At 35.4% G+C, this 72,089-nt stretch overlaps 1 protein-coding gene across 1 annotated transcript; it reads left to right on the top strand.

Moving 5' to 3' along the window:
- The first annotated feature begins 34,820 nt into the window (after positions 1-34,820).
- Anxa10 (annexin A10) lies at positions 34,821-71,112 on the top strand. The gene is made up of 12 exons (XM_051182676.1): positions 34,821-34,868; positions 35,365-35,446; positions 39,675-39,769; positions 51,683-51,796; positions 53,232-53,322; positions 54,946-55,025; positions 63,074-63,127; positions 63,230-63,323; positions 64,518-64,613; positions 66,525-66,583; positions 68,561-68,683; positions 71,044-71,112. The coding sequence occupies exons 1-12, from the start codon at positions 34,821-34,823 to the stop codon at positions 71,110-71,112; spliced, it is 1,005 nt and encodes a 334-aa protein (XP_051038633.1).
- The last annotated feature ends 977 nt before the right edge of the window (positions 71,113-72,089 follow it).

Here is a 72,089-nt window from a genome sequence, read left to right as displayed (position 1 = left end):
ATAGTTAAACAATTGTAGCATCACAAATGCAAAACATCTTTACATAGGTAAACAATTTTTATGCAATACACATACAAAAGAAATTGTAACACATCTTTACATGATTGGGAGGGGGTGGTCAGGGTGCATGTGAGGGGGCAGAGAGGGTAAGAGGGAGGGAAGAACTGGGATCGACATGTAAAATAATAATTAATTAATTAAATAAATAAATAATAAAAGAAATGTTCTATTCCATAACAGGTATATAACTAAGACTGGTGTACATGGGTCTTGAGGTAGTTCAATTGCAAATTTTCTGAGAAACCACCATGTTGATTTCCACAGTGGCTAACTCTGAACAAAGAAGTGAAACCAAAAGCTCAGTTCCACATTTTCTGGCATCCAGATCTACCCACTTTTCTGGCAGGACCAACCCATCCAAGTGCCCATTTGGCCCATATTGGGACATGTCTTCACCCTTTACCTGAGTTCTATAAAACCTCCCTAACTCAGTCAAGGACACAGCTTCCCTGGCCCTGTCCTTCGGGAATGGTGAAACATCCAGGGAGCAACAGCAAATAAACCAGCATTTATCTGTTTTTTAATCTAGCCTGATCTGGCTTTTTGCATTGTCATAAAACATGTCATTTGGTGCCAAAATCCAGGAGGAGTTGAATCCCCAGGCTAGAGAGCTGGGCCCTAGGGCCCTGACCAACTGGGGGGGGTATCTCTCTGCCCCCCCTCTCCTCTTTATGCAATTGACTTCAGATTCAAAGTACACTGCCCTTTTCCCAGGCACTGCCTAGGAGGTACTGGGTACCTCCCCAGGTCCAGAGTCTCAGGCTCTTGACCAAAATCCCAGCAGAGCCAGGGCAAGCCCATTCTAGAAAAGAGACTATCTCTGTTCCAGGAAGCATAGCTAAATTGGAAGACATCCCTCCCAAGGCTACTCCACACCCACTTCTTCATCCCAGGTTGTAGGGGAGGCCACTCTGTAGACTTCATTCTTTGTCAAAGTCTCAAGAACTGACAGTGCAGGATCTAAACCCAATCATCCTTCACAAAACGCCTGATTTTCTTTTGTTCTTTTGCCTGGCCTCAGTACACTCTGCCACCATAAGGCACTATTGATTTTAACATCCTCCCTGATCTTTAATTTTTTGACAGGCTTTTTGTCCAGGGCTTTTGGATATGCACCCCTGACCCACCTCCTGTAGCCAGCACTCCAGGGCCCAAGTCTTGTTAACCTTACTGCTAAAATTCCAACATAGGAGGAAGTAAAAATTGTTTTCTCTGTTTTTCATGTATGAATGGATCTGTGCCTGCAAGTTTTGCTACAGAGTAACATAGTATTGTGTCAGGTTCAGTTAAGTGTCTAAATGTATGTAGCCACTAGATGTTTGTTTCTGACAGGTCCTGAATGTGTAAGTTTCATGTTTTGGTGATAGTGTTATGAATAAGTGTGTGGAGGAGCTTGGAGGATTCCATGGCAGACAAGGATGATTAAGGTCGAGGGACAAACATGCCAGGCAGTAAGAACTTGGGTAAGATATTTTATTAGAAAGGGAAGTGGGGAAAGGAAAGAGAAAAAGGGTAAAGAGACACAGAGACAGAGAGAGGTCAGAAGAGAAGAAGACAGGAAAAATCGGTCCTCCCCCAGGGAAACAGTGGGAAAAGAGCAGGAAAGGGCAAAGTGGGCAGGGGTCTAAGAATGTTTTAAGATAAAGGTCTGAGGATGTGAAAGCTTAAGTAAGCTCTGAGAGTCTCAGAAACTGTTTTAAGATGTATAAATTCAAGTCTTAAAGGTATAAGTAAGTTATTTAAAGTATGTGAAATGGGAAATGTTTCAGATTTCTTCCCCCTTCTTATGCTATTGTTACACTAAAATTTCAAAAGTTGAGAGTTTTAACATTGATCAATGAAACTCTAATAAGCTGGAATAGCATTGAATGAAATTGTCAATCACAAGTTCAGAATTTTAAATTTCCGAAGATTTTCATTTGGGCTAAAACATGTGTCTCTAGACACAGAAAAATAATTCTTCATGTTTTTTAACCCAAAGTCATAGCCTTTGCTATTTTTCAACTATTTTACAGACACCTATTAACTGCCTTTTTGTATGGCATAAATTCCAATACAATGGTAATGCTGTTATATCTAGAACTTTCATCTCCTTTGGTATAAGCTTCAAGGAACCAAAATAAAATATAATGTTTGTATCCACCTGTCACAGGTCAAAAAAAATTGTTGAAATGTAAAATTTTTCTTTAAGTTCTAAAAATTTGACTTCTGCCCCTAGTCTATATTTGTTTTAGCAGATTTCCACTTGGCTGACAAACTCCATCCAGGCAGCACTGGCGATCAGCAAGAGACCTCTGGACTTGCTAAAAGCTGATGTGAACCCATCCAGCTGGTGTAAATGCTCCCTGTCCCTTCTCTAGCTGGGCCTGGTTCAGGAGACAGTGGCCTTACACAACTTCTCAGAGTTATTCAAGCTGAGCTGCTGCTTCCTTTGCACCTCCTTGGGCTGGCTTCCTCTTGCAGTGCTACCATTGCCAGCCCTCTTTGTGGATCTCCCTTCTTCAATTCTGCCACCAGCTTAGTCTTACCCCCGGGACCCTGGGTTTCCTTCTTTGAAGCCTTACTTGGGCTGGACATGCCATAGTTTTTCCTCCCAGTAATGGTGGGCTTTTGTTGACCTCAACACTGTTCAGAATATAGAGCCCAGGGACAGGGGTGCAGTATGGATTTGTTGGGTGGGCTTTAAGGGGTTTTAACTGGTGATAGGCGGTATCTTACCTGGGGTCCCTAGGACCAACCTGTCCTCTGATAAAGCTGCTGCTCTGGGCAAAAGAATGGGCCAGGAGATCTGCTCTCAGAATAAGGAAATGGGGCTTCTCTAATTGAAAGCAAATCACTCACCTGTTCTTCCAACTGGTGTGGACTGTATCTGGGCCAATAGCGTCTCCCAGAGCTGTGGGTAAGAGATGGCCATCGGGAGCATGATAAGGTAGGAGGATCTGGGTGGCAGAGTGAGTCTTGAGGGAACAGATTCTAGGAGGTGGGGGTTGTTCAGCTGACATGCAAGTCACTTACTTACTCATCAACTAGTAAAGACTGAGGATTGCACCCAAGTTATTCTTTTATATTAATAAATGTAGATATTGAATTGCTAGGGTTTGTATCCCCCTGCCTGCTTTAGGAGAGTGAAAATAAATTGTATCTAAACCTGAAGGAAAAGGCTTTTATATGTCAACTATAAAAGAAATAAACAGTAATCAATCTGATAGAACTCTTTGAGTAATGTAATTCAAACTGTTATGTCTGTAGAAGACATAAATGTCTGTTTTCTATTTACTATTTTGTAGTTTCCTTCTTGTGATTAGATAGTTGAGGTGAATTGCAGTTTTCTAAAAGGCCCTGTCAATGGTATATAACTTACTTGTATGTGTCATACTATTTCTACATGCACTAAATATTCCAAATCCTTTATTAATGAAACATAAAGCAGAGATTTTTGTCTTGTTCTACGAAGTATGTCAAATACCTATCATATTGTCAACTGCCTAATAAATGTTTGCTAATAAGTTACATGACTACAAATCTAAGAAGGATTATACAATTGTTTAATGTGGCTCACTAGAGGATTTCAGATTTTATCTGGAAGCTGACATCAGCCATCTGGCTCCTCCAACAGTCTTATTCCATAAGCACTTGAATATAGACAGTAGTTATCTAAAGAAGAATGCCAGAATCTACTTTGAGGACTTTACAGTGATGACTGATAAAACACCCACATCAAAACTAGTACAAAGAAATAGCATTTTGACGGCAAAGGCAGACATATCTCTATTAGCCAGCATGTTTTGCATTGTGAGTTCCAGGCCAGTCAATGTTATATAGTGAGACCCTATCTGAAAAGTTAAATAGATAGTAAAAGTAGAGATATTACAGAACACTGAATTCCACCCTGAGCTCCACAGATTCAAATAAAAAAGATATCCCCAACTCCCAGATGAATTCTCAGGGGTACAATGACTGTATCATACATACAAACTGACAGCTTTTCCATGTCCTGCCAGGTGGTTTTGTCTAACATCACCTTATTTCAGCATCAGATACAAGGTTTGAGATGCTTCTCATTAGACACAAAGAACTAATGGAGATTGGGTGTAGCATGACCATTCCTTCCTTACAGTGTAACTCCTAAAATCAAGTCATCTCCCGACTTTCTCCTGAAAAGAGTTTGGGCAACCACATTCCTAGCATCTCTTGGTGGTTCTGGCTTCTGATATACCTGTATCTAAGAACAACATAGAATAAACCACCTCATCCCAAACCAGGAAGTTCAGCCATCTCCATACTGCTCTGCTTTAGTGGCTGTTGTGAAAACTAGAAGAAAAATCTCTCAGTGGTAGACATTATGTTCTGGACATCAAATGACTCTCAAAGGTCCAAATGAATAATGCTTAGTCACCTCTTGAGGCATTATTGGGACATTAGGATATAGAATTATCCTGGGAACTGGGCCATTGAAAGGAATACTGGAATACAAGTCCAAACCCTTGTTCCCTCTCCTTCCTCATCTCCATGAGGTAAACTGTCATAATTATGGAGAGTTGGCTGAGTCTGGAACTCCTCTAGGACTGAAGATAATTTTGGATATTCCCTATAACTGTATTGCCACCTTGCTCTAACATAACCTCAAATCGCAAGTCTCCCTTTCAAAAGATGGTAAAAAAAAAATGTCTACTTGCTTGGATAGGATGGTAGACATTGCCTACATCTTCTTCCCTGGTTCGATCAAGCAGAAAGCCCAGATCTTTTGACTATACCAGAAGTACTTAGACATCAAGCTAACCAACTCTGTAGATCCCTATTTCAGTGACAGGCTGTAAGCTCTGGAAATTGATTGACACTGGACTCATAGACCTCAGAGAATAATACAAACCTAACTTTTAAACTTGGAAATATTCACATCTATCTTCCTGTCTTCAAATGTCCTGGATAGAGTAGAAGTAGATGCTATAGCCTCTGTGCTTGGGGTAAAGGACAGTGATGGGGGGGCACTGACTCTCAGTATCTCTGAAAGTTAAAAAGTATATGAAGGACATAGCAACACTCCTGCCTTTCCTGGCACATCTAGGGGACAGTCTTGAAGTAAAATTGTTTCTGCTCTAGTCATAAAACTAGCATACTGAAGTCTTTTAAAAATGTAAAAGTTTCATTTACAATAGCACCAAAGAAAAATAATTAACATAGAATATATTTAACCAGAGAAGTAAAAGTTCTCAAAATTAAAAACTAAGAAATGGTGATGAAATAAATTGAGTATAGCACAAGTAAATAGAAATCCATTCAATATCTGTGGGATAGAAGGTTTAAATATTGTCAACATAGCTGTACAATATACAAAGCAAGTTATAGGTTCAATATTATCCCTATAAAACTAGTAATGACATTTTTCACAGAAATAAACAAAATAATCCTAAATTCATGGATTGGCAATGTCATCAATAGTCAAAATCATCTTGAACAAAAATGAAAGGATGTAACCCATTTTCAAAATTACACAGTTCAGTCTCTCTGCCACCTTTACATGGATTCCAGGGATTGAACTCAGGTCCTCAGGCTTGAGCAACAAGTGCTGACAGAACATGGTCTAAGAATAGTCTCGTGAAAAGAGAATTCTGAGTTTCTGTGAGAAAACTCCAAGAAACAAGACAAGAGTCTTGAGACTTCAATTTCTTCACTATACCTTCCAGGTGTAGTAGATACTTTACTTCAAATTATTCATTACAACTAACTATTGTTTGTTTATATGTCTCTATGAAAAAGCATGGTTTTTCTCCATGAAGCTTTCCCCTCATTTGAGGCTTACTCTTGTCATTGAACATTTTAATCACATGACTCTTCTTAACCCTCAGAGTATAAATTGTCTGATGTGTTGATTAACATTGGCTACTGCATGAAATTTTAGTATCCCTCAATTTTCCCAGGTCTCACCACCTCTAGAATGCTAAATAAAGTGTTATTACCTTCTGAACTCTTTTGCTGGGCCACAAACCCAAGTTCTACATCCAATTTAGTTACAAACAAACTTAATGTGGAAAGGATAATTTCTTCAATGCATGATGTTGGAAAAACTGAGTATCTGCAAACAAAAGAATGAAATAGAGTATCTTTCAATATAGAATGAGAAACCCTGAACTACAGAGAAAAGAATGGGGAGAAAGAAGAGAAGACACAGGCATGAAAGTAAAAGGAGGAAGAGGAAGAAGCAAACGTTGGATGAAGGAAAAGGAAGAAAATGAAATAATCTTGGATATCTTCTTCTGCTCTCCATTTTATTTTTCTGAAAAAAAAGGTCTCTATACTAATCCTGAATCTGTGTTTCATCTAGGTGACTAGGTGGACCTGCCTATATTTGATGACCTAGCATTGGTCTTACCGGCATAAACCACCATACCCAGCTTTTTCCATGCTAGGTGCTGGAGATCTAAACTCAAGTCTTCATGCTCAAACCACAAGTACTTAAGTATTAAACCATCTCCCTAGTCTAGAAGTCATTCTTGTTAAAATTGGAAATTCTGTTCTCTGGTTCCATTAATTTATTAATTGCTGATATTTCTGTTTTGTTGAATTTTAACCCCAGGTTAAATTTAAAACAACTCAATGAAGCAAATTATGGATAACTAGTGCAAAAACATTTAGAGTTCTGTTATGAAATTTTCTTACATCCCATTTGACAACAGTATTGTCAAATTTGGAATTAAGAAAATTCAGTAGATACATGTCCTCCCATCTTATTAAAAATCATTCTAGTGCTGCTTTTTTGGCTTCTTTCCTCCCACTGAAAGTCAAACTTCAAAGGATACATCATCTATGAAGACTTCTTCATTTACTTACTGCCTAGGGTTACTTGCTGCCATAGAATTGTCTCAAACGTTTTATGTCATTTACTTATGGCACTTAGTATTTCTCATCTATTCTATTCATTTCCCAACCTGCTAAACTATAAATCTTTCTGAATCAGGAAACATACCCCTCTTTGCCTTGAAATACATTCCTTGCTTTACTCCTTGATAAAATACCTGCACAAAAGGCTAAGAGCATAGATTCCATCAGTGGACTAAGTTTAGGTTGCCCTTGATCACTTCAGAGACATGATTTTCAGATGTACTAAATACATATTTCTTTGTTTTTCTTTCACTATATGTCATATTACCTACTTCTAAGAGTTTCTATAAGATTAAATTTAATTATGTAGGTATATTCATTGTAATAATGTTTCCAAAAGAGTAAAATGTCAAGTACCATTTCCAATTATAATTTTAATAAATGCTAAATACTCAATCCATAAATACAAGTGAGTTACCCTAAGCCTTTAACATGTTTCTATTATAAATAATTCTCTATGTAAAAACAGAATTACCTTATAAACTGTCCTTTACTTCCTTTTTTTAAAATTTTGTCATGTTGGCTTCATGAATCACAATCCTATTTCCTAGACATAATGCAAAATGTAAGAAAAATCCCAAAAGTCACAGTTTCTGTTCGGGGATGTCTTGAAAAGCTAAATAACAAGACAATGATAAATAAAAACACATGCTAAGTGTGCAATTTCTGGGTAGAAATGAGGGAAGTGTCTGGTCTCTTTGCTATACACTTTTTAATTATCCAAATCAAAATGTTTTAGACTCAAATATTTTGTCAAGTATCATTTCACATAGGAACATTAACTATGCATTTAAAACTATAAGATCTGCATTTTTTTTAAATTATCACAGATAAAATAATACTACTATTAAAATTAAAACTTTTCTTTGATTTCCAATTCCAAATCCTCTTTTTTATAATTGTAAATATCTTTTAACAGGTATTGTGTGTTCTCTACCTAGATATAGATATAGATATAGATATAGAAAAATCTATTTTAGACACAAGTACAGACACATACAAACACACACACACACACACACAAATTCTGAGTTAATAATGATAGCATTTTAAGTAAACACCATGCTTTTTATATACCTTATAGAAACAAGATATAAACCAAATGCTATTATATATAAATAAAATGATTAATAATGTAGATATTTTCTATATCTAATATATAGAAATTACTATATAAAATTTCTACATAAAATTTCATATATTGTAACAATGTACCCTGCTTATTTATTTTTATTCATATTTCAATGAGAATAGCACTTCTGGAATTTTAGATATTTGTATTTAGATGTTTGTATTTATCTTACTATATTCTGTTCTTCAATGAAGAATTACTCATATCTACTACTTCAAAATCTAAATGAATATAGTGCCATATTTACTAAACATCAATTACCAGTAAACAAATAACATTTTTAAATATTTAGAATACTGTGTAAAATTTACAAAGATAGGCAGCTCCTAATAAAGTCTTTGTTTTGAAGAATTTTAAACACTTATTTCCTTCTGATATAATAATGTATAAATACAATACACCTAACAAAGAAATTTGAAAAAGAATGGCAACTGTATTTCTGCAAAGATTTCTATTACCAGATAGTCACTCAGATCCTCTATATGGTATGCTTTGACAATGATCAGAGACATACAGTAATTATCACTCCGCCAAATGGGCACAGTATTAAAATGATTCCTAGTGATCTATTGTGGTGCCCATAGATCAAAGCATCCATCAACCCAAGTCGGAGAAGTTTTATGTTAGATGGCAATCATCAAAGAAACCCCTAAAAAAGGGTCAGCATGCAGAGAATAAACTACTATGAAGTTCTCAGGTACAAATGAGTCATCCATACGACATCCCTAACACAGACCTCAGAGGTCTTCATGAAAAAGGGGGCAAAAATCCATGTGTGGTAGGTAACTTCAAGAAGGCGGTTCTTGCCAAATACATGGCACATATAAACTTACAACCGTTGTGACAACTTGCACAAACTTGCACAAGACCTCAGAAACTCCAGAAACTCAGAATCTCCATCATAGAGAAGGGAAGGTAGACATGAAATCTCACCATTAGCTGAGAAGATATTCACCTCTAACACCTCTCTTCCATAATATGATTTCAGGTAGTAAAAGCACACATCAGGCTATACTCTACTCTTCAGTAGTTGTGCAACACAAACTGGACTCAAAAGATAAAGAAGGAAAACCAAAAAAGGAAAAAGAAATCCCAAAATCTGGTCAGAAAGAAAGGAAGAAGAAGAAAAATGGAAGGATTATATAATAGCAGTGAATATATTCAAATGACACAGAATGAAATTTTCAAATAATTAATAAAAATGTTAAATGTTTTTCTTGTGAAATTCTTAATAAAATCACAACCTAGAAACTAAAAAAGAAAAAAAATGGAGCTGAAGTCAGAGGACCTCAATGAGTCTGGGTGTTAATAATAATTAATCAGAAAATAAACCATTAACTCTGTGCCTAATTGTCTTAACTTTCCATGAGTCATCAGCTTTTACAAAAGGTTACAAATTTTCATTATTTGGCTAATGTACATTCCATGAATCAATACACAAGGAAGGGCTGGACTACTGGTTCTATTTATTTTGTGCAATAATTCTATCTATTTACTATGATTAATATCCAAGTATAAATACTGTGCTTTGAGTCATACTGTTCCAGATTTGCCTCTGCATTTTCTTTCCTGAGATACTGGCTTGATCAGGTGCACATATTTAAAATTGGCAGTACAGTCAAAGCCAGCCATTCCAGCCACACAGTGAACAACCTGTAAATCGGGAGCTTTACTGAAATTCTTGTGATCTACACTGTTCTCTCACTTTTCAAAATGTTTTGCGGGGAATACGTGAGTACATTACTATTCATATAAAACTTTTTAGTGTTTTGGTATTTGAGTTGCTTGACATTTTGAAGAGGAAATATAGGCTTTAATTTATCTTCACTAAAATTGAAATTAGTTATTGTCCAACGTAACTATTAAAATTGAGTTAATATTATTAAGCCTTAAATCCATGCTAATATATTATTCTATTATAATTAAATTGCCTCTGTTTTAATAAATAGTCCAACTCAGAATCATGGATGGTTATACTAAAAATGGTCTTTATGTTTATTTCTTAATATAGGAAATCAAATTAATGTTGATGCTAATGAATATCTGTTAAACTTAGTGTAAATTTACTTAGTTCCCTCCATTTTTCTTTATATGAATTATTTCAATCAAACCCTCTGAGAGTCTACTGTCTTTAGAGGAACCTAGAGAGAGTTATCTGCATGTATATATATGAAAAAGTATCCATTTCATATTGTAATTTTATATAAGTAGGTATATATATAGTGACAATGATTGTCTTAAACCTATACTACAAATGTACTTTCTAGTAAAGTTTTATGCAGGGAATTCATGAACTCAGTAGACTAAAATAATTTTCTTCACTAGTGTACACAGTATTAATTCCTACATATTGTAATGAGCCCTTCAAATGTGACTACTGTCTATCACTATTTATTTAGCAACGTACTCCTATAACTTTAAGACCTCGTGTACACTTGGATATTGTCATCAGTTTTATTAGTTATGATGTAGTTATACTTCACTGAAGAGAAATTAAAGGTGTTAATAGCTGAAACCAAAGAGTAAATGAATCATTTTACAAAAATTTTTAGTTTTCTACCTTTTTTTACTTGAGTAAAATTACTTGAAAATATTGAATGTTACTTCTATGCACTGTGCTGTATTTTACTATTATTTAGACTATCTTAAATGTTTTAAAGAAACTTTTATAAAATAATTATTATAATCCAGAGATTAAAAGTTAACATCACAAAAAAATTTTAAGTTATACAGTTTGCTTTACTTTTAAAAGCAATAAAAATGAAAATTAAAGTATTAGATTTAAGCTCATCTAAAATTAGATATATTGTATATGGATATTATATATATTTTATTATAATCACAGCATGCAGAATAAAATGACCATAACTTTTATATCTTTAATGTCATTATAATGTAAACCAATGTACTGTCTGAAGGCATATGATCCAAGTATGTAGGATTTGATATTAAGGTAGCCAACATTTAAGGACAAATTCATTATTCAGTCTCCATTCTGTATGGGTTGTCTTCAAACAAGCAACAAAGAGAGTGCTCACTTTCTAATATGGTGACAAATAACTAGGTTACCAATTAAACATAGACTTCTAAATCCTGTACTTGGTAGCTCTGATTTATAATCTCTGATATTTGGAAATGCATGCTTGATAAACACACAATAATATTCTTGAGATCTGCAGAGTTGTACCTGCTGTGCTTACATCAACCAAGGAGCAACAGAAAAGTAACTACTTTGCTATGAAAATCAAAGTGTAATATTTTTTCAATTGTCTCCAGAAGTGTGGATTTAAGTGTTTCCTAGTTATGAAGGTAATTTAAATATGTTTCTTAAAGCCAGAAGTTAGGAATACCTTTGATATAACAAATGAGTTTTAATTATATGCTTATATGTAAGGTATATATTGAACATAATATTAAGTTGGCAACTGCAAACCTGAAATTGACTTGTTAGTTCAATGTAAGTCATGTTTCAAGGGGACTCAGAGAAATTTCAGAGAAGACTAATAAAATCTTGCTCAAGACAGGATTTAAACCCAGGCATTCCAACATGCACAGAGTTCAAACTCTTCAATAAGAGGGTCTCTTTAGAATACATTATACTGATTATTCAAGGAAAATGTTTGAGAGTTCTCTCTTGTCTTAAATTAGTCCCAATTGTTTTGTTGGCATAAGATTGTATTTATAGATTCATTGATATGATGATAAGTCCATATTAATTCCACCCATTTTTTTATTCCTTTTAAGACATTTACATATTTCTACCATTTTTATTGATTGACAGAAAACATTAAACACAAAAATATTGAAAACAATAACGCGTATTGATACTTGTACCAAATATACATATATTTCACACCTGAAATTACATGTAGTGTGAAAAAAGATAAGAAATTATTCTAATTTTTGAGTATCTACTATAAAGTATCTCTCATTTTACAATTAGAGCTCTGTCTAACTCAATATCCACACTTAAATATTTCAAAAGAATAGAAAATAATATATTAAGGATTTTTAAAGTTCTCAGTGATTTCAGCTATGAAATTCAGACTTCCTTATATTCACTAAAACTACCCAAAACCCCTAATAGAAGAGATCAAAATACAGAAACTCAGAGACATTAACTACATATAAGCCAGGAAGTAACAGACACAGGATCATGTCTAACTCCAAAATAATTTATATGAAAGGGAAAATAAGGGATAGAAGGGGAAGTAAGAAGGAAAGAAAGAAGAAGAAATAGGAAAAATAGAAAAAAGCCAATAAGATTATCATACATAATTTCTAGTTTTTTACAGGAAAAGAAGGTCAACTGTTTTATAGATTGGTTTATGTATCTACAAATAATCCGTGGTACTGGAAAGTAAACCCACAATCACTAAGCCACATCCCCGGCCCCTTTACTGTATTTTATTCTAGGACAGAGTCTCACTAAATTTCCCAGCTCAGCCTCAAAATATGTGACTTCTTGAATAGGTCTCAGCCTATTGAATAGACTCAGTCTCCTGAATAGCAGGCATTACTTACATAAACATACCAGCCAATGAAAAGATTTCTTGTGAATTTAATTCACAGATTAAAAAAAAACCATAACAGTAATATTTTTTACAATATTGTCCCTACTTCTTTTTTCTTGTTATTTTTTATTTTTATTAATATTTAAAATTTATACTTTTTTTTTTTTACTTTTTGTTCCCTCTCTGTCCCTCCCTTTCTTCCACCCTCCCATGCCACCGGACCACCCTCCCATCCCATTCCCACCTCCACTCCACATGTATGGTGATGCCTTCCTGGAGGGGGTCATCTAAATCTGTCAAGTCATTTGGAGTAGGGACTAGACCCTCCATCCTGCCTCTAGGTTAAGGGAGTATCCCTCCATGGGGAATGTGCTCCCAAAGTCCTTTTGTGAGCCAGGGATACATCCTGCTTCTGCTGTCAGAGGTCCCTTAGACTTCCCAGGCCTTCTAACTGTGACCCATGATTGGGGGGAGTGGGATCTGAGTTGGTCCAAAGCTGGTTTCCCAGATATCAGTCTGGGGGCCCATTAGCTCTTCCTTGTTCAGGTCTGCTGTCTCTGTAGGTCTCTGTAGCCTGGTCTTGTTCCGCCTCTCTGCATTTGGATTCCAATTTGGCTCAGTATTTAGCTGTGGGTGTCTGCTTCTGTATTCATCAGCTACTAGATGAGGGCTCTATGATGGTGGATAAGTTAGTCATCAATCTCATGATCAGGGAAGGGCCTTTATGGTAGCCTTTCCACTGTTGCTCAGATTGTTAGTTGGGGTCAGTCTTGTAGATCTCTGGACATTTCTCTAGAGTCAGTTTTCTCTTCAATCCTATAATGACTCCCTCTTTTATTCTCTCTCTCTCTCTCTCTCTCTCTCTCTCTCTCTCTCTCTCTCTCTCTCTCTCTCACCTAATCCTCCCCTGACTGAATTGATGTCTATATGGATGATGAGGTGCTCAATATTTTGGCTCAATTAAGATGAAATGAATGAATAATGAACAAGTGGCATGGGACTCCATAAACCAGAAAAAAGTTCAAGGTGCATTATCCAGAAGTAATTGCAGACTAAGGTGAAGTCAGATGGGAACAGAGGTTGCTGAAATGGCAAGGTTATTTTCAAAGCAGAAGTAGAAGGGTTATTTCTGAGAGAAACTTCTCTCTAAGAAGTCAGATTGTTTATCTGCAGTATGACTTACTGAGCAAATATTATTAAAAGGTTATTCATACTTTAGATTGCTTTTCACTATCACAAGACTACGTAGTGTGAACTTTACACATATGATTCAACAAAAGTTGGGAGTTGTGTTGGTTATGATTTCAACCTTTACTGAGGCTTTGGTGAAATTAATGAGTGTTGGAATGAAGGAATTAAGTGCAATAACATTCTCCTTGGAGTAAAATGTAGGAACTCTGTTATGTTTTTGAAAGAAAAGAATCTGCTTTATCCACTTTTGGCTGCTTTTCATTTAAAGGCTGAACAAACATGATAATGGTAAGTACACATGCAGTCAGAAACAATCTTATCATGTAGGAACCAAGTGATGTAGGACAATCTGGGTTTGTGCTTTGAAACTAGTCTCAATTTCACTATTTAGAATATTATCCTGTGCTGGTGTTGCATACCTGCAATAACAGGCCTTGGAGAATCAAGAGCCTAATATAATCTTGAACTACACAATGAGATTCAGCCAACCTGGCCTAACAGACACTGTCTCAAAATGGCACCTGCCACCCTCTCTTGAGAATTAGTTAATACATAAAGCCTAAGAAGAGTAGGAGTATAGAAAACATCTCACAAAGTGAGTTATGTTGATTTTTACTAAATATAAGTATCAAATTCTCCTAAATCAGCTACTCTGGGTTTTCAAAAATCACAAAATATTGCATTCAAATAAGAGGTTAAACCTGCATCTATTACTAATGATTATTTAGATGTGATTATAATTATAATTACCTAAATGTTATAAGTAAAACCAAGTAGCATTAAAATCCCCATGTGCAGAAGTATATTTTCTCTTATGTTAAGTATAATGTTTATTTGTATAAAGATCCTACCACACACATAAAATGTGCATATAGCTATTTTCCCAAGTGCTATCAACATCCTTTCTTGAAAAAACTGAAATGTGCACTCATGTCCACTTTTGTTCCTCCAATTTTCTCTAAATCAACTCTCAGTATATTTTTCTCAAGAGGTAACTCATGTATTCTTCTCAAGAAAAGTAGTGACCTCCATCTGTCTGTGTCCAGTTCTCATTCCTTATCTTAACTGATGTAAAGTATTAGTTTGTGGAAAGTATGCCAAGGCTAAACTCTTAAAACAACTGTTCCCTTCCTTACTCATTAGCTATAAGACTTAAGTCATAGATGGTTTTTTGTGTATCCAAAATGTCTTTCTTTAATCTACACATCAACCTAGCATCTCCTTTAGCCCCAAACATATAACCATATATCTACTTGGTGAGTCAACTCCATTCTTTTATTATGGCAAGCAAGAATAAAGGAAAATAAGAGCAAAGAACTTGACATCAGAAACAGCTTTTGTCTTTCTTTTATGACTTACTTATTAGTCATTATTCTCAAGTGTTGTGCACTACCAGCTACCCAGTCTTTACTGAGTAAGATTGTCAGTCTTCCTTCTGTAAACATTTGTTCAGGGCTTCAATTTCTTAAATCATCCATAGTAACAAGAAAACAATATGAATTAAATTTGTAGACTAATTTTTTTCAGGTGCTCTTTATCTGGGATCTCTTAATATCTCTGTACAAAAATTGATACCCACATCTCTAAGTTCATTTGTCTCCTGAAATTCTAGTATTTCAACATAAGCCAGCTACACCATTCTTTGGTTTAAGAACACTGATGTTTCCAAGTGAAACCGTTTGGGTTTTGTGTGTGTGTGTGTGTGTGTGTGTGTGTGTGTGTGTGTGGTAAAGTCTTACTAGACTGTCTTGAAAATCACTATGTAGCTCAGACAGAACTTAAACTCAGAAATCAACCTACCTCTGACTCCCAAATCTTGGAGTTAAAGGTGTGTGCCATCATACTGGACCAGAAATTTATTTTGAATTTATACCTTTACCATTAGTATTAATATATCAAATGTCACTTTTAGTTCTCAATTTGAATGAAGAAAGTATGTGTAACCACATTGTTATTTCTTTCCTCCTAATTAATCAACCCAGTTAGCAAACAGTACAGGAAAGAAGTAATCCAGTTGTCATAAATCAAGAACATTTAAAAACTATTAAATTGCAAGATAAAAGCCTTGAGAAATTATGTTTGGCCAATAAGAATCACTGTTTCTTCAATGAATCATGCATTTCTGTAATTAGATGAAGTGATAAAAGTCTGTTACAGGACATTGCTCATTGACTTTTTTTTTTTTTTTTGTCAGTTTGTAGCTTAATCTCCCAGATGAACAACCAATCCTTTATGTACTACAGATTTCTGTCAGCAAAAGTCCTTTATAATCATCAGCAGTTCAAGCTGACTCACTAAAAACAAAGAGATTACAGGAATACTATATAAATAAATAAATAAATAAATAAATAAATAAATAAATAAATGGGCAATTTATGGGGCCTCTGGTAGTGGATCAATATTTATCCCTACTATGTGAATGGACTTTGGGAGCCCATTCCACATAGATTCTCTCTCAGCCTAGACACATTGGGGAGGACCTAGGACCTGCTCCAAATGATATGACAGACTTTGAAGGTCCCCCTGGAAGGTCTCACTCTTCCTGGGGAGCAGTAAGGGGATGGGATGGGGGTTCTGGTGGGAGGAGGAGGAGAGGGGGAGGGAACTGGGATTGACATGTAAAACAAGCTTGTTTCAAATTTAAATAAGAAATTATGAAAAAAAAAATGGAGTGTTATGAGTACTTTCCAGCCAGCCTGGTCCCAGAGCCACATCACTCCCAAAATAATACACAGAGTCTCTATTATAAACAGTTATAACAATTATAAAGCTGTTGTCCAGTTACTAGCATTTCTTGTTGGCTAGCTCTATCTTAAATATTAACCAATAATCACTAATATATGTTCTACATGGTCTTGTTTTAATGATTATGCCAGACTGGCATCCTCTCTTCCCAAGATCACATCAGGACTTCACTACATTTCCCAGAATTCCACCACTCCTTGTCCCATCTAGCTTGCCTTTCTATTTGCCAACAGTGCCATGCTGTCAATCTAAAATCTAGTCTCTTCAGTAAATTGTAAATACTTGTTTACAGTTTTCAAGTTTGTATTTCTTATCTAATGAGGATTAAAAGAACATTCTAGGGCTCATTCCCTTTGTCCATGTCATATGTATCACCACTTACACATTCTTTCTCATTAATGGCTTCAATCAACTCCTTCAGACATTCTAGTTAATTATGTTAGAATGAAATAAAAAAATTATTAGATCATGATAAATATGTAGAAAATATAAAAGTTATTTGTACACATAATTAGGTGTTTATTGTACTGCCATTATTAATAAAGTGAGAATCAGTTTCGTTCATGAATTGCTTCCAAATGTCATTTCACCTTTATAGTGTGGCAATCTGTAAAAAAGTAACAGGGTACCTCAGTGTGTTTTATCATCCAGCTTCTTAATTGAACATCAGTGCTATTTTATTTAAAATAAGCTGGAAAGAACCCATGGTTGGATTTTTGCAGGTTATGAGAAATGAAACACTTTAACCCTAGCAGACTCATCTGTGTCATACTCTGTGTTGCTAGTGTTTTGGATAAATAAGGAAATCATACTTTAAAACTGGATCATTTGATTTTTTTTCTTACATCCACCATTACAATAGCAGTCTTCACGGATCATTGTCCAACTCCTGGGAGATACTGAAAATACATGTGCACACTCTTCCAGGCACTCATTTAGCTGCCAGTCTCAAAATGTCACTGTTTTAAGGGTAAGAAGAGTGACAAAGGTGGTAAAAGTCAGAGGCACTCGTACCTGGAGGCACCGGCTCCTCCTGTGTGTCTTTCATCTGCTATTGTGCTGACTCCAGGGTGTTTAATCAGGCACGTAGCTGGAATGCAGAAAAGTAAATATTCACTGTGATCACAGTATTCCCTTCACAGCAACAAGGCTCAGATCCATGAACTGTCAGTGGCAGAGGAACCAGGGGTTTGCATATGGGATATTGAGCATGTGTAACTGAACTTCTCTCAGCTAATCAATAGAGCCCCTCACAATTATACCTCCTACAATCTGATTCTCTTTCCTCCTGGATATTACACATGCTAAGATTAATTGTGGATGTTCTAGATCTTTCTTCAATGGTTCCCAAATTCAGAAGTTAGTGAGCAAGATGACATATCACCTGTCTGTTAGTAATTAAGGAACAAATAGTTTAAGTTCCTCCTTAGCTGTTAGGCATTATTACTTTCTCATAACTGATACAGGAGTACAAACTTAGGGCTCATTTTATTTTCTTTCTTTATGTGTGTATATTCATATACATATATATGTATAGTGAGGCACACAAATGCATACACATGTACAGGTATGTACACATATGTGCCACGGCCACAGGACTACCTCTGTTACCATTCTTCAGATGCCGTCTATCTTGCTTTCTGAAACAGGATCTCTCATTGTGCTGGAGCTCACATAGATGATTGTTCTGGCTGGTCAGTCCTTCTCTACAGATCCCTAACCCCTGATTATGTGGTGGGTGTTCCTTAATTTCCAGATAGAATCCAGGGGAAAAATTGGGTTCCCATGCTCACAATTGCAATCACTTTAATCAGAGATTTATCTTCCTGTCCTCTGTTTTCCTTAATAATATGTCTTTATGAGAAAATATTCATAGGAAAACTCATATAATCTCAAGTTTTCTATTGGAATTAACTGAGTAGATGTAGTATACTTGGCAGATTAGATAGATGACACTTATAATTAAAGAAATCTGGTATACAGGGTGTATTCTAAGAGATTCATGTGAAGTCCCTCACAGAACCGGGAAGGGACAAGTCCCCAAGAGCACAGGGGAAGTGGGGGGGGAGCAGCGAATGGAGAGAGAAGTAGGAGAAAACGAGGGGGAGGAAAGGAAAACACGTGCGACCAGGAAGATTGAGCCCAGTTAGGAATAGAAGACAGGAAAGAGAGAGAGAGAGCATAAAAGAGGGAGCCAAAAATGGTTTAAAGATAAAATTGAACATGAAGAAAGGTCTAGAGAACTACAAGACTGCTGCCAACTAACAATTTGAGCTTCCCTGGAAAGGCTACCATAAATGCCCTTCCGGGAGAATGAGATCAACAACTACCTTACCCTTGGAGCCCTCATCTAATGCCTGATGGAAACAGGAGCAAACACCCATACATAAACACTGAGTTGAAGTAGAACCCAGATGCAGATGGAGAGGACAAGACCAGGCTGCAGAAACACATAGAGATAGCTGACCTGAACAAGGAGGAGCTAACAGGCCCCCAGACTGATAGCTGGGAAGCCAGCATGGGACTGACTCAGGCCCCTCTGAATATGGGTCTCAGCCAGAAGGACTGAGCAGTCTAAGGGACCTCAGACAATGGAGCCAGGATGCACAAAAGGAGCTTGTGAACACATCCCCCATGGAGGGATAACTGCCTTAACCTAGAGACAGGAGAGAAGCCCTAGTCCCTACTTCACATGACCTGTCAGATCTACATGACCCCAACTGGATGGCATTCCCCTACATATGGAATTGGGATGGGGGATTGGAGGGGAGGGTGGAAAAAAAAAGAAAAAGAAAAAAGAAATCTGGTTTACGTCTTCAAAAGTTTGTCACCTTTTTATTAAATGGTCCCCCAGCCTCCCTCCCACCTGCCTATAGAAGCATATAGACAGTACAACTTTTCACTGGCAATTTAATATGGTCTTTCCTCTACAAAAATCTTCACTCCTCTGCCTGGGATGCAAACAGATCCAGTAGACAAGTACATTCATCTGTAAAATTATCTGTCCCTTCCCTATGGTGACATATGAGGCAGGATATTTCAAATAGTTATGGCTACAGTATTATTGTCACCTTTCAGCTCACAAGTGTGTTCCCTCTGGAAGTCCTCCACTCATGTTAACTCTGCTCTATCTTTTCTCTACTACTGTTTTCCACTAAGGCAGTTAGAAGCTGCCTCATTTCTGCTACACCTCATTATTTATCCTTCCCATCTTTCAAGCTGTATTTTCTCTTTCCAGGATATCACATTAACAAGTTACTGTTGAAAGCTAAATTCAGACCAATGTACTAACATTGAACTAATAGGCTCCTACTTTTGGACTTGATAACGAACTTGAACCTACACCCAAATTATTTTTAACCTTTGTTTTGATAAATTTTTAAATTTATACAGATGGATAGATGGCTCCGTGGTTGAAATAACTTATTGCTGTTGCAGAGGACTCCTTTTTGATTCCTAGAACCCACAGAACACCACATAACCATCTGTAACTCCAGCTCCAGGGGACCTGACAACTTCTTTCCACCCTGGGCACTAGGCATGCACACAGTACACAAAACATTACATGTAGGCTAAATACTCATGAACATAAAATAAATAAATCTAATTTTTTTAATGATTTGGATTCCAGCTCTCTATATTTACTGAAGCCTTCAAAACTAGAGTATTACAACAGAGTACTAATAACTAAACCATTAATGTGATGTAGATTATATCTAGTTTCTCATAACTATCCTTTTCTGTACTGGCAGTTAATTTAACATATTCCATTTTGTTATCATATCTCTTCATCTCTTATAATCTCTAATAATTCCTCAGTTTTACCCTCAGTTTTATGACATTGACCTTTTAGAAGAGTACTCAATAAGTACTCTTCTAATACGATGTCTTTCAGCATAGCATCCCCTGGTGTTTTTCTCAATTAGGTTAATCACATCCTTTGTTCAAAAGAATAATGTGAATGCACTGTACCTGTTCCAGTGCATCTTACCAGCAGATCAAAGAGTCAGTCCATCAGTCCTACACAGGACCATTTAGTTGTGGTGAACTTGGTAAGATGATGGTGTACAGATTTCTCACAAAAGTAGAATGAGTCTCTTATGTATTACAGAATAAGGACTATTCATGATCTTTCTCAGTTCACTTTCACCAATTTTGGTGTACAAATTGGAGCTTATTTTCTAATTATGTTATCTTTTCTCCATTTATTAATTGGAAATCTTTCTTAAGAAGAGATATAGGCACACTATTTTTGACATATTAATATACTAAAGATAAAAAGGCCTCCATATCTATCTTGGAGTAATGACACACCCCTAAAAGCTTTTGCTTGTTTCCTCAAATGAATTCAATGCTTACTTTTTATTTCCATTGTTGTGTGTATATGTGCATAATGTGAATTCTAATGTGAGCATCAGCTGGCAGAAGCTGCTTCTCTCCTTCCACAAAGTAAGTACTAGAGACTGAATCCAGCTTAACAGACTTACTAAGCAAGTACCTTTATCTCCTTAACCATTTTGCTGGTCCCCTGACTATTATTTTTATTACTTAAGCATCCTGTTGCTACTAGTGCAAGATGCAACAATATCATCTTTTATTTTTCCTGCATCTGACATAAAATTCATGACTTTTCTAATTTTTTTCTAATTCAATGAATTTTACACAGATACCTGAAAAGCTGGATGTTAAATGTGCACATTGTTAATGGAGTAAGCATTGGTTTACCTGTTACTGAATAAGGCAAAGAAACAATGTACCCATTTATCTACATATAACTATGTTCACTTCTGTGCATGCATACAAATACATGACTGCATGCATCTGCCTGTCTACACATCATTCTCTAGCTAAGCATCACGTAATTTCGTTTTAGTATCCCTGATCTAATCAATGTCACTATTTCAGCCTTCACACTATTTTTAACTTCTTCAGTCAACAAACAGAAAAAAAAGCACTTGAATATCAGTACTTGAAATAAATTTGCTTATATTCTCAACCCAGCTATACTATATACATTTAGTTTAAAACTTTTAAAGTCATTTCCCTTTGAACAACAGTTTCTTTTCACTCTTAGTTTATCATCTTAACTCAAACTTTTCAAATTTGACCAGAATGTGGAAAAGTACCCCCCTATAGTTTTCTACAGCAATGCTATTATTTATTATTTGAAAAATCAACCTTGACTGAAAGCATTTGCCTTGCTGACAGATTTTTTCACCCGGTAGTTCACTAATAACCATTCAGGTTATTAACTATTTAGTAGCAAGCAGAGTTTCTTACTCATCTTGAGGAGCTAGATACACTCAAGCAGAAAGCAAGTCAACACTACAGGAAAAGAAAATTGAAGAGCAGGCATCTTTGTTAAAACAGCTGCAAATATATCCACTCTAAAAAAAATCAGTGTAACATATATAAAAAAGAAGGACTTAGAAAGGCCAGTTAATGGTTGTCTTAATAGAGCAAGGCTGTTTCAACACTAAAAACCAATGAGTACATCTCATCTTATTATTGTATCAAAACTAGAAAGCCTTGTGGTCTTAAAAATGTAAGATGCAAGAATAGAATTTGACAAATGTCAAATTGGGCTTCAAAACCTTCAATAAACTTTAGAGATACAAATGTCCTTATCTTGATTTTAAAAAAAGATACTATCACAAGCTTAACTGCAAAAATATCTGATGGTGGAATATCAAAGTATTCATACACTTCACCTGCTACTTCAGTCTGTGCAGAATGGAATGAAAGTAAAAAAAATTGTCCGCTTTAGATATGCTTTAGATATGAGAATCATCAAAACACTGAGTGTAAAGTCATCAGTCTCATGTTAGGGGTTACCAATTTTTAAACAGGTGGCTATGTATAAATATTAAATTATGATTTTTGCATATATAGTACTTTTGAATGAGAACACTCAACTTACTTTATACTACCTTTTTCATATTATTAATTGGACTACTCATAAAAAAAGTTTGAGGCACATATTTAGAGCTAATCTATGTTATTTGTCATCAGAGATAAGAAAATAGAAACATTAAAAATCATTTCATAAAGTGAATGGGCAGGTATATAATAAATTAATATGTCAAAGTTATTAAACTAGGGAATAAATTACACACTACCAAATAAATCCAAAGGTGTAAAAATCAGGGAAGAGGACCTAGTAAATTATTTCTTCTAAGTGTCTTCAATTAAAATATTTAACATTTCTTTGTAGATCATGACAAAAGATATTGTTTTAAAATTTCTTCATTTACTAAGGTGATTATATTAAGTGTGAATTCATTACCTGTTTTGAAAAATGTTCCTAATTCTTTAGCACAAGTTTTGTTAGGTGGTAAAAATTCAGTTATTATTGCCTATTATTTTGAATTAATTTTGGACATCAGTGTTAACAGTATTGAAGTGTTTCTTCCATTTACTTCTGTACAGTGATTCTATTTGCATTTTAAAAAACCCTTGGGTATTATTTATAGACTAATATGTAATTGATATTTTTCTTCTCTTTCTTTTAAGTTATCATTGTTCTGGATTCAAAACTTTTGATTCCTAAATTTTCTCTTATGGATTCTATAAGGGACCAGGTGCATTTCACATTTAATATAAAGGAATGGGATTCTGTTGACAATTTATTTCTTTTATAAGTGACCTAAATGTGTCTAAATAAAATGTTTTAAAACTCAATATTTTTTGAAGGATATAGGATATGGCTTTTTTATTATTTATTTATTTTATATAACCAAGTCCATTTAAATGAAAACAAACATTTATAGACAATATTTGGGAATTTGGGCGTCTTTCTTTCCAAACTACTTCCTGCTGGTAAGGGGCGCTGTCATGGAGGATTTGAAGAAGATGCAGAAATCCTGGCTGTAGTCTGTAAGGCTAGTTTGCCCAGCTGTTTTGAATGTAGGATCACCTGGTACTCTGTTTCAGGCGGTCTGGCTTGATCAAACCACATTAGTCTGAAAGGAATCCACATCTTTTCATTTTCTGTGGAAACAAAAATAGAAATCCTTTTCAATGTCAATATTTTTAAATTAATACTCATATCTAATGCTGTGATTCTCTCATTATCTGAATTTTTCTATATCCTTGCTTTCTTTTCAAGGCTCTGTCGTTCTAATATGTAGATATTATTCATTATGGATGCAAGGAATGTACTTGGGACTAGGTAAACTTATGAAGTGAGAGATTAGGATTGGTGAACACAGAAACAAGGATTCAAGGAAATCATTTAATTTTCTGAATTCCTATAAGAAATGATAGAAGACAAATCCATAGCTCAGATCCACATCGTTTAATGTTCCTTTTCTTCCAGGAGTCCAAAAATCTACAGTCAATTCCAGTAGCCTGAACTTAAGGTTTCAGCAAGACTAGTTCCTGATAGAGACTAGGGAAGAAAATGTTTCCTTGCCTTTCCCAGATTCTAAAGAATAGCTATATTCTTTAGCTATATTCCTGGATCATGTTCCTCCATTCATGTTCAAAGTGAGCAGCATAAGCTCTTACTTCCATTGACCTGTTTTTTGTTTGTTTGTTTGTTTGTTTAGGTCAATTCTCCCCTTGTCTCCATCTTACGGAGCCAGTAATATTTATGACTTATGCAGATAATACAAAGGCAACTGTTCCCCATAAAGATAGTTTTAAAAGTGGACATTCAAAAAGCCCATTTGGTGCACAGGTTCCAGGAGTCAGAAAATTGGTACCACATGCTTTTAAAGAAGGAAGCAACATTTGAAGTGTTTTATTTCACTGTAATTAGCTTCAGTAGTCTTGTATCGAGTTAATGTTATTTGCAATTACATCTTCCTGAAAGTAGTTTACTATAAATTATCTAGGATATTTTGCATCTTACCTATTAAGATCTGTGTAGATTAGATTCCTGAATAACTGTTATCTCACAAAGATTTTATATTCACTATTTGAGTAAGGGTATCTTGTATAGAGACACTTTTCTATCAATTTGGGGAAAAAATGATATGAATGTCCCATCTTAATGCCACTAGCTGTGTCAGTCCCGATGAATTAGGCATCTACTGACCAAATTTTATTTTTATTAGACAATATATTTACATGCACGCATGTGCACATGCGCTCGTGCGCGTGTGCGCACGGACACACACACACACACACACACACACACACACACACATTGCAAGATATGAGCTGAAGTCATATTACCTTTTTAGCCAGAACTTAGTTTCATAAGAATCACATCTCAGTAACCGCTTTGCTAAAAATCATCATAAATTTGAAGAATGTATGATATAAGGTTAATTGTTCTCTAACTTGGAGCTGTGTTTCTGTTTCCTGATTAATTAGTTTAGGGAATATTCAGCCAGCATAGGCATGCTTTACTTCTTGTTTTGCCCTTGAAGCAAAGTTGGCGTTTATTAAGTAAATTTAATATAGATTTTAACCTCAAGGACTGAGAGAAAGAAAAGTAGTCAGAGAAAAAACAAGGCTCAGCGAAGAACACTTGGCATGACCTTCTCAAAGAAAGGACCATGATTTGCCTTCATTCATTCCAATGCCATCTCCAAAAAAGCATCTGCAACCAATGTACTAGAAACGCATGATGACAGATGAGTTCATATTGGAATTCTACAGATAACTCAAAATTAAATTATTAGGAATTTTACAATGTTGAGAAGACAATTGTTAAAAATGTACTGTTATTTACTTTTTTTTTTTTTTTGGTCTTCTCCCTAACACACACATATGATCACATATAAACATGTACATATGCATTATTCTCCTCTTTCACTTTAAAATGATATAACATAACAATTTGCTTATGTAATTTTTTTCTCTATAAGACTTTTAGAAATAGAAATATATTTTTTCTTTCATACATGAGAAAAGCTCCTCAATAGGACATGTAATTTATTTCCTTGTATAACAAATACTGCTATAATGGAATTAGACCTAACTGCAAAGTTAAATTTGAATTTGGGTATTTTCTTCATGACACACTGTCAGTGTGCTGTTAGGCAACTTAGCATCATAGACTCCTCATATATAAAGATGATCAATAGAGTCATTCCCTCAAGATTGCTCAATAAAATACATATGAAAACACTTAAAATGTATCCTGTTTACATGAGTAACTGATTTTAGAAAAGACTGCTAGGTAAATTGAAGAACTCTTGTCTGGTTAAATTTTCCTGTCAATGTGACATAAGCTAGAGTCATCTTAGAAGAAAGAACTTAATTGAGAAAAGGTCTCCATTATATTGGCCCATAGACAAGCCTGTGGGGTAGTTTCTTGATTAATTACCAATGTGAGTAGTACTTCATTTGATTTGACAGTCCTGGGAAAAACAGGCTGCATTAGCCCTGAGTAACAAGGCATTAAGAAGCATTTCTCCATAAAGTGTGCTTCAGTTTCTGCTAGTTCCCACCTAGAGGTCCTGACCTGACTTCCCTTCATGACAGACTGTGAGCTGTAAGATAAAATAAACACTTTCCTTCCCAAATTGCTTTTGGTCATGTGTGTAACACAATAGAAACTTAATGTCCTTCTTTAACTTGGGGATCCTTAATATCTATAAAAATTCTTAAAGTTCACATTGTATTTCAAGTACTGCATTATCAGCTTCAAGGGCAAAACAGGAAGGCATTTGTCCACTGGAAGTTTAAAATTTGAAGATAACGAGGGCCACTCATAATAGAGGTGCAGGTGGAAAGCACTGTTTGATAAAATCTAAAAAGGTTCCTTGTAATTGGTGAGGCTTTAACTGAGTTTTGAGTTTGGGGACAATATAATCGTCATGAATAAGACAAGTGCGAAAAAATACTTTTTAAAGCTATGTTGGAGGAATCACTGCTAAGTGGTCTCTTGACAAGTAAGAATTAAATTCAAAAACTGAAATTTAGTTTGGGATCTAACCTTATTGTGCAGAAAAACCAATTTGCAGTTTCTCTCCTAACTCATTATGCTACACATGGGCTCAAACAGTAGATAAGTAATGTTTGTTACATCTTTCTCATGACCACAATAATAGAAAAAATAAAAAGAACAATTAGTATGTTTAGATCTTTCTTTTAAGAATCCCCAGATTTTCCAAAGTATCCAAGCTACTAAAATATTCATGTCTTGAGACTTTTTTCTAATTTTATTAAAGGATTCTTCTTTAGCCTATGTTTTACTTATACTATACTAAAGAGGAAATTCAAGGATATGTAACTATCAGATATTCTAAAACGATAACAAATAAACTTCCACTATCACTTAATAGTGGAAATATAAAATAACTGAGACAGAGCTCAAACAAGCAAATTATCTTCCAAACATAGGAGTAGATGAAGACAAATTTATCTGCATTTATAAACCCACATTATTCATAAGTTTAGTTGTTTGAGTCCACAGGATTAAAAATAAATCAATATGCAATTTATCACCAAATTTTACTATTAAAACTTGTTTTCATTAATATCATAACATACTTTGTCACACACATCAAATGGTGTTAAACAGACTTCTTAATATATATATATATATATATATATATATATATATATATATTTCAAGCTTTGGCTAATTGTAAATGTCAAATCCATTTTTAAACTATACTTATTCTCTAAAGTCAATCTGAAATATATATCCCAGAATATTGAACAATTTGAATCCTGTATCTTTCAAAATACCAAAATAAAAATGCATTTATAATTATATGTATAAATATGTGTTAGTCTCCTTTAATGTTAGCAGAGACAAATCACATAATTCTATGGTTTTATATTACTCATCTGATACTATTATAATGCATATCTAACTTGCAGTGAAGCTATGTAGCGATCTCATGGTACAAAGATGTGGGGCTATGGGGAAACTATGAAGAATAGGACACCAACATTCTCAGCCTTATTTCATAGAACACTCTTGTGATTTCATTGAAAGTTGTCCCCATATGCTCATGCATTTGAACAGTTGGTCCCAAGTTGGGTGGCACCCATTGGGAAGGTTATAGAATCTTTATGAGGTAATGCCTTACTGAAGGATGTATAAATAACCTGTGGACAGGTTTTAAGGTTTTAAATCTATCCTTAAATCCTGTTGCCTCTGCTTCCTATTTGTTTCCTGACCCTGAAATCTGTTTTCATGTGTTCCTCACTATGATGGACTCTATTCCTTTAGAAATACAAGAAAAAATAAAGTTTTCCTTTTTAAAATTCATTTGTCCATGGAATTTTAATCACAGTAACAGCAATGTAGAGAGTACAGATACTACACAGCAAGATTTCATGTACATTAAATAAAGGCATAAACATTCCCACCCCTCTAGTTGAAATGAGTGTGTAGAACGTCTTATGTTCATTCTCAGAGTGAATGTGTTTTCCACACTACAGAGAAGTTATTGTAACTCTGCATGTTCTCCATCACCTTGATTTATGTTGAGATTTTAGCTCTAGAAAACCCCTTAGGGCTAATCTGCAGGAGACACGATTGTAATGTGATTGCTTTCCATGAACAGTGAGACTCTATAATTTGACAAGTGTCCTGCCTGCTCTAATAAGTCACACTAAGGACATTTTCTCAACCATTCCTACATTATTAAAAACCTGGCTTGTATTTCACCCAAAGGAAAGCTTTGAAAACTTGCAGAATATGTTTAATACTAGGGAAGATTTCTCCTTGCTGGCCATTTAGTTATATTAGAAATTTTTAAAGAAAGTGTTTCTGCATGTATTGCTGGACAGAAAATATAAAATGTTTTTGAATATGTTGAAGTATGTAAGAATATCTTTATTGTTTCTTTGATGATTTTTCAGAAATTTTAATTAGTCTCCAAAGACAATACAAGTTGTTGTTGTTGCTTTCTATTATCTATCAAAACTGAGGATAAGACTTTATGGCTGAAGATGCTACACATAATTGTCACAGGGCTTGAAAAAATCAAATGAATAATGACCAGAAAGCCTCTTGTAAGCTAGTTAGATTGTATGTACCGGAAGGTGCTATTTAGGAGGCTGGTGGGTGGGGGGAATCATTAACACTCTCACTCAGCTGAGAACCCTATGAACTACATCCAGGATATGCCCCCTATTAGGGACAACAGTGGCATGTGTGTTCTGGGAGTAACCAAACTTTCATGTTGGATTCAAGGCCCATTTGACATAACAAAAACATGCAAACCTGACTAAGAATCTATGGTTGAGGAGCTCATAGTTCCTGGGTGTGAACCTATTACTGTTTTTCTGTGAAAAGAGCATATTATCAAAATTCCTTCTAAATTCATAACTCTGTACCTATAGATTAGTGTAACTTTCAGAATTATCAGTGAAAATTTTTGTGAAGTAGATAGTGATTAGTGCAGGAAGTCATAACTGACAAAGTTCAAAAAATAAGTATCTGTAGATACTCAGGCACAAACTGGACATCTGTATCTCATTTGTTTCCCAAGGTCCAGTGACCAAAGTTCAGAAAGATTGTAAAGACAAGAAATCGGGGAAGACCATAAAGAAACAGTCTCTTATGAACATGAAATGACTAATATGAGACCATGTCTTCCATAATTGCCTGCACAAGATCAAGCAAGTTAACATTATAACATAGAGTAGTAGAAAGAGGTCCCGAATATCCACCACTAAGTGAGAAGCATGCTTTACCACTTAGGTACCACATCTTAACTTATGGGAAACAAAGTCCATTTTCTTTGAGGATATGATACATGACTGATGATGCCCCAATGTATGGCCCCATATCTGTGAGTATATGACCACCAAAAAAAAAAAAAAGGCACCACAAAGTAGAGATTTGGGGAAGTAGAGTGGGACTGAGAGGAATTGGGTAGAATAAGGGCGCTTCATGTGATCAAGATCTGTTATGCAGGTTAGTTTTTGTCAACTTGATCAATTGAGAAAAATGAGCCTCACTTGAGAAACTGCCTCATCAAATTGACCTGAGGGAATATCAGTGAGACATTTGCTTTCTTTCTTTTTATTTTTATTTTTTTCTTATAAAGGAAAACATTTAATTGTGGTGGCTTACAGTTCAGAGGTTCAGTCCATCATCATCATGATGGGGCAAGGCAACATGTAGGCAGATATAGTGCTAGAGTGGTACTTGAGAGTTCTACATCTTACAAACCACAGGAACTATTCTGTGTAACTGGGTGTGGCATGAGCATATATTATACCTCACAATGACACACTTCCTCCAATAAAGTCATAGCTACTCAACAAAGCCATGCTTCCTAATAGCAGCAATGGACTCACACTGGGAATCCATTTCCCTCCGAACTACCACAAACTGTGTCTTTGAATGGTGCTTCTATAATTCTATCAGGCCAGCTGCCTCAGAATGGTGGGGAACATGGTAGATTTCATGATCATGGCCACACTGTCTCATTTCTCTGAATGTGTAGTGATTGATGTGAAAAGGCCCAGACCTCTTTGAATAATATTTTCCCTAGGCAAATGGACTTGAGATGTAGAAAAAAAGATCACTGAACAGGCTATAGAAATCAAGTCAACAACCAATGTTCTTCTATGTTTTCTGTATCAAACTCCTACCTTGAGTTTTGGCCTTACTTCATTGATGATGGACTGTAACTTGCAAGCCAAATAAAGCCTTCCCTCCTCAACTTAGATTTAATTACTGCTTTCTTATAAGTCAAACTAAGAAATATATAGTAAGAAATTCACAAAGAATTAGTAAAAGTATTATATAGTCTTCAACATTACTTAATTTAATTTGTTCTTACATCTGCATATCTTGATTTCCCTGTGAAATTTGTGTATTAAAATTTATAGTTAAAGTACCCAACTAAACCTTATGTTCTGTATGTATTTTCTGGTCACCACACTTAACATTTTCTCATGTTTATGACATGCATGCTGATTAGTCTCAGTCCCAACTTTGTTTTCACCCATTCCTACTCCCGATTATAGTGGAAAGCTTTGAGATTTTTTTTTTTTTGTTCAATTTCATATAAAAGCAACTGTAGAATTTTATGTATAGCCTTTATTTTATTGAGATATGTTCTTTCTATGCTAAGTTCCATTTATTGGTTATTGGTTATTGATTAGTCTTTATGTGGCTAGATAGTATCCTAAAGTAAAAAATTGCTATTCTTGTTTTCTATCTATATATTTTATAACATAATACTCAATATCTAAGTGATAAAAGTAATATCTGTAATATTCCTTTAACCTAGAGGCAGGAGGGAGGCCCTAGTCCCTACTCAAAATGACTTGACAGATTTTATTGGCTCCTCCTGAAAGGCACCACCCTCCCTGTGGAGTGTAGGGGGGATGGGATGAGAGGGTAGTCAGGGGGCATGGGAAGGAGGGAGAGAGGAAGGGAGGGAGGAAAGGAGAGGGAGCTGGGATTGATACGTAAATAAGAAAAATAAATTAATTAAATAAAAATAATATTTGTACAAGGAATAAAAGATAATGGGAATTCTAATATTTGGACATATGTCATACTTTTAATGCTTGTCTGTACATTTTATTAGTAGTAGATTAATTTTACTGATTTTTTTTCTGAGGAGACATTTTTCTTTAATGTGTTAGTATCTCTCACAGGTCTTTTATTATTCTCAATTCTAACTGCATTTTCTTCCATGGATTTCTATAATTACTGTGGTAGCTGCCATTTTCAAAGTGCTAAGCTACTCTCCAGGTACTAGTTCACAATATCGTATTTCAATGTGAGAGGACTCTGTGATATCAAGGCCATATTATCCATACATTATAACGGAAGCCCCTACAATTACTTACTGACACAGAAGAAACTTGAAATCAAATCCCTTTGGGTTCCAAAGCAAAACATTTACACACCTCCTAATAGTTCACAATAATTATGTTGATATGAATAAACTTTACTGTAGCCACATTTTATAATGTAAGGAATTTGTTAGGGACCACAACAAGCAGTATGCTTCCCTTGTTAGGAATTATGTTTTGTGTACCCCAAGGAATTGTTTGAAATCTGTAATATTTTCAAAATTTAGTTCATTTATTAGCCAAAGTACAACTAGACTTTCAGCTGAAGATATATCTAATACTCATCAAGACACATTCTCCTCAATACAAAGTATTGTGTTGACCTTTGAACCTAGACACCTGCAGATGTTATACTCTGTGTGTACAAATGTGAGTGGTTACCTTTTAGAACTATTAAATCTCCAGAAAAATCTGTAATTCTGAATTCCATGACAAATAATTCACTACAGGTGTATGTCAGAATATGCTGACAATGCTAAAGGCAACTTCACATACATACAAGTTTTCTTGGTTCAGTATCATGGCCAGCTTACAATTATGGAAACATGTGGTACATATTTTTTAAAACTTCTTTCTCCAGTTTCTGGTGAGAGTTCACCTTAAGTTCACCTAAGTTGGAACTGACGTTATAAACTCTCCCCTATAAAATAACATTTCTAGTAGTATTTTCTCATCATAGAAATAAGGGCCAAAATAAAACCTGTAATATGACTTGAAATCTGAAGTCACATTCCTCCATCACTCTCATTATTATCATTGTTGTTGCTGTTGTTGTTATTGTTCAAGATTATTTGGGCTATAATAGGTCTTTGTGAGTCCATGTGAAAATTAAGGTCATGTTTTTCAATTTCTGTGAATAATTGTAATGGGGTTTGAAAGGGAATTACATTGAATCTGCAGATTGGTTTTGATAGAATAAACATTTTCACATATGAATCCGACCAATCCATGATCATGGGAAGGTATTCCATGTTTTGGTATTTTCCGTAGTTTTCTTCTTCTTTGTCTTAATTTCCATTGTACAAGTCTTTCTTTTCCCAAGACTCCTTTTAAAAATCCATTTGTGGTATTATTTGTGGTAGTCTGAATCAGAATAGTCTCCAAAGGTTCATATATTTGAATATTTAGTCCCCAGATGGTGAGGCTGTTTGGAAGGATTAGGAAGTATAGGCTTGTTGGAAAAAGTATGTAACTAGGGGTAGGCTTTGAGACTCAAAAGTCCATGCTATTCCCAGTTAACTTTCTATTTCTGATGGCTGTCATTATATGAAAATGTGAACTCTCAGCTACTCTTCCAGTGCCATTCCTATCCCTGCTGTTATGATAAGTCATGAACTCATCCTCTGAAATTGTAAGCCCCCAGTAAACTCTCCTATAAGTTGCTTTGGTTAAAAGGTCTCCAGAGCAATAGAAAACTAAATAAGCCATTATTGATTCCTTGATTTTTTTTCTTGATATATTGTTAGTATATTAAAGGCTATAGAATTATGTACATTAATTTTGCATCTTGTTCCTTTCTTGAGTAGGTTTATAAGCTATAGAAGGTTTATGGTATAGTGTTAGGGATATTTAATATAGAGAATCATGTTATCTGATAATAAGAATATTTTGACTTCTTGCTTTTTTGTTTATAGCTCCTTTGTAGAGTTCACTTTTCATATAAATGGACACACTGAAAATTCTTGCATTTTTTTATTTTTTGTAATGATTTGAGTTTTTCTCTTTTTAATTTTCATTTAGCTGATAACACTTAGCAAGATTAAAATCATTAAGGCAATAAGTAGTCATGTTCAAGTGGTGAGTTCACTTCCAATTCCTCATTATAGCAAAAAATAAGGAACCTCTTATATATTCCTCAAAAAAAATCTTTTGATAATGTACAAATAAAAATATGAGGACTCTTGGGACATTGAAGTGTCTTTGAGGTATTATAACAGTGGTTATAATGATGAGCACATGCCCCTATAAATTTGTCTGAACTCAAATAATGTATACCACCACCAGTGACCCATAATATAAAATGTGGACTGAAAATTAACATGTATTAAGTAGATCCATGTAGCAAGCATACCACTCTGACAGATGTTGATAATGAGAGAGGGTATACATATAGTGAAGGGTAGGGAGAATTATGGGAAATTAATATCCATTCTGCTAAAGATGTTGTGAACTTAATATTATTCAGAAACAAGAGATTGTTAAAAATTCTTTTCTTGATAAAAGAAATACATAGATGTATGTTTTTATAAAATGTAGTGATGATAGCATAATCTCTTAGTTCAAGTTACATTACTTTAAAATAAATTGGGGACTAGAGATATGGATCATAATTTAAGAACATTTACTGATCTAAAAAGAACCCAGATTCTCTTCTGATCACCCCTCTCAGATATCTCATAACTCCTTCAGTTTCAGGAGATCCAGTATACATTTCTAACTTTGAAGGTACCTATACACATGTGGAGCACATTCATATATTCAAAGCACATACACATACACATAAAGCAAAATAAATAAGATAAAATATTTGAGATATGAAGATCTAATATTTACATTAAAACCCTATTAATAAATAAAAGATTATTCATCTGTCTCCTAACACAATCCCACCATATGACAGTTTCGTGAACATAAAATTTTGTGTTTTCACTTAGTAAATATTCTCTATAACTGAGGTTTGACTCAAGAGAATGCTGTCTTTAGGTCATGAGGTCATGTGTAATAAACTTGAGCCCTTGGACTAAAACTGGAAATTCATTTGTAATTGAATGCACTAGAGCAATGAAGATGAAGAGTGGATTTTGTGGTGGTAAATGTTTGGTTTCAAAAAAAAATAATGGCTTCTTCAGAGAGTTTCACTCTGTAACCCAGGCTGTGCGGAATTTACTGTCTAGATAAGGCCAGCTTTGAACTTGCCTATGTTTCCCAAGTGGTAGAATTACAAGCATGAACTACTATATCTGGCAGTTCTTATTTTACTGGTATATGTCAGTCCATGCTGAAGGAGCACAGTCTATAACCAAAGATGTACCTCTAATTCTAAAAGATGACTACACGTCACACTACAGTTACTATATGTTTGTCTACATCAAATTCACAACATTTATTGATATCATTTAAAATTAAATCTACATGTAATTCAAAGAAACAAGAACATTTAGTACTCTGGAATAGTTTAATAAATATTTTATTATCTATCAATGGATTAATACTCATCTAACAATTAACTATGGCAAGTCTTGTTCTGTTTAACTGACTAACCTTCCATTAGACAATGAATATTAGAGAGCTGTATAATCAGCTAACATTATATTCCCAAAGCACCAGTTCAGTGGATGAATTCTAAAATCCTCATAGGCCCATCCACTATGAGATTGCATTTCTATTTTCCAGAATTCCAGACATACTGACAACAAATGTAGAGATCTGACCCTTGTTCTTAATAACATCTGGCTGACAGCTCCCTTGTATTGAGGGTGAGCATAGGGTGCAGAGTTCTTAATGGCTGTGTCTTGATTCAGAAACCTTACCTAAATGTTCTGCTATTTTATTACTGTCAAGAGATGCAGGGATCAATGTTTTATGTTTTTCTCTATACCCAGGTGCTTCATGTAAGTAACCTCCATCTTATGTACATTTTTCAAATTTTTAGAAATTCAATAATCTATGTCCTAGTGTTTAAAATTTTTTCTCATATGACTTTAAATTCTCTTTTGTGCCAAAGAATCTTTAATAGTGAATGACACTTATAATTCAAATGAATGGCATGAATATGCTTTCAATATGTTTTTCTTTTAAGCTTCTAAAAAGAGGTAATCAGCTCCTAAGAAAATGCATATTTTAATTTGGTTCTAAAATCTCAACTTCTTATTTGGATTATGAATGCTAACACAGTGGAAGCTACTGAATCACATACATTCAACCAAATTAGCTTTTGGTATTTAACATGCAAATAAAATACGATGTCTAATAAATATCAGTTTGGTATAGTATAGTAGTTTAAACTTGTAGAATACATTTTTGTATGCATTCCATTTACAAAGAAAATTTTGTTGAGATGTTTCATTAAATTAATTCAATCTCTGATGTGTTGACTTTTCCCACCAGGTCCAAGGAACCATCTTCCCAGCTCCAAACTTCAACCCTGTGATGGATGCACAAATGCTAGGGGGAGCACTCCAAGGATTCGGTAAGCCCGGGGAATTCGTGCACTGGTTATTGTATTATCCTTCTTTACCTTGTGGTAGCACCATAACAAGAGTGTAAAAGGGAGACACAAGGACGTAGAAGTGAAGAAAAATAATAGAAGACCATGATGCTGTAGAGAAATTGCAGTTTGTGCCCTGAAATGAATTCCTTGTGCTCTCAAATACCAGTCTGTGGACTCTTGGGTAAAAATCCAAATCAGTAAACATAATCAGAATCAATGCATCCTCATGAGCTCTGCACTTGTTTTCTTCTTAGCCTATTTCTGTTGCTAGTTACTTTTGCAGCGAAATCTAGCATCCTGCTCTCCCAGATGACTCTGCTTGTTCACACCTCATAAATTGCTCCAATATACTTCTTGCCTGGGATGCTTTCTTTCTCTGCTCTGTCTTTAACCTAAATTCTCCAAATGAACATCATCTCTGCATCTTTCTCTGAGCCCCCAGGCTCTACCAACTGTGCTATCCTGGGCATCTTTCTTCCTAGCCACTTCCTCCTTGACAATCATTTGTCTTTTGCCAGTCCATTGCACCTTGAGACTGGTGTGAGTTCCTAGCATGTGGTATTTGGCTTAAATGGATGCACATCAGATAAGATCAGGGCTTAGAAGAGGAATTTTCAAAAAAGGGGAGGAGGAAAATAGCTTGTTCTCAATTCTTTAATCTTTAAGATTTGATGTAAAACTGTTAAATATTCATGTCTTTTCCTTGAACAAAGCCCATTTCTGAAAGACTTTTAAATAATCAGGAAGATAAACACACACAATATAAGAGAAATAAAGAAATATATTCAACCTGTGTATAAGAGAGAAAGCTCTTCACTTCATAACATGGTTACTTACTTTACAGGATCTCTCTCTGTCTCTCTCTCTCCCCTTCTCTCTGTCTCTCTGTGTCACTATCTCTGTCTCACTTTCTCTGCATATGTCTCTTTCTCTCTATGTTTGTTTTTTTTCTCTTTCCTTTATATGAATGCACACTACACACCCACACACCTTTGTGTTTCAATCATGAATAGCATATGACACATAGGAAAATAATGGAGTCACTAGAAATTGTCACTAGAAAACCACTGAGACAAAATAGGTTTTCTTCAGGATTCTGACAATGATTTTTTTCTTTAAAACTAGACAAATGATCAATTTGGTCATAGACAGAAAAAAAAATAATGAATAACTAAATTCTTTTCTCCAGTTTCAACTTTCCTGTCATTGCCATCTGAGTGAAAACATGGATTCATTTTGCCTGTCATGATGTTTTGCTGTGTAGTTTATGCTGACATATTTCAGAGTGTTTAGAGTTTGGTGGCACAGTATCTGAGGAAACATTCTATAGCAAAAATACAGTTTTACTTATCAAGGGTCTTCAATTTTGATTATCAAGAACAAAAAGAAAAAATAAATACCAATGTATTTCCCAGAGAGCCTTAATTATATAACTCTGAAAATAAACAAAAATGGACTGTAAAATATATGGAAAAAAGTAATTTTAGCAAAAATTGTAGAAAGATGCTTTAAAACTTATTTATTCAACCTGAAAGAGAACATTTCCTAGGCACGCGTCTCCTAATAATACCATCAAATTCTCAACCACTGTAAGTAGCTGCTTACCTACTCATGCTCAGTAAAGCTGTTTTTGTTGCTGTCATTGTTGTTTGTTGGTTTCTTTGTTTTCTATTTTTTGTATTTATAATCTGTAAGAATGTATGTTTTCCAAATATCTATGTGACACTGGAAAACTGAAACCATTCTTAACTAATATCACTAAATCTTAGCAAAGGATACACAAGTCAACAGTAATCTGTTTTGAAATACACTCAGCTAAATAAAGGATATTTGTCACCATACTAATAATCACAAGACTTTGCAGAGGTCCTTTCTCAAACTCAATGTTTCATTTGATTCCTATTTTCATTAGTAGTTTTTTCTTGAACATTTGTCTTGTTACATTGAAATATTTACCTAATTATTATTTTATCAATAAATCTTGAGAGTCATATATTGGTAAATAGCTGATTTATCAGAGAAATGACAGAGTGACCAGTAACCTCCTATCTCTCCTTCCTCAATCCAAAAGGTCCAAGAATCTTCTAAGCCCATTACAATTTTTTTAGGTGTATCTCTATATGTCTTGGTTATTCAAAATTTCTATGGCTAATTTTAGTTAGCTAGTAGTTAGCTCCATCCTCTGATTCAAAGTAAACTTTATTGTCAGTCTGAGGAGTGTCAAAGTGCACTCAAAGTATCCCACAACATGGTAGTTTGTCAAATGTCTTTTTTACATCTTTCCTTATAGTCATATGAATTTGCTTCTTTAAACTGTCAATGACATAGGTTACACTGATGGTTTAATGTTAGACCTACATATAATTCTTCATACATAATGTTGTACTCAAATTTCTAGATTTTTTTTGGAGGGGGGGTTGCATTTTTGTTCATGAAAGATTTTGGTCAGTAGTTTATAGGTAATGTTTATCTCTTGTTGGAATGTTAGAGTAATACTGGTTGGCATCAGAACATTTCAGAACTTTTCAGGTATGTGGAAGAGATTGTAGACAACTTACATATCTTCTTTGAAAAAATTGTGAGATTAATTTTTAAAACATATATTAATACTTTTATTCTGCCAAGCTATTAATTATTGATTCAATTTCATATATATATGTATATATATATATATGAATGTATATATGTATATATATCCATTGAGATTGTCAATTTTCCTTGTATAAGTTTGAATACATAATATTTTTGAAGGAATGGATCCATTTATCTAAATAATTAAAACTTATAGCATAGAGTTATTCATAATGTCCCTTTATTATCCTCTTCATAAAGTCAATGAGTAATGGGCTCTCTTTCAGTTCTTTATCAGTATTTTGTTTCTGTATTTTAATTAACATACTTCAATAAAATTTTTGAGATCCATTTAAAATTATTATGCAATATCTCATAAAGAATAAGTGAACAAAACCATATAAAAATTAATAAACACAAAGTAAATGAGAGAGATAGTTTGTGTGTAGTCTCAACAGAGTAAAAACCCAAGATGAGTATAGTAATTCAATAAATGTTATGATTATAAGAATAACACAGTGGAAATCATTGAAAAAAATTTCTATTTACTATTCTTAAATATCTTTATAGTCTCCTTTCTCTTTTTAAATCATGTGTCTTTCTATTCTCTGATGAAAAAAAGACAGGTAGATGATAGATAGATAGGTAGATAGATAGATAGATAGATAGATAGATAGATAGACCACAGATATATAGATGATAGATGATAAATAGGTAATAATATATAAATGGATGATAAATACCAGATTGTTAGATGATAAAGATATAGATAGATGACAAATAAATATCTATATACATGATAGATAGATAGATAGATAGATAGATAGATAGATAGATAGCAAAGGAGGTATTTATACTTATGAGTTTTCTAAGATAAAAAATATACCTTAAGAAAAAGGAAGTCATAAGACTTTAGATAGAAATTAATATGCATTAGCCAAGCTGATACTAAAGTTAGAGTTACCTTGGTCACTCTTCTCGGAAATACACACAATGAAAAGCAATTGTGATGTATGATTGCTGTGAATGTTGTGATATAATGTGATGTGATAATGTAATACTGTGATATGAGTAAGTAGAGGATACACAGCACAGAAAGACAGCCTAGGTAATGGATGAAGGACTATATTCCTTCCACAGTTTGAGAGAATCACATAACCCAACTTAAGTATGCAGATACCCTGTGATTCCATTATTTCCTTCTGAGCTATTCCCTTTGTTTTGTGCTTCCTAAAAAAGCAGCCCTTTTTTCAGGACACATGTTCATTATATGAGCCATGTATATAACTGTGCCATTGGAAAGATGTGGTATTCTGTTATTACTCATGAGCTTGAAAGACAAGGAGGCTCTTTTTCAGAAGGGTAAACCAGATGGCTAAAGAAAAGCTATAATTTCCTTAACCTTCCTATGTTTCTTATGGTATTTTAGATGGAAGGAATAGCAGAAGGAGAGTGAGGGAAAGGAGCATCTAGGATTCATCCATCATTGCTAGTGATATCCAATTGTATTTAAAAGTACACTACTAACAGGGATAACACCTGCCTATTGGTTAGTTATGATTAGTCCATAACAGACACAGTCTTCCTAGCTACTGAGTAAGAACTTCCTTGATTTTCTGTTATGATTCCTTCCTAGACTGCAACAAAGACATGCTGATCGACATCCTAACAAAACGCAGCAATGCACAGCGGCAGATGATAGCTGGGGCCTACCAGAGCATGTATGGCAGGGTAAGACTTCACCTTGACCTGCATCTAGGGCAAGTACCTGAGTATCAACCCCCTTCTCAGAGAAATGGACCTATTATTTTCCTCACTGAGCACAAACATTTTAGAACCATGCTAGTTAAAAACAGTCTGTCTTTTTCTTACATATTTCAAGGAATAAGAGCATGTCATGAAACATATATATGTATGAGGCATATTCACATTCATGGTGTCTACCTGTGCTTTTCCAATTCATGCAGCTTCCCCAAATGAAAGGCTAGGTAACCTTTTATGCCACTTGGTCCAATTAGGCTATACGTGTTGAGCTGGGAACACCTATATAGAGCTTTAGGGGAGGCATTAAAAGAACTAATGATCACTGGGGTCAAAAAATAATATATTTTCAACCAGTTCTCTATAGGTCCTCACCCAGCTCTGAGCCAATATCAATTTTCTTCTACCTTTTCTTCTCCACAGCATGAAGTGATGGAGACCATTAAAAAACGAAAGGCAGTTTAAAAATAGTTTAAGGCAATAAAACTATCCATGTTTTAAAGTAATCACATTCTAATTTCAAAGCAAGTACCATTAAGGAGACTTTGCTTTTGTTATGCATTTAAACCACAGATTCAGAACAAAAACTCTTCAGGCCAAAAGGGCCTGGAATAGCAATTACTTTGTCAACTGAACATTATCGATGAAACACTCTCATAAAACTTTCTCTGCAGAGTTTGTCCATTAAATTGACTCTGTCTCTAAAGCTCAGCCTTTAAACAACCATGACACATGTAACATAGGTAGCCCTGAGTTTTAGATGGTTAATGACACAAAAATCTCTTCAAGTAGAGAGATGAGTTGAATTAAGCCAAAAGAGAAGACAGTATACAGAAAATTGTTACCTCAGCTTATACTCCCAGAACATTTTTACAAAGTAAATGTAAACATAATCAAAATATTATGGTTATTAATCTAATAAGATCTAAATTGCACAGACCTATAGGTGATGCTACTTCCTAAAAACATTTTTTTAATCCAAAGGTGCACCTACATCTTAGCTTTTCATATAACAAGTTAATTTAAGCAAAATCCTTCTGTTTATCAAACACTCCAAAATCATACAAATAAGGTTAAAATAAGAGAAGATTTCCTTAAAAAATTAACTTGCACTGGAGTGAAATCATTTTCCCTAAGGTCTTAGGGTTGTTTATGCTGTGCTTTTGCTGGACAATTGGCTTGTCATGGATCATCACTGAATTACAGAAAGTAGGACAACACAGAACCAGCTTGTCCATCGCTAAAGAAATACCATTGTCATTTGGTTAGTGGTCAAGCCCTGCCATTTACTACCCCTTCACATTCTTCTCTTTCCCTCCATTATAGATTCTTGACTTAGATCAACATGGTTTTGGCCCAGATGAATCCTAATTGGTTCCTTCTCTCAAACCTCTAGCCTCTCCCTCACCTCCCTTCTTTGCCTAGACCACTATTCAACCTAAATCTGAAATGAAGTAAAACGTAAGATTTCTCTAACATTTATTCTACTACTCCATTATAAATATCTATGTGTGTGTGGCAAAATATCTACATGTTAATGGCAAAATATCAATGTGTGCATGGCACAAACCTGAATCCTTTCTAATGGTATGGGAAGCATTTATTTCATTTTCATTTCACATCTTCATTATTCTATCCCTCCTTCTTTCTTCCCCTCACTCTTCTTTTCTTAATCTTGGTCTGTCTTACACACAATTGATATATCCTTCAGGAATTATCTGTAGTTTCCCACAACACTCCTGCCTCCTTCACCATCTTTTGTCTGTCATAATATTTCAACTGTCTTCAGGAGCTTCAGTTTTCACTGCATTGGCTGCATCCATAACTATACCCATGAAACTTCCAGACACTGGACACCCACTCCACAAGTCCAGTAGAACTTAACCATGAGCTTGCTGGTGTCTGTTCCTCATTACCAGTGTGCTAAATTAGAATAACTTTTATTCTGCCATAGATTCATATGTTTCTTAATATCACAACTGTTTGATTGATGTCTATTGGATGACTGTGACTTAATAGCCATTTGAAGTAAGATGCAATCCAATCTTGGGTACTCCTAAAAATCTGTCCAGCTTGCTATGTGCTCTCTGCTGTGAACTAAGTGCTTCCTGCATGAGTCCTGGGGTTTTTCTGTATATAATGCCAGGATACTGGCTATTGATTTATGTTTATGTCTTACCAAGTTGACTGTAACATCTAAAAAAAGAAGAAGAATAGGGACTGGCTTTTGTGTACCTTTCCTCTAGAACTCAGTCCAAGGTCTAACATGAAGGAAGTTCTTCATTTAGAATACAAGCCAGCCTAGTGAATTATGTTTGGCATAAATTGAGTATAAATAATGAGATTACACACTGGTCTTTCCCACATAGCAAGTGATGTGCTGTTGACAATCCAACAGAACCAAGAGATGGGGAGAAGGTTAACCATTCGTGACACCTTGACAACCAGACAATGGTTCCTCAAGGTGTTCAACTGGAGCATTAAAGAAATTCATGTTTCCAGTTTTCAGCTGTAATAGAAATAGTCATGTCTGAAATATGTTGATTTCTATCAATTATTTAATCACAGTATTGGCCAAAACCCAATCACATGGCTTCCATGAATTTGTGCCTTTTGAAGCTTCTCTTTAATGCCCTTTGTTCCCAACTAAGGATGTACTAGAGTTGTCAAAGATAGTGAATACCCCACATTCTTCAAAGTTTTGGTCAGTTTCAGCTACTCCAGGTAGTTTACATATTTGACAGTGTCACCCATCCCAAAGCACAAACTAACTCCTTTTCCTGTTCTTGTGTGCGTGTGTGTGTCCAAACAGTAATCATTTTTATATATCAACATATTCTTATTTGTGATGTGTCACCTCTCTCTGAAATACAAGGTCCAGAAAGGATGGAATACTTGTTTTATTCACCAGCCTGTCTAGAGCACCAACCATGGTATCATCGAAATGGTTGAGTGAATCATGATCCCTAACATGTATGTCAGAGCTCTATCTCGCAGTGTGATTATATCTGGAAATAGACTTCTAAGAAGATAATCCAGTGAGATTAAAAAAAAAAAAGGTGGATCCTTAGCACAGTAGGACTTCTTTCTTTACAAAGAGAAAAAGAGACCAAGGTTTATATATGATGTAAAGAAAGCAACTGTGTATATGCCAGAGAAACAGACTTCAGTAGAAACCAAAATTGCATGCCAAGACTAGACTTTTTGCCCTCCACATCCTGAGACAGAAACTCTTATATTTAGGCATGTGGTATCCTGCTATGGCAGCCTAAGCTGTCTAGTCCCATTGGGCCTACATACATAGAGTGAATTACAAAGATCTCATTCTTCAAATTCACCTTGTTCTCAGATGAGATTCATGGTTTAAAATACCAATGCCTGGAGAGTAATATAGCTAGAAAGTAGTTTTCTAGAATTTATCTGATCTGCTTTATAACTAGCCCTCCTTCCTATAAGAAGAGTTCTTTCTCCTTCACAAACCTCTAGTTTGAAAGGGGGCAGTAGATGTACTTTTAGCCCAAAGCTTTATTACATAGTTTATCTCAGATAAAACGTTTGTTAATAACTAATAGTAATTAAAATGAGTTAAATAAACCTCCTGAGAAAACTGGAAAGTTATAGATAAGAAAAAATAATTTCTAATTTCTAAAAATTTTCTAAAGAATCAAAGTTTGACAAATTCAGAAAATTACTACTGCAGTTTTCTCATTGAAATTATTTATCTTTGGAATGGCTTATACAATCAAAACCTGCTAAGGTGGGAAGGAGGAACAAGAGGAGCGGGAAAGAGGAAAGAAAACTGACTGCACAATCATGCCTACATTAGTAGTGGCCACACTTAGCTTCAAATTGTTCTCTGTATATAAAGCATTGTGTAAATGTACACTTCTACCCACATGCATTATGATTCCTGTTTCTCGTAACTCATCAGCAACATTGGATGATATGAAGCTTCTTTAGTGTAACCATTCTATAATACAGGTGCAACTGAAATCTCACTGCAGTGTTAACTACTGTATAATACAGATGTAACTGGAATCTCACTGCAGTGTTAACCATTCTATAGTACATGTGCAATTGAAATCTCACTGCAGTTCTAGCCAGTTCATCATAAGGATGTAACCAAAATCTCACTGCAGTTCTAGCTTAACCTTTTTCCATGATCAAGTGTCATGGTGTATGTTTTCCAAGTTTCTTTTATAGACAAGAGTTAGTGTTCTGCATCCTTTATGTTCTTTTCTTTCTATCAATGTTTTGCATTTTTATATTGATATGTAGGTATTTATATACTTACACTAGTTATTTCTTAAGATTATGCTAATAGACTTAAAATGTTTTATTTAAATACATAGTTACATTCTATTTATGATTGTAATTATGTATAGAGATATATGTGACTAAATTATATATCTATATATTATGTAGATATTCATTGAGAACTACAAAAGATGTAAGATTTTAACTTGTTTTCAAGATAGCAAGCTAATCAACCACGAGGATGTGGATGTTGATACAGAAGAGCCTTGACTGAAAGACAAAAGAATTTCAGTACTCTCATTAGCAATGGTCAAAAACCTCCCAGGTGCTTGTGGTAGTTCCCTGAACTATGTGAAGATTCTCTCATATTATGAATTGCATTGTATCCAAGAAACCAAGAGATTCAGAAAACAGAAGCCTTTCAAATGGGCAGAATGCATACCTACCCTTACTCTTTAGGGAGAACTTACCTCTCTCTGCACAGAAATGTAAACATCCTTAGAGAGGGAGGACAAAAGGAAGGGCTGTCAGTGCCTCAGTGTGTATAATTTTTATAAATATGAGAGCCTGAGAGGACTGCCACCTGCCTGAATCAACCCCTATTTCTATGCAACTTTGACAACAGCTGACACATTATGACTGTGCCAAGTGTAATTCACTCTCACTACTCCAAACAACAAAATTTGCCAGATAACCAATATGTCTTAGTCTTCATTAAAGCTCCTATACACAGGACTCTATACAACACAGAAAAGTGAGATGGCATATTATACCTAACAGTACCTTCACTGAGTGCTAGACCCAATGAATGAAGCAATTCTACATGTCATCAGGGACAAGTCTGAAAAATCAAAGTGTCCTTCTTTTTTAAATTCAACACTCACCAACTAGCTATTTGGCTTGAAATTTTAATCTGGCTCATTCAGTCATTCATCATGATGTATTAGATATGAAATTGTTTACAGGTTGTCCATAAGAAGGAAGTCTAAGGTGGGCCTATAATCTGTAATAATCTTAGCTGTGAACTAGTTGCCACTGTGAACATTTTCCAAGGTCAAGATAATGTGATCAAGCAGCCCAACCCTGCCCAAGGTGGCAAGGCCATTGTTCTTGATTTACCAACAGGAACCTGTCAACTTCCATTTTGGTAGCTCTAACTTTACCTTTTGTTTATATTATATTCAACATATAATGAGGACTATTTTTAGGAACTGTTAGGTGTGGGAGGGACAATGTCATTTTAAGGAGATTTTAGAAAGCCAGTATGCCTGCAAAGAGATAGTAGAAGACAGTAGAAATTATTCATATGTATTCCAGGACTACAAGAATCCTGAAAGAGTATGATGAGTAGGTAACAGAATCACATTAGAATCTCTATGCCCACTTTTGGTTAGACCCAGAGGTTAGTGTGGGGACAAATTATTTATGATTGATTAAATCTTACGTGGGAATTCAGAAAGTAAAGCCAGCCTCAAGCTATGCAGATCAGACAGTGGTGCTACACACCTTTGATCCCAGGACTCAGGTTTAAGAGGTTGATGGTTCTCTTGATTCAAGGCCACTCTAACTACACAAAATTGATACAGTCCTAAAAGAAACAGCTCACACAAAGATGATCTTAGCACCTGGGATCACATGCCTTTAATCGCAGCACTAGGGAGGTGGAGACAGGAGAATATGGTTGGATGGACAGAGAAAGGAATATAAGGAGGTCTTTTATTTATCATGCTCCTGGTTAGACGGGAGGAAACAAATGAACACTAGGCATGGGAATGGTACTGTTGGAATGTCAAATATTAAACATGAATTTACATAACTTTGCTACCCCTCATTATGAGCATTTTCAAGGAGGAGGCAGAAAGGAGATGGCACTTTAACCTTGCACTACTGTATCTGGGAACCAAATGTCCTTGAGAGCTGAATACACCAAAAGGAAGGAAAGGAAAAGGAAACAGTCAGAACTCTTACTAGGTTTATCAATTAAGAGCATACAGTTGGTGGAGAGCACTGAGGCTCTATGAAATGTCTGGATTCTACTCTATTTTTGACATGTTACTGTAAAAAAAATTACCCTACAAACACATAATATGGTAAATCCAGAAAAACAAAAATATAGCATAAATTAGTGACTGGAAACAGACCTGAAATAGCAGCTATGAGTTGGAAATTTTCAACTATGGGTAGCTCCAAAAAAGGATCAGTCTGCCAGGATTGTGGGGCAATGCTCTATGAGCTGACTTTGTTTCTGCAGAAAAAAAAAAGTGTTAAATTTAAAAGAAGCCACCAAGATTGGCAAGCACTGGAAACCTTGGCATGTAAGACACTGAAGACTTCACTAGATAACTAGTTGACAGTGAGATATATTTTATGATATCCAGCTTGCTGACAGATTTCAGGGGCTACGGTGTAATGTGGTGTAATATATACTATCTGTATATATTGCCCAACATTTCATTTTAATATCCAAAAAAAAAAAACAAATAATTTTCATAGCTAGTCCCTACTTTCTCCAGAACCTTCAAAGTCGCCTTGAAAGTCAGCCTACTTCCCTATTTCCTTATCTCCTAATTTGCATTTTTCTCCTTTTTTTTCCCTTCAAGTGTTCCTCTCTCCATTGCTGGCAAATGCTTTCTAAAGAATGCTTGGTAGAGTTTAGATGTGTATTGAGAGGGACACCTTTTGGATTAGTCAGAATTCTGTCACTATAGCAAAGTATCTGAGACTATCAATTTATAAACAGAAAATACTTATAATGGCTTGCACTTTTGGAGGTTTGAATGCATTAGCAAGTGACACTGTTGATTTTGTACCTTCGGTGAGTGCCACTTCATCATGATGAAATAATATGGCACAGCAGAACTGCTCGTCTCATAGCTGGGAAGGGGAGAGGGGAAGAGGAGAGAGGGGAGGGAAAGAAAGGAGAGGAAAGGGGGAAGAGAAGGGAATGGAACTGTATCTCACCACTCTCATGCCCCAGATGACTTAGGAAACTTCCAAAGTCCCACCTCTCAAAGGTTCCATCACCTCCCAATAGAGGTACACTGGGAACCAAGCATTTAATGTGGGAGCCTCCAAGGAACATTCAAGATCCAAACTGTTCCAACTTCAATATGCTGTGTTTCTCTAGAACACCAAACTGTTGTCATTCTCATCAGACAAAAATCAACCACTCATGTCTCCATTAGAAACTGAAGCAGTAAATGAATTGTGACAGTGTCTGTGGGGTGCAGCTATGTGGCAGAACGTTCTCTAAATGCAGCAAAGTCACACAACTCTCACAAACAAACATCTTTGTAAGGAAGCACAACTGTGTGTTTGCACAGGGCTCACACAGTGAGGAGAATTGAGACAGACTCTGCCATTCACTCTATGTGCTTGCCTTTTTAGTATTTCAATAATAGGCCTTATTCTGTGATTAATAGGAAAAGGAATTACAGTTAAAAGCACATGAAAGGATTCTCCTAAGTCTATTTAAGCAAAGAAGATGTCATAACCACACCTTTGGCCCCATTTCACCTTTTGAAGATTCAACTAAGAGAAATCACAGATGAGAAACTGTTGTTTTGTTTTTAATTTAATTAGAGTGGTCAGAATGGGTTCTGAGGTGGCACAGAACAGCTCAATTTGAAGAGGAAGTATTCATTATCTTAATGGAAGGCCAAGCTGTGATTCTGGGGGAGCCTGCTTCAGGGCAAGGCCTCAGAAAAGAGGAAATCAGAGGCACTCCAAAGGCTGCACCTGAGAAGTTATTTATATGACTCCAAGTGAGGGTTTAAGGCTCTAATTTGGAAGCCGATTTGAATGTTCCTCTTTGAACTTTCCAAGTATCCTTATTTAAACACACAATTCAATATTTATCTTCCCAGCTAAAGGCACAGTCTCCTTCCTGGTGCCCTAATAATAGCATGATATTCCCACCTCGACAGGCCTCACCCAGCTGTGTGCACTGTGCCCTGGTTATTACCCTGCTTTCTATACCCTCCACTCAAGGGAGGCTGTTGGGAGCAGAGATTGCTTTCCTGGTTTGTTTTCAAACTGTCAAGAATGACTACAAACAAATAATTGCAGAATTACATGTTGCTCTATCCATTCATTTGCTCACTTTGTTCTTGCTTTATAAATATTTAGTAGTTAGTAGGCACAACTCCACGGCTCATAAAAGAGCCATGGATAAAGCCGATCAAATCTCGGCCACGATAGAACCATACTGTGCCTTGGTGAGAAGGACCATCACTAGGTAAAATATGTCAGTTTGAAGATAGTAGGTAATGTGGAATGAAGACAAAGCCAGGTGAGAAATGCAGGGAGAGCTGGGGGTGGGGCTCAGGACGAAGTGGCTATATGTGTTTTTCAGAGAATGGTGAGGGATGAGGATACATTGTGGCACAACATGAAAGGTGGAGAGGTCAAAGTCAGGCAGCAGAGCAGATCTGCTCTTCCTGAAGCAAGAAGATCACCATAGCTAGAGTAGACCAATCAGGAGCAAGGGGAGTGATGAAGGCCAAGAAGTGATTAGAATGTACCATAAATCTTATCAACGCTGGTAAGAACTATATTTATGTGCAATAACATATCCCGGCATTCTTCAGAGATAAAACATAAACCATGTAGAAGAATGATATGTTTATTATTACATGGGGGAAGAAACATTTAAGGCAAAAGAACGATATTCTGGTTTCTGTTTTTGGAGAACAATGTCATCAGGCTTTCTTTGTATTGCTTTGGAGCCTGTCCTAGAACTCACTCTGTAGACCAGGCTGGCCTTGAACTCACAGTGATCCACCTGTCTCTGCCTCCCAAGAGCCCAAGTGCTGGAATTAAAGGCTTGTGCCACCAATACCCAGGTATCATTGGAATTTTAAAGAGAACAAATATGCACAAAAGGAAAGCTCATTAGATGGCTTCTCTGTTGCTGAGAAGAAAGAAGATGATGGCTTGGCCAAGGCTTACAGAAGAGAAAGCAGCAATAATTGCTTAACAACATGCAGCTTAGCAAGCACAGGGACTGACCAAAGCATTAGGTGAAGTCAGCATCGCAGACCGGCTGCACCTGCTCAAATAAGAAAACCAAGAGTCACTAAGCAATGGGAACATCTCATCTTCATTGTATTCTTACAGAATCACTTATGTGCAGCCCACAGAACACAGATGCATTTCCCAGTTAGAGACTACAGATTGTTCTGACAATGGGACATGGTGAAAAGAGAAGAGATGAAAGATAAAGGACAAAGCTCTGGGCTACAGAGGTAGTAAGAAGCAGAGACAAGGAAGTCAAGGAGATGGAAGTCATACTGTATTGCCACCTTTTACAGCTAACGACTAATGAATTACAAGTATTGTTTAATATTTTGGAAGGAGTGACATTTTAGTAGTAAATTTTGGAGTGTTAAAAATATTTTTTAACAATTTCACTTAAGTCCTGTAATGCTTATGGTAATCCTGTGCAGAGAGGGCTCTACTTTTCCTTACTCAGAGAGATGAAAATTCAAAGAAGTTTAATAATACTCTTTTACTCTCATGGCAATAATATAAACAAGGTTAGAAACTATAGCATAGTGACAGTAAAGGATTCCAACATGGCTTCTTTCACTAAACTTGTGTTTGAATTTTTCAAAATGAACTTAGTATAGTTTTCTCTCTCTCTCTCTCTCTCTCTCACACACACACACACACACACACACACACACACACACTACAAAATGTAGATATATATCGCCATCTAGTGGCAATTATAACCTCCATATAACATGTAAAGAAACTAAAAATTCCCTTATATACATATGGGATGAAAAGGGTGATCAGACAAATATGCTATAGACTATATCAAAGACTTGAAATGTTGACATTATCTTCAACTTAAATAGTACATTTATTCCATGTACATAATCAAAAGCTATTTCTTTTTCTATACCTACTTATTTATTTGCTTATTCTTTTATTATTATGGATTCATTTACATATTACATATGTTCTACCTGTATTATGTGTACAGAACAATATCATATAGCTAAATGTAGAAATTAATTTTTGAAACAATTCATGTGTTGATAGGTACTTAAAATATATGCATACGAAGTTTAATCACATATCTAGATCACTATAATATAATGAATTCAAAATTATTGGGAGATTAAATAAGGAATCAACTTAGGGTTAGCGAAAGACTGCTGGGCCAGGATTCAATTCAAGTGTTATACCTTTGTATCCCCTGCATGAGTGTCATTAGCTCTTTATAAAGGCATATTGAGTCTGCCTAAGTGCATTCACATATTCAACTCATTGTACTATATCCCAGTGACCACAAATTCCCAATTTTCAAATTATATGCTGCCTTCACTGTCTAGGCTTCCAGTACCTATATACCATTACAAAACAGACTGCCTAGGCATGGTGGTACACACCTATGAGGCAGGAGGGTGGAGAATTCAAAGCCAACCTAGACTATACAATAAGACTTTTTGAAAAACCTACAAAAATATCATATCCAGGCACTGTCTCCTACTTCTCACCTACACAGTACACTACTTAAAGCTAATTATAGCATAGATGTAGAGAATCCAAATTCTTTTCACATTCTCACATCAAAGTTCATTCTGGGAGTCAGCAGCAATAACTGTGGTTATGTAAGCCCCCACACTCTACCATCTACTTTGTTCAAGTCCCCATTTTTCAGAAACATTCCTCTGTGAATATGAAAGCAGGTGAAATAAGCAATGTCTGAGTCTCCACAAACATTTTTATTTCAAACCAACTTGATATTGCGGTAGAGTTAGTTTGACAATTTCATGTGCACGTATTACTTTTTTTTGTAAATAGAATTGGAACAGTTTGAATTAATTCCAATAGAGATTCTTATGCCTTAGTAATGCTGCAAAATGCTGAATACTATTGCACATTTTTAAGTAGACCTGGATACATTTACAGGTTTTAGCAAAACACAATAAAATTTAAACATCTCTCAATTGTCCTGATAAATGCTCAGAAACTGAATTTAGCAGTTTTTAATCACTTCTTATAGTAGAAAAATAGAAAGTAAAAACTAAAGTATTAGTTTAATATTTTATAGTGTCATTCCAAGAACTAAATTCAAGCATGTGTGTTTTCTCTTTATGTGTTTAATATTTAGTGTCTTAAATAATGTTATTTGAATAAGGTATATGATTAATCAATTTATGTAAGCTTTTAGTCCACTAAATATCTGAGTACACCCTGCTAAAAGAGACTTCCATAATGAGGAAATAAAATAAAACACACATTTTATTTAATGATTGATAGTTATCCCCAGAAAAACCCAAAGACTCCAAGCTGAAAGGTTTTCAGGTTCAATGTTTATTTTCATGAGGAAACAAAAAGGGTTGGAGAGAGAGTATAAAAAGGAATGGCTCCCAGTCTCATATAACTAAAATTTCCACATGCCCACATGCTCTGTTACTCATACATGTGGTTAAAGCAGTCATTTCATTTCAAAAACTGTTGTCTGGTGTAAGCCAAGGGTATGTGTGTGTCAAAACCACACATACCATCTGATGATAGAGAAAGGACATTTTCATAGAAGACTCCTTACAGTCATATTTCTTTTGTAAATTTAGTGAGTCCTATCATTTTTGTTTACTTCTTCCTCCCCAGGACTTGACTGCAGATCTGAAGGAGCAACTTTCATCTCACTTCAAAGAAGTGATGGTGGGCCTGATGTATCCCCCGCCATCTTATGATGCCCATGAACTCTGGCATGCCATGAAGGTAGTGATTCACCCAATAATACATGTGCACCAGGCACAGGCTGATCCAATAATATACCTGTGATGGGGCAAGCTCAGAATTCAACAAAGGAGAGACTTCTCCAGTATGCTTCTGCAATTTATTATTTGGGAGACAAAAGAGAACAAATTATATGTAACCATGGAAATACAGTGGTAAGAAGAGGCTTTCTGGGCAAACAAAGTCTCTAAGACAAAAGTTTTGGGCCAGCCTTTTCTTTGGTTGTAGAGAATCTGACAGACTAGGTCAGCTCCAAGCTGAGCTGCAGCAGCAATGAGTGAGAGTCTTCCATGCTTCTCACGTTTTTGTTTCTTCTGTGTGCATTCTCAAGTTGAGGAAGATGTACTTAAAATAATGAGAACCTTTAAATTTTACTTGGAAACATTTAAGTTGGGATCCAAATAAAATACTGAATCAGAGACAAAATATCAATAATGTTATTTTATAACCTTAAATTAAATATATATGGGAAGTATTGCTCAGTGCATTAAAATTTTATGTTGAAAGAAGTAAGATTTTACAGAAAATTCATGTTCATGAAATAAATTACAGGTTTGTTACAGATTTTATTTTATGGGGATATGGGAGAAAGGACTGCTTTCAAATGCTTCATTAAACTCCTATAGACTATTAAAACCGTTCCATAATGTGCTTGTCAATCACCACAATATGTGACAGACAAGAGGCAAGAGACAACAAATGGATTTTAGCCAGTATATTCACTGATCAGAATAGCAATTTTATAAAATTCAGAGACATCCCAACCAATCACATTTTTTCAAATTTTATATGTTAATCCCCCATTTCTTGTGAAACTATGTGGAAGAAAACTGTACGAATGTGGTCACATGTAACTCTTGAGAGGGAACCAGCAGGCATTCTCAACATTTCACAAAATGGTAAGGTGTCCCGGGGACTTTCTGAAAGAGATGTGCTACCTTTAAGACCACAATCACAGATTAGTACATTGTATGCTCAAAGATCCTGCAGAACACAGTCAGCTCCAGTGTTGAGACAATCTGATCACAGTTTCACAGCCAGGGAGGTGAAACACAAGTCACCAAAATATACTTGATAAATTAGGAGGCCTATGTTCTAATTTCAAACTGCTTAAGAGCCAATATTCCAGCAACACATGGAGTTTCAAATCCACTTCAGAGGAAAGTGGAAGCACTTACTGTATTTTCCCAGGTTGATTAGCAGGGCCCATACTGTTGTTCTAAGTAAAGGGACAAAATTCCTTCAGACAACATCATCTTTCCAGGGACATCAAATAGTAAACAGTCAACACAGACTTGCAAGTGAACTCACTTTCTTTCCCCTCTGCCAGTTCTAAGAATGCTTCGTTCTTTTATTGTACAGAAAGTAGTCTATTGTCCCAAATAAAAGTGTATTCATATTTCTCTCTGACTTTTAGGGTGCAGGCACTGATGAGAATTGCCTCATTGAAATATTAGCTTCAAGAACAAATGGGGAGATTTTCCAGATGAGAGAAGCCTATTGTTTACGTAAGTAAATAAATACATATATATTATACACATGTACAACCACATTTTCAAGTAACGAATGAAAGTATTCTATTTTATATATTTTAAATCCTTTTGAGGAACACCTCTATTTTATTTTTCTGTTACTGTGATAAAACACTGACCAAAAGCAAGTTGAAAGGGGTGGTTTATTTGACCTACAGATCACTGTCCAACTCTGATGGGACTTAGTTCAGTAACACAGAAAAGAACTTTGAGGAAGGAACTGAAGCAGAGATGTTGGAGGAACACTGCTTACTGGCTTACTTCCCTGTTTTGCTCAGTTACCTCGCCTGTCCAGTCCAAGCTAATCTGTGCAGAGGTGGCACCATCCACACTAGGCTGTGCTCTCCTGCCTCAATTACTAGTCAAGAAAAATTCTCCCACACACCAGTCTGAAGGAATCAATTATTTAAATGAGGGCCCCCTCTTCCCAGATATGTCAAAATGACAATATTAGTCATGACAGGTACTCTGATGTTTGAAATATGACTCATTGGAGTAGAATGGGGATTTGAAGAAGCCTTAGAATAAGTGCAAGGGAAGATAGAGAGACTGATCAACTGATACATTATCATATATTGGAGGAATAAGTTCTGGTAGCCTGCTGAATAGGACAGGGAAAAGCAAAGATAATAATGTACTTCATACCTCAGTGTAGTAGAGAGGAGTAGTGGTGGATAAAATGATAAGTGGTAGATAGTGTTACACAATGTACTCATGGTTGAAACATTATATTGTACCATATAAATACATAGAACAATTATGTATTAATCAGTATAGAAGCCAATAAATATAATACATATGATTCACTCAAAACCAATTTGTTCATTACATAAAAATGATGATTAGCACAATAAAAATGAAATAGTTCCCTAGGGAATCAAGCAATTTTTCTTTTAATGTGATTGCAACTGTCTATGAATAGATGCTTTAGCATGACAGGAAGTTCTGTGTTATTCTTTACCCAAAAGATACTTTGAATGAAAAAAAAAATAGTAACCACCACTGTTCAACAAATACATCCTTTTATTTTACATAAATGTCACTACCCCAATAAGTTACCTCAAAATTAAACCTTTTTACATTTAAAAATAACATGACAATTTTCATATTAAACAATGTATGATGCCTTGATTTCTGTCCCTTTGTGTGTTATGAATATTGAACATCCCTCACAGTCAACCATCAACCATCATGCTTCCCAAAAATATATCAAGCCTTTTCCCAAGTGAAATGAAGTGAGAACTGTGAAACATTAAAATGAGATGGAACACTTGGGAGAATGGTTATCCCAGCTACAGCATGGTATGAACAACCCTAACCTGCAAAATGGGAGACTGCAAAGTGTTCTTTTTCAATATTGGCTCAAAATTATCTTTTCAGTGAAATAGACCTAAGTTGAGGTTATAATTAGGATACATATGTATTTGACATAGTTTATGGTACACATACACACACACACAAAAAAAAAGCCCCAGCAAACTGACTAATGGCTTCCTCATCATTAACACGCAGTAGTATTAACTATGTAAAGATGTAAAGCCCATTTATATTAGGTTCTGTAATAAGTCACACTTTTAACATGGATGTTTTATTGCCCAGAATATAACAATAACCTTCAAGAGGACATTTATTCAGAGACCTCGGGACACTTCAGAGATACTCTCATGAACTTGGTTCAGGTATGATATTTTTAAATCAAAACATTTTATACTCTTTAAAGGATAGACGCATTTCATCCTCACAAAATATGACATAAACTCCAGTATATTACAGTTAACCCATACATTCTACATAACATTTGCTATTAGCCAAGTTGGAGTCACTTAATTTAAAACTTGACTTACACATGTTATAAATATGAATGTGCACCACGTCTGTCTCAAAACATTGAAAATCTACTACATTCCAAAGTATTATAAACACATACACATGCACAAATTATTATATAGGAAACTTAAAACTTTACTTTTAAAATTGTAACTTAAATTAGAACTCTACTCCAGCTTTTATTTTTACCATAAAAATATGTATACAGGTGTTTTGTCTACTTGTGTATCTGTGCACCATATGTGTATTGGTGCTAGCAGGTGCCCAGAAGAAGTCAGAAGATTTCCTGAAACTGGGGTTCTAGTGGTTGCAAGCCACTGTATGGATGCTGGGAATGGAACCCAGGTCCTCAAGAAGTATCTCAACAAACCTGTATTGCATTGTTTTAAACTAGTAGATGGGTTGGGGACATAATACATTACCTGTGCTGATACTCTGTACTTAGTGTTATGTGGTAAATGAACTGATTTCTCATCTAATGCAATAAAGCAGTATAATACAGATATTCTTAGAAGTACTTCCCAGATAAAGAATTTGCAAAGAATGTTTTAAAAATAAGGTATGGGTGTTGAGATATATACATAGTTAAACACTAAAGTACTTCCTAACCTGCATAAACACATAGGTTTGATGTCCAGCACCATTAAAATGTGTCAATGTGTGTGCATATGTTCATGTGCACTGATTGTCCCCAAAAAGCCAGTACATTGAAATGCAGAATTTATTTTTCTCCTACTGTATTTTACTGCCAGCAAATGATCTCAGTGCAGCCTGTATAAGTTCAATTTACTATACATTACCAAGAGGAACCTCACTTCTAATTAAAAGTGTATTTTGTCATTTATCTTCTTTTCTATGATGACTAAATGGTATGTAATTATTTCTATCCAATTAACATTTCTCAACAACACTCCACATATTAATTGTAATAACAGTGGTATTTTAAAGTATAGTGACCTTTCAGTTTATATCTGCTTTTGAATGTTCATGTCCTCCTACTGAGAAGACTTCAGGAACTCAAGTGAGTTCAGCACTTAAATAGTAAAAGAAAGTCCAAAACCTCTCAGGTTCAAAAGACATCTTGAAGGCATGGACTTTTCTTTGATTTCATGAAGTGAATGTTATGGTGTGAATGCTTTGATATGTATGTTACAATGTTGTGTGTGTTTTGGTGTATGTGTGTGTGTGTGTGTGTGTTCTGGAGTGTGTGTGTGTTATAATGTGTGGATGTTTAATGGTGTGTGTCTAATGTAAAGTAATAATTTATAAATCTAAAAAACATTTTCTTTATAAATCAAAAACATAGCTCAGTAGTTATCAAAACAAATCTGTTAGCCATAGAAACAAAAGACACACTAAAAGCTATAGAATTCCACACATTATAATGTGCAGAAGGAAGAAGGAGCATAAAGAAGCACACTTTATGATAAAGCAAGGATGAACATGCCAGCACACATGTTCTTTTTATTTATGTTTTATATTTTGAGATTAATATAATTATGCATCCACTTTCCCTTTTTTTTCCAAATCCTGCTATATACATACAGGATTTTGTTTTCAAAATCATGGGCTCCTCTCATTAATTTTTGAGGTGTGTGTGTGTGTGTGTGTGTGTGTATGTGAGTGTATGTTCCTAAATATACAACTAGCTTAGACTTAAGCTGGAGAAGCAGAGACAAGCACACCAGTTGGCTACCCAGATCTATATTCTTTCTGTAAATTCACCAGATGAAAATATAATATATTTCATGTATTCTCTCTTCTCTGTATAGCTCTTTTGCTGATTACTGTGCCTTCCTGGATTTTTTAAATCAAAGTTTATTTATGAGGGTAGCACATGCATACCATGGTACCAGTGTGAAAATCAGAGTATAGCTTATGAGAGTCAATAATCTCCTTCCAGCATGTGGGTCCCAAGGATCAAAATCAGGTCACTGGATTTAGCAACAACTGTCTTTACCAACTTTCACCAGTTCCCTGAATTGTTTTTAACCTGCATATTCTGTGACTGTTTCCCCTTGTCCTTTATTACTTTTGGCTTCCTGTGTGCTGCCATATAGTCTACCCTCCTGGAAAGCTCTATTTTGACAAAACTACAAAGGCCAATAGCTTATTCAAAAACTGCCCAGCCAGTATAGGTTTCTGAAGTCTGAATGTTAACAACCCTGAAAAGTTGGAAGAATGATAACCTACCTACCCGCTCATAGTTAGATTCATGCACAATTGCCCACACTCCAAACTTTTTGAGATGTATATTTTAAATGATTTATTTTTGCAGTTTTGCATCCTCATTATGTCTCTTTGTTTCATAACTGCAAAGCTCTCAAACCATAAAATGGCCCTGTTATTACTGCAAGGCCAAGTTACATTATTCTTCCCTTTCAAGAACCCTGCCATTCTCAAGTCACATAGTTTGGCAACTACAAGCACTTTACCCTTCTAACACTTAAAACAATCAGATTTTTAAACTTTCTCTTTTCTGTTTGCAAAACAACTAATTCCTTACTGAGTCTAGCTCCTGTTTCTAATACATGCTTAAAATCATAGGACAAAAGGCACTTCTCAAGGTCAAGTGAAGACCAGAACAGCTGTTTCTGATGAGAGAGCTTCTCTCCTCCACCTGCTCAGTCTTTTTATTTATACATTCATTAAGTCACTTCAACCTCCAGGATCAACAACACAGTGGAAAATTTGGAGGTTTGTTGTAATGGATATACTTTTTCCCCTCAAATATCATTGGTTAAATCAAAGTCAAATCAACCCTATTTAATATCAAGAGTGGCTGAACATGTTATCCTATTGGTTCTGTCTTAGAAAAGGTGAAAATAAGCTGGGTGATCATCTACAGTGAGCATAAATTTGAAAAAGCATCTAATTTTCCATTACTACTTCTACTGTTCATTATTACTATTGTATGTGAGATGTGGGGCACCGGCACAATGACACATATACGGAGGTCAGAGGATAACCTTGTGTAGTTATTTCCCTCTTTCCATCTTTACTTGGATTCCAAGGATTAAATTTAGGATACCAGGCTTGCAGAACAAGTGCTTTTACCCACTGAGCAATTGAGCTCTCTTGTCTACTTTCATGGCAAATGTTTCCCTTTCTGGCTTCATGTCGAATGCCATTCTCTCTCTCTCTCTCTCTCTCTCTCTCTCTCTCTCTCTCTCTCTCTCTCTCTCTCTCTCTCATACTCCCAGACACACATGTGCACATGCACATACACACAGCTGACTTTATTAATTTTGCTGGTTAGTTTGCTTTTACAAGCAAAAATGTTAACATTAAGAATTATTTTACCTTCCTAGAATGATATATATGCCAAAATAGCCCAAGTGAAAAACTGACTTTTATTAATTCATTGTTCCTTTGAAACAATGACAAGGGTGGAAATCACTATGATTGCTGGGAGGGAAATCTTGTACTTGGTCTGTCTACACAGGATTTTTCTGCCAAGAAACAACTGAAGGGGAACATGCTCCTCTTGAAAAAACTGATGCCAGCAATTAAGCTGGCCCACAACACTTCCTTCATGCTTTTATTACACTAGATTTGTGGAGGGTCTAATTATCTGTCAAGTAAAGAAGGATTAGTCTCTTGGAGATTAATTAATCAATGTGTGCAAATTACATTGTGGGTAAGTACTTTCTCAAAGAGATGGGAAGCGACCTGATTAAGTACACCAGCCTCACTCCTCCTCTTGGCTTTGAGGATTCTCTTGAGAACCCTCTCTGAAATCTCTATAGTGAGGCATCCAGGACATTGTACCCATCACCTTTCTGTAATCATCTGTACTTAGTTTTTCCTGCTCATGTATTTTCGTGCCTTTAATTTCTTTCTTTTCTATCTTTTCCCTTCCTCACATACAGATCAAGTGAAACTTGCAAGGTGATAACCTTTCTAAGCAAAATCTCAGACACATAGAACTCCAGAAAATCTCCAAGTAGTTCTCCCAATCTTTGCATCTTTGCAAGTGATGGAGGTTACTTTGCTGCAGAGTTAAGATTACACTTCAGAGATCCAGAAAGCAAACATAAATGTCCACCATCCAAAAAGCATTCTTCACCTTCCCTATGAGGAGTTGTTTGCTACTTACAATGTTTCAGACACGTTCTGACAATTGGGGATCATCATTAAACAAAGGAGACAGAGGCTTTAGGTCATATAAAATTCACAAGTAAACAAAGACTATGTGAAACCGAGTTATGAAAGCACTGAGAGTAAAAAAAGACAAATTACACCAAAGCCTGCCAAAAAATCAAATAAGATGAAAAATAGCCATTACTGTGATAAGATTGTAAATAAATAGTACAGATTTACGGAAGATACAATGCTTTATTTTCACTTTTTTGTCAATTAAATTTTTTCACAAAAAATTATAACAGATCCAAGGACATTGTTTAAAAAGAATTAGTTTGACCCATTTTGTCCTGCTGGGCCTGCTGCTCGTGGTGAGCATTTGGGCCATAGTGTGGGTCCAACAACTCCTCGGCCTCCTTGTAACTTTCTGGGTTTGCTCTGAGCACATTGAACCTGCCTATCCACATAGGACAACCTTCAGGCCTCACTCACCTGATCTTTGGACCTCATCACCTGCCCTCTGCCACAGGAGAGACATTTAAGAAGCTTGGATAATCCAGAATTAAAGACATCAAACTCCTGACCCACATACACCCACCCGGAGAGCAGGGTAGAGAAAGAAACTCCACCTGCACCCTCTGGAAGAAGCAATAGGAAGACAGCAATACAAGAAAACATCCAACAAGAGAAAGACCAATATGACACCACCAGAATCTAGGGACTCTACAACAACTAGACCTGAATACAACAAAGCAGATGAAGCAGAAGAGAACAACTTAAAAAATAACTTCATAAAACTGATAGAGGCCCTCAAAGATGATATGATAAAAATCCCTTAAAGAAATGGAAGAAAAACAAACAAAAAATTGTAAGAAATAGAAGAAAAGACCAAGCAAAAAAATTCAAAAAAATAAACAAATCTCTTATAAAGAAAATAAGGAAAGCCAAGAAAAAACAATCAAAGAGATGAAGGAAACAATTCAAACAGTTCAAGACCTGAAAACTGAAATAGAGACAATAAAGAAAACACAAACTGAGGGAATGCTGAAATTAGAAAAACTGGGTAAACAATCCAAACTACAGATGCAAGCATAACCAACAGAATACAAGAGATCAAAGACAGCATCTCAGGCACTGAAGATAAACTAGAGGAAATAGATTTATTGACCAAAGAAAACCTTAAATCCACCAAATCCTTAACACAAAACATCCAGGAAATGTGGGAGACCGTGAAAAGGACAAATCTAAGAATAGGCATGGAAGAAGAATCCCAGCTCAAAGGTGAAGAAAACATATTCATTGAAAAAACTTTCCCACTTTGAAGAGGGCCAAGCCTATGAAAGTACAAGAATACCATATACCAAATAGACTGGACCAAAAAAAAAAAAAAAAAAGAGGTCCTTGCCACATAATAATCAAAACACCTAACATACAGAATAAAGAAAGAATATTAAGAGCAGTGAAGGAAAAAGGCCAGGTAACATATAAAGGCAGACCTATCAAAACTACACCTGACTTCTCCATGGAAACTCTCAAGGCCAGAAGGTCTTGGAAATATGTTCTAAAAATACTAAGAGTCCCTGGATGCCAGCCTAGGTTACTATACCTATCAAAACTCTCAATAACTATAGATGGAGAAGACAAGATATTCAATGACAAAGCCAGATTTCACCTTCCTTCTGTTTGGAAGGTCAAATGGACTCTCCACTGTTTGCATGATAAGGAGTTTTGGATAAAACTCTCATTTGCAATGCTTATACTTTATTATCATTTAGTTGTTCCATAAATTCTGTTCTGCAAGCCAGACGCTATTATGTCTGCACCATTTGTATTGACAGTGTTAAGCTCCATCACTTCCATCTCTGATATGGGCTAGAGGAGGATGGCCATCTTGATGGAACAAAGTACCTCACAGAGAAATGAAATGCAAAAAGCAACTGAATTTTTTTCACAAAGTTCCTGCTGCAAAGAAAAGCTGAAAATGAAACTCCTTACAAAACTACACAGCAATCCCTCATTGTGACGTGGTAGCTAAATTAGTAACAGAGATTGCTAAGGAATCACCAGTATTTGGAGGATGAGGGATTTTTGTCCCAATAATCCTATATTGTTGTGTGATATTTTGATTGTATTCCAATGTTCCCAAGTATGGTATAGATATGAATACTTTGTTTTGGAATGTTTTTTCATTTATTAATACAATTTAAGGTCAATTTTGTGATATGTATATTTCTCCTCTTGTTTAGGCATTGTGTTTATATAGCTCATTTAAATATAATGTATAATTTAGTACAGATTTTAGATAGTTACCTATAATAGTAAAAACATAGCTAGGTGAGTTAGGTTTTCTAGATATATAGAGATGTATTTGAGATAGATAGGAATTCTTCAAACCTTTCAAAGACCTACAGAATATGGCATTTAAAATGGTTTAGGGTTTTTCTTGACAGAGAGACATAACTGCTCCTGGCAACACCACCTGCATCAGAAAGGAAGATGGACATTGAAGAAACAAGCTCGTTATGAAGTTTACTTCCAATATGGCAAGACTAGCCATTTGGACAAGATATTGCTCTTGTCTGGACTGTTTGACTTTATGCTGTATAAACTGGACATGCAGGACCCACAGAAAGGTGACTGCTGATTCAAGATGGATATTGCTACAGCGATCCTGCTTCTTGGAAGAGTCTGCCAGACAGTCTGCAGGACACAGTGGAAAGTGACTGACAAACTGCCAATACAAGAAGACAGTTTAAAGTTTCCTGCTTTGCTGAAGAGTCTACCAGACACACTATGGCCTATGGGCTGAAGATGGAAGATTACAAAAGAACTTCGGGTAACCAGGCAGTGAGTTGTCTCTGTCATTTCTAGAGTTTATATACTATCCTTCTGTGGTCTTTGTGGGACTTGAAGACAAAGAGTCATGGTTACAGTTTTCCTTAATATTAAAGATAAGTTACTTAGACTTTAGACACACAAAGATAGGATAGATGATGGAATATTTTCTTCAAATCTTGCTAAATGTTAATGGACTAAATAGTGTTAACTATGATACTTATTTGATAACTGTTATGTGATATATTTTGCTATGCTAAGGTTAAAACCCTTCTTTTTATTTTAGACAGAAAAGAGGACATGATGGGAGATGTCATTCTGTATATGTTTCTCATACTGGTTAATGAATAAAGCACTGTTGGCCAATAGGAAAGGAAGATAGGAGGCACTAGGAAACAATAGGGAATAGGAAGTAGTAAGGACAAGTCAGGATGGAGAGTCTGGAGAGAACAGAACCGCCATTCTTCCGCTCTCGGTAAGACCACGTGGAAATACATAGAAATGGGTTAATACTTAAGACAGAGTTAGCCGATAAGAAACAAGTAACTGGCCAACAGCATAATATCAAATACAGAGTCTTTGTGCGTTATATGGGGCTGGCGCGGAGGCGGAACAAGACTGGTGGCAGGAGGAAAAGCCATACTCCTTACACCCAAGACTGAAAATAAAGTTTATTTTTTAATCAGAAGGCAGAGCTAGCTACCACCTGACCAAAGTTAACCATAGTGATTTTAGAGGACTGAGGACAGACAGGGACAGTAAGTAGTAAAGAAGGGCTTAGAGAGGGTCTTAGCACTTTTGGATAGAAGAACAAGAGATAGGAGGTCACTGGTGGCACAATTCGTAACATCTCTGCTCACTCAAATTTTTACCCCGATATCTGACTCCTGATGTTTATTGATAAAGAATAATTAAATAAAAGCTTCACTGTGTGTTCTGTGTATTGAGACCATCTAAACGGAAACTCCTGCTTGTTTCATAGGGAACTAGGGAGGAAGGATACGCAGATCCTGCAATGGCTGCTCAGGATGCTATGGTAACTAAGCTGCCTCCTCCTTCTCCCACCCCGACTAACAGAGCATTTGATAGAGTGTGTGGGCTGCTTCTGATAAGTCTTCTTGACGTTGTGATGTTTCAGGTCCTGTGGGAAGCCTGCCAGCAGAAGACGGGGGAGCATAAAACCATGCTGCAGATGATCCTATGCAACAAGAGCTACCCACAGCTCTGGCTGGGTAACTAGAAACTGGCTCTTTTCAGCTCTTTAACCGGTTGAATGACATACAAGTAACTAGGATAAAAGAGGGTCTGTCACCCAGAAATAGAGGAAAGCCCGTTAATGCCCTGAATTATGTTTATGCATTATGCCTCATTTAATGTCCTGCTAAATAATAAAGCTCTGCCATTATTTAATTTTTTGCCAACAGTCAAATCCTATAGCTTTCAAATACCAACTCTAAAAATTTATCTATTTAGATATATTAGCTATTTCTTACCAGATACCTTATATGATATCTTGACCTATCTCCAATGAGTTTAGTGTGGTCATACAATGAGTTAAGGTGTTTGTTAAAGATGCTGTAATTTATGAGACATCCATACTACCTATTGGTCTTTGAGATGTGTTCATATTAATCTGCACTTGACTTTCTCCAAACTCTGCACCTTTCTTCACTTATTAGCAGAGAACCAAATTAAATACAATTAAATGAAACATAAAATCCTATCAGCCTTTTTAGCAACAACTTACTCTTACTATGCCTCTTTTACTTTATGCCAGTTTAAGATTAGTGCTAACAATCACAATACTTCTTCACATCTAAGTTGAATGGCTGAGAACTAAATATTTGCCAAAGATAGAACCAGTGGGGTAAGTTCTTTAAAAGGGACGTTTAATTAAACGTTATTTTATGTTAGTAAGTTAAACTGCTAATGGCAGGCTCCTATTTCCCCAAATCGGTCTTCCAAACCCTATTCCTATCCATCACTAAGAGGATTTTTTTTTAACTTTTATATTTAAGATCTAGCAGAAAGTTTCCTGTTAGTAAATAAATTTAGATTATGATGTATGGAAGTGTCTCATAGACAATGGCTTACCTTGTGCCTTCCCTCCATCTAAATCAGCATTTGAGTCAAGGAGTCCTATTGGGAGTAACCTTTGTTCCCCAGCCTGGCAAGAGCATGTACTTACAGTTCAGGATTCATGCAAGTTTTAGCATCTCACAGGATCTGTACTTGTTTCAAAGAGTAGATCCTTCATCAAAATGGGTAGTAGCACTAGGAAATGCTTCAGAAAAGACAATTACCTCTATATATAGAGAGAAGTTTGTACTTTAAACTTATGATATTTAGTAAGATAGCCCAGGTTTCTGCTTTAAGTTTATGATATTTATTAAAAAATCTCTTTTGAAGTGCATAATTTCTTGAAGTTTTCCAGGAATTTCAAAATATTTCTGGCCAAGACATGGTGGATGCCATCAATGACTGTTACGAAGGCTACTTTCAGGAGCTCCTGGTTGCAATTGGTAAGCGGTATTTTGTGTGACAAACAAGAGACCTTCCTTGCATTATGCACTCAATACTGACTGATTCTGACTCTATTAAATGTGCATAAGTAGGATTTAGGTAATTATTTGAATAATCATAAACTCCAGGAAAGTCCATCAGCTAATAGTTTGATGCAATGAATTGGCAACCTGAAAACAATTAATAAAGTGACATAATTCCTGAAAAACAGGTTCAACTTTTGTATGAGAAAAGAGAAGCCTTAAATATCCTGCCTCAGGAATCAACCTCTCACAGCTTTAAATCTGTTCAGATCATTGACATTGACCTCATTTTTAGGAACAGATAAATGCTAACAGTGTGACTATATTCTTGCCTCTATAAAGAAAGGGGCTTTCAAATTTTTGCTTTTGCTATTTGTTTACTTTTACTATCTTTAATAACTTTGCTTTTAGGGATAAATCATATTGTCAACAAAAACCTAAATTATTAATTAGTAGTCAATTCTACAGGCATGCCTCCTGAACGTTCTCCCTAAAATGCCCATGGTAGAAAAGGCCATTGCTCTTATTCATTTATACTGTTCTCGTGCCCATGGTTTACCATGTACTCTGTGGCTTGGCAGCTCACACACCAGGAAGGTTACATGAAAAGTCATTGCGAAATGTTCTTTAATAGATTCATCAGATGAGCACCAGATATGTTCTGAATAAACAATAATTGTGTGTTTTGCATTCCAAGAATGTCTTGGCACTGACCTGAGGGGTCACAGCATTTTTTTTGAGTTATCTATTTAGTAACCAAGCATCCTATGAAAATGATTTGGTGGGTTTTATGAAACCCCTAAAAATAAGTGATAAAGTGGCTTTTATCTATGAATGTTTCTGAGGAAAAAAATACATATACATTCCATCAAAGTCCCAATAGATTTACTAGGTATACCTTACATGTCAGCTAATTAGCAACAGAGATAGAATAGAACTCAAGTCTGAATTCTCAAGACAGTCCAACTTCTGCCACGAAACAGTGGTCTGAGGGAACAGAGAGTGGACGTCAGGAATACCAGGAAAGATTTATCTGGTTCATGCCATCAATCAACATTGAATGAGCACCCATTGTGTCTCTCTAATTTAGGTACTGCAGGTAAAATACCAAAGCAACAAAACAAAAAATAACAACAGAAACCCTGTCCTCTGGGAGTTTGCCTACCAGAAGTGACTCAGGATTGGTTATTACTTCTCTCTGTAATGAAGACAAAATAAAGATGAAGATATGGTCTCATGATGCAAAATAATTACTTGAACTGAAGAGAAACTTATGAATTTATTTTGAAGAAACAGTGTAGCTCCCCATTTGTTACCAATTCATGTAATGAATCTATTTACTTTTTCAAATGTGACTATTTGATGCTCTACAGTCTTGACTGGAATTAACAGGGACACCTGTGGGCTAGGCTCCAGGCTGTTTAAAGTCATGTCAAGTATAGTCAAACGATATCTAAACTTGGAGAAAAACACTTTATGTTGGTTACAGTGTCTTCTTAAAGTATTCCTGGTCTGGTTACAAATCTATAAAGGATCTGATGCCACCCAAAAAGCAACTGGTCTAAACCAGTTTTAGAGACTGTGAATAGGTGGCATTTGGGAAGATGAATGGATTACACATGTTAAGGTTTATGCTTAGCACCACATTTTTAAAAAATTATTAATGATGGTCATATGTTCAGTTAAGATCATTGTCATTTTAAAATATAATGTTCAGAGTATGTATTTTTCAAGACAGTATGGCTCATGTTACCATTATTCTAAATATTGAAATTTTACTGCAATGTGATGATTCTAGCAGACTGTAAAAGTGCTCTATTTGTTTCTCAACTTCTGAAGAATTACATCTTTCCATTCAAATATCTTCCTTGCTTTCTACCTCTCTAGTTCGCTGTGTCCAGGACAAAGCAAGCTATTTTGCTTATAAATTATACATGGCAATCCATGTAAGTACAACACATGTTTTAGAATTCGTCTAAAATTAACATATATTATTCTTCTGTAAAAGAAATGCTTTTCAAGTAGAAAGAAACAAGTTGAATACCAAAGCAAAATTTATCAAATACAGCACAGACAATACAACATATGGGACTTCAGGATATAATTCCTTCAAGTAGTTTAGAGTCTAGGCATTTACATAAATTAATAATCCAAATGTATTTGAACATATTCACAGATCACATATATGCAAGCACAGAATACATGACAGATAATGGCAAAACACTGTAAGCTCTCAACCAAAAATAGTTATTTTTTTGAAGTTTGAAAACAGAATATTGATACTTGTTATTTTTAATGTGCAAGTAATATATATCAAAAATACTATAAAATACAATTAAATAACAAAACTCTAGATCTATTGATCTATATTTTGTAATTAAATGATAATGTTATCCATGCCTTGTGGTCATGTTCAATAGCACACTGTAATTGTTCATGAACTGGTATGATATTCAATTGCACAACCTGTAGCAGTCCATTTTAAGGATACAAATGCTTAGGCTCATCACATAATGCCCACTTTCTCCTTCGAGTTCTGAAATTGTCTTAAAGAAGAAAAAGACTGGACTAATGAAATGGCTCAGTGCCTACACATGAGATGCCTCTTGCCTACAAGCCTCACAACCTGAGTTCAATCCCTGGCACCTACATGATTGAAGGAAGAACTCCAACAAATGGTCCTCTGACCTTCACAGGTGCATACACAGATACACACACACACACGCCCCATAGGTACACACACATGCACACACATGTATGCACACGAGCACATACACAACACACATACACATATACAAACAACTCATGCACATACAGCGTACATGCACACACACATGTACACAAATCAACACACACATGCACACACAAATACATAGATGCACACACATAAATATAATAAAAGTTTTAAGGAATTTTTATTAGGTTATTTTGAATATATCATAATCTTGAAATAAAGTAAATTTCACTAAATACAATAATACAATAGTGTAATCATTTGAGCAAAATATGCCGTTTTAGTGATCAGAATGTGTTATTCTAAAAGCAATTTATATAATTTATATATATATTATTTGTAAGTAAAGTATCAAAGACATTTTACAGGCCAACTTCTTGATATTTGCTGCAATGTTGGGGAAGCATGCTAATAATCAGGAACATTTTTATTATGTGTCTTATAGATAGGTGTTTCCTTAACTTACACATAAGAATTTACACAGCCTCGGAACCCAATAGAAAAAAATCACTGTTCATAGCTCTTTGCTTTGTGCACAATAGCATCTTCGGCAATGTTGTAATTCCTCCCCAATGATCCATGATTGCAACAATAGACTAAAGTGTCCCCTGTGAATTACCCTGGGCAAATAATCACAGTTATTCTGTTTCCAACTATACTCTGATTCAGGGAAGTTCATTCTGAGAGCATATAAATTAAATAATAACTCTGTGTATTGTAGGAATAAAAAAATGTTCTTATATTGACAAGTAGTTATCAGTTAGAATAGATTACATACAAGTAATCCAAAAGTTCATATATGAAGAGCTGAAATACCAAATAATTGTTGACAAGCTATTTTTACCCCCTTAAGCATTATCATAAAGAAACTGCAAATTATCTATATTTTAAAAATTTAAAAACTTGGTCAGGTGGTTTGTTTTAATTACCTCAAACCATAAAATCTGTTAGTAGATTGACACTCAAAACGTTCTAAAATAAAAGTTAGGTTAAGCTGACTGGCCACCAGATGTCACCATTACTCCATTTCAAAGACATTTGAACCATCCCTGCTAGTAATGCTTCAGACATACCAGCTGTGGTGTTTGAGGCATGTGAGCCTACTAGCAAATTGCTACTGAAAAGGACATCAGTCTATTTGGACAGCCCTTTATAGTACTGTTTTCTCTACCCACCTTTCCCATTTTAGGACTTTGGCTTCCATAACAAAACTGTCATTAGGATTCTAATAGCCAGAAGTGAAATCGACCTGATGACCATAAGGAAACGTTACAAGGAGAGATTTGGAAAATCCCTGTTTCATGATATCAAAGTAAGCCTTCTCTTCATGATTTACTTTAACACGCATTTTATTCTTTCTGGACCATAAATAAAAGTGTTAACTTAAGTAACTTGCTGTTGGGATCTCAAAAGGTACTTGGCTTTGAGAGTCCAGACAGCATTCGATGCATTAGCAAATAATCTGGGAAATCATTGCACCCTGAAAATAAAACCTATTGTTCTTTGCTTTTAAGAAAACACTCTGATGTACTCATAGAAAATTGTCACTCCCTATGACTGTACTTTGACCTAGATGTGGCAATTCCCCTATGATTACAGTGCAACCTTCACACAAGAACTACTGAAGTGGAGGCAAGAGATCAAGACGTGTACATCAACCCTCAACTAAAAAAACCCTTCTCCCAAATAAAACAATAACACCAAAAAAAAAAAGCATTAGGGAAACTATTCTTTGCTGGGAGAATGCTTTAACTGTGGGAAGGATTCCTAGCTCACTGCAGCATGCCTCATAGCATCATAGAAGGCAAGAAAGCCAGCAGAATACCATCAGCTGCTAATCGGGAGAAAGTTATTACTGAATGTGTGAAACTATACATGGCCAAATACCTCAGTAAGCAGAGAATGAGAAATAATCATTCAAAACTAAGCAAGCCAATGTCTTACTCTGATCCCTCAAAATTCTAGTTTTTATAAAACTTGACAAAAATTGAAATATATCGGCCATCTATGTAATTTGAGGACTCAGTATGAAAGTACAATATTTAGTATTTCCTCAAAAAAAAAAAACAAAGGTTTCCAGGTTGGAGAGAATAGAGCATCAGAACACACACAGTACCTGAGACTATGCCTTAATTTATAATTCATACATTCACATTGTTTTCAAAAGAAATGTTCAGTCACAAGAAAGGGCATTTTAGATTCTTGAATTATTCAAGATGTAATTCAACAGCTCAGACATTAAATCCAGAATGTTCCCTAGGCCTTTGTAGGAGTCAAATGGTTCTAAGAAATTGACATATCAGTTAAAATCACTCATGTTTTTTAATCTTTGATAAGATGTTCATTGTGTCTGTCTTGAAAAACCAGAGCTATTAGTGATGATTAACATGTACCCATTGAGAAGTAGTCAGAATTCAGTTTCTAAGTGAATGAGCAAACTCACATACACTACTTGTCTTTATTCTTAGCTGCCTCAAAGACAAGTTGGAATAATACTTGTACTTTTAAATTGCGGTCTTAATTACACAGCACTGTGTAAAAGATCATTAAAATGGTAAATGATTTTATGAAAATGGATTCTATATTGACATTCATTCAGCCATCTGTTTTGGAATATTTAGAAATGACAGAAGAACACAAAAAGAACAAAGTTGCCCTAATTCTCTATGGTACATACCCAGTAATCAGGTTGTTTTTGTAGGCTCTGCTGTGCCTGGAAAGTTTGTGCTTTCCCAGATCCCTACATTGAAAGGCTAATTTCACAGAGTTGATTTTAGGGGCTTGTCTTCAGGAGTTAAGTCATGAAAGTGAAGCCCATGACTTGTTTTTTCCTTACCAGAAAAAAAAATCCTCTAGGACACTAGTTTGTCCCTTTTCTTTCCTTTTGTCATGTCAGACTGGAGTCTAAGAAGAAGCAAAGCTCTTAGTGATGAAAAAAAAAAATGTGTTGTCACCTAGATTTTCCATCCTGCCTAACATATAAATAAATTCATGATATTTTGAGCCACCCCATTTATGGGAGCTGTAGGAAACTAAGATAGCCATTGTTGATTTTTTTCAAAAGATCAAAATAATAACATTTTGCTGTAAAAAAAAAATGATTTTAGCCAGGTCATCCTCTTGTATAAAGTATACTGTGAAGTAGAGAAACTATCTTACATGATTATCCACAGCTTTTCTACTTTATATTAATATATGATATGTTTCATTGATATGTGTAGTATTTCAATGATATGTAACATTAGGGTGCATATGTGCTTAGCATAAATGTCTGTGCTCATTCATAATTGATAGTAATTTTAAGAAGCAGTGCTTGTTATAGGATGCATGACATAAACATGATATTTTCAGGATCTTTTGCAACACATTGGCAATGTCCAAACTACATTGATTACTTTATTAATATTAGGGTACCAATACCTAAAGCTGAAAAAGATTCATTTTATCATTAGTTACTCTGCTCACAAGGACACATTAAAGTTCCATCAGCTTTATATAAAACATTGTATTTTGAATAAGTTTCACTTTGACAATTGCTCAGAAAATCTTGAAATCATTTTGTGAAGACAACTGTCCACAAACTTTTCATACTGGAATTAGAAGAATTACAGATGATTTTTTTGAAATGCAAGGAGATGATATTTCAAGTACCTGCATTATTTTTCTTTTCAGAATTTTGCTTCAGGACACTATGAGAAAGCACTTCTTGCCATCTGTGCCGGTGATGTGGAAGACTACTGAAATCACAAAAGAAGGGGAGTCTTTAAAGTCTGGCAACCCTCTTTACAGACACCTCAGATACAGAAAGTTGGATCTGTACTGTTATTGACCTCATGCCAAAACTACAGACTCATATTCCTCTTTTTTCTCTAAAATTGTTCTGAGACAAAAAAAATTGACTGTTGCAAATATGTATCCTGGATTTGAACTCTTTCCTCAATTAGTGAAGAATTAAATTGTGGTGGCATAAGAAAAACATTGCATTGGAGTAGATTTTATTTAAGTATGAACTGTCAGTTCCTACAAGGAGAATGCCTACTCATGACTGTCTCTTTTATAGATTATCAGTCTGAAATCTATAAAAAAGAAGTGTGTGCCCACCCTCATGGGAACTTCCTGAACTCTTGAACAAATACAATAAAGCTGATGTGAGGCTAGACTAGCCTTTAAACTAAAATAGTCAAAAGTAAAGTATGCCAAGGGATACTTACTGGATTATTTAGCTGTACAAGAGATTTGGATGGAAAAGTAATGTCTCATATGCATCTGTGTGTTTGGCTTGATTGTGTGAGAATATCATTTCAATAAAGATAGTTATAATGCATTTTATAAAGTTCTTTAATTTTTGGAGAAAGGCTGAGCACATATGTACCATGGCACATGTGCTCACCTTGGCTCTCTCTCAAACTCATGGCCTCTTTTACTTTGACTGTTAGGGTGTGTGTGTGTGTGTGTGTGTGTGTGTGTGTGTGTGTGTGTGTGTGTGCTCACCTTGACATATGAATACAATCTGATCCGTCCATATAATGGTCCTTGAAAATATAGAGATGAAGACTAACCTCTTTGCACTGAGTTGGAGGGCCCTGTCCAAAGAAAGCCTATTTCTGCTGTTCTCTATATGAACTAGTTGCCCAGAGTCATTGTCTAGGGCTTTGACCTCACAAGATTTTCCCCTTTCACATTAGCATGTTCATTAGTGTCATCCTTGTTAGATATTT

This window comes from Phodopus roborovskii, unplaced genomic scaffold (genome assembly GCF_943737965.1).
Source record: "Phodopus roborovskii unplaced genomic scaffold, PHOROB, whole genome shotgun sequence".
In the NCBI taxonomy this organism is placed as follows: domain Eukaryota; kingdom Metazoa; phylum Chordata; class Mammalia; order Rodentia; family Cricetidae; genus Phodopus; species Phodopus roborovskii.
This window is presented reverse-complemented; position numbering and strand designations above follow the sequence as displayed.

Coding starts and splice junctions, on each gene's coding strand:
- Anxa10 (XM_051182676.1), top strand. CDS start 34,821: ATGCAGGGATCAATGTTTTATGTTTTTCTCTATACCCAGGTGCTTCAT. Junction 55,026..63,073: donor CTCTCATGAACTTGGTTCAG/GTATGATATTTT, acceptor CTTGTTTCATAG/GGAACTAGGGAGGAAGGATA. Junction 68,684..71,043: donor CCCTGTTTCATGATATCAAA/GTAAGCCTTCTC, acceptor TTTTCTTTTCAG/AATTTTGCTTCAGGACACTA.